This window comes from Siphateles boraxobius, unplaced genomic scaffold (assembly GCF_051911475.1).
Source record: "Siphateles boraxobius isolate OS27281-9 unplaced genomic scaffold, OSU_SipBor_1 51, whole genome shotgun sequence".
Classification (NCBI taxonomy): Eukaryota; Metazoa; Chordata; class Actinopteri; order Cypriniformes; family Leuciscidae; genus Siphateles; species Siphateles boraxobius.
Window position 1 is genome coordinate 2107199 of NW_027509153.1, and position 72089 is coordinate 2179287.

Genomic DNA, 72089 nt, shown 5'->3' on the forward strand with positions numbered 1-72089 from the left:
AACTGAAGTCCACAAAGAGGATCCTTGCATAAGTCCCTGGTCTGTCGAGATGTTGCAGGATATAATGCAGTCCCATGTTAACTGCATCATCCACAGACCTGTTTGCTCTGTAAGCAAACTGAAAGGGATCCAGCAGGGGTCCAGTGATGTCCTTCAGGTGGGCCAGCACCAGTCTTTCAAACGACTTCATGACCACAGACGTGAGAACGACAGGTCTGTAGTCATTAAGTCCAGTGATTTTGGGTTTTTTGGGGACAGGAATGATAGTGGAGCGTTTGAAGCAGCAGGGAACTTCACACTGCTCCAATGATCTGTTGAAGATCTGCGTGAAGACTAGGGCCAGTTGGTCAGCGCAGGCTTTTAAACAAGCAGATGAGATGCCGTCTGGGCCTGAATCTTTCCTAGTCTTCTGTTTTTTGAAGACTCGGCTCACGTCCTCCACTCAGACCTTAAGCTCAGGTTGGATGGCAGGAGGGGGGAGTGATAATTGGAGTGCAGGAGGTGATGGTGAATGTGTGAAGTGCAGATCAGACCGGGTGTGTGTTGTGAATGAGGGCTTTTCAAACCGGCAGTAAAATGAATTTAAATCGTCAGCCAGGTGTTGATTGTCCACAGATCGAGGGGATGGTGACTTGTAGTTGGTGATGTTCCTCAGGCCATTCCAGACTGATGATGGGTTGTTGGATGAAATCTGTTTTTTCAGTTTATCAGAGTAGTTCCTTTTAGCAACTCTGATCTCCTTTGTCAATCTGTTTCTGGCCTGGTTATACAAGATTTTATCCCCACTTCTGTAAGCATCCTCTTTGGCATGACGAAGGTGTTTGAGTTTCCCAGTAAACCATGGTTTATCATTTGTGAATGATAAGAATGTCCTGGTAGGAATGCATGTATCCTCACAGAAACTTATATATGATGTTACAGTATCTGTGAGCTCATCCAGATCATTGGTAGCAGCTTCAAAAACAGTCCGATCAGTGCAATCAAAGCAGGCCTGTAGATTCTGCTCTGCTTCATTAGTCCATCTTTTTACAGTCCTTATTCCAGGTTTAGCCCCAAAGCTGCCCGTGGGACGGAGTGATACGCATTTCTTATTGTGGTGTAACAGTGCTCCAGTATATTACTGTCTCTGGTGGGACATGTAACGTGCTGTCTGTATTTTGGTAGTTCACGGGAAAGATTTGCTTTGTTAAAATCCCCAAGAATGATTAAAAGAGAGTCTGGGTACCTTTGTTCCGTTTCAGATATTTGTTCAGCCAGCTGTTGTAGCGGCACGCTCACGCACGCGTCTGGAGGGATGTAAACATTCACGAGAATGAAAGAGGAAAATTCCCGAGGCGAGTAGAAGGGTTTACAGTTTATGAAATGTGCCTCTAAATTAGGAGAGCACATCTTCTTCAGTGTTGTTACATCTGAACACCAACTTTCGTTAATGTAGAAACACAATCCACCACCTCTCGTTTTCCCCGTTAGCTCCGCGATGCGATCCGCTCGGAACAGCTGGAAGCCCGGCAGATGTATTGCGTTGTCCGGTATGGCTTCACTCAGCCAGGTTTCAGTGAAGCACAAAGCAGCAGAGTTTAAAAAATCCTTGTTAGTGTGGGTGAGGAGAAGAAGTTCATCCATTTTGTTAGGAAGGGATCGGAGATTCGCGAGATGAATACTGGCGGAGTTTAACCAGCGCGCCGGCTCGCTTCCCGCGTTTGCGTCTGAACGCGCGTTTGAACAACACCGCTGCCCCTCCGACGAGAATGTCCAGCAAAACGTCTGAATAATCAAAAGCTGTAGAAAAGGTTTCTGGTGTGTGTTTCCTAATGTCCAGTAGTTCGTCTTTAGTTAAACTGATAGGAAAAGAATGACTAAACGCAGAACAAACGAACAAAAACAACACAATAGCTGGAGAGCTCCACACCGAGGCAGCCATCCGCGGCGCCATCTTGGATTTTGTGCCAATATCGGAGAGATATTTGTTTACCAACTTGTTAGGAAACTTGTTTTGTTTTGTTACTGTCTAAACTACCTTACCTGCAGACAGATTTTAACTCAGGTAACTGCATTTACATCATTATTCAAATATTTTATCATTTAAATTGCATGTATATTATCATGTAATCGTATTGTTATCGTGTTGAATGGTTTGTGACGTTAAGAAACAGCAAACCAAACTCCTGGGTTTAAATACAGCTGTTATTTTACAATGGTATCTTTGTTTGTAAAGGTGAATGTTTCATCATTGATTTCATCATTGAATGTTTCATTATATGATGCACTCAAATAATATGTTTAAAATATGTTAAAAGTGAAGTAAGATGTAATGTGCAGTAGTATGGAGGACCAAACTTGCAGAATTTAAAAATGAATAAATAAATGAATAAATAGATAAATAAATAAATATGATAATAGGAAAATAAATGATTGAATCAACGACTATAATAAAATAAATATCATTAATTTTTAATCAAATGTATTTTTGTATTATTTGTCCCCTAATTAATTATTATTTGCTTTTATATTTTAATGTATTTTTATTGTTTTAAATTATTTTTTTCCATTTATTCTTATATTTATTTATGCATTCATTTATTTTTATATGCATTTATTCCAATATGTATTTATTTCCACATTTATTTATTTTTAACCTTTATTTATTTACATTTTCTTTCTTTCTTTTTATATTTATTCTTACATGTCTTTGCCGTGCATAATAATGTGGGTTGGTCTTGCTTACCAAATATAAAAATGAATTACAGAATAAATAAAAGTTAAAAAATATTTTGTATGTAAAAATGTAAAAAAGAAAATAAATTAAGGAAAAAAACTACAATTTATTCTTTGATTAAGAATAAATCATATTTATTTTATCAATCCATTTAATCCTTTATTTATTTTCCTATTATCACATATTATCACCTATTATCTTTTTATTCATTTACATATTTATTTATTCATTTTTAATTTCTGCAGGTTCGGTCCTCCTATTGTCACCGATTCATTCATCAATGACACCACTTCATCAATCGCAACTCAGCGCACCTGGTCTCGCTCAACATCCCCGGAATTCTAATCGCTTCCACCTGCTCATCATCATTACACACCTTGTTGCACACCATTCATAAGCTTCAGTCTCCTCTCACTCAGCGTCCGGTCTCGTCTATCCGTTACCTGTGACTCACTGGTTCCTTGTGTTCATTGCCTGGTTCCAGTTATTGCCTGACTTCAAGTGGTTTTCACTCCATGCTAATGTCCTATTTATATCTCCTCTGCAGCGGCCGTGAATTGGGTTTCTTGATACTCACGATCACCTTCCTGTGTTTCACCTGCACTGATCTACGACTGTTCAAGTGTCCTTCAGTAAGATCCAGCTGATCAAGTCGAGCTCTTTCTGTATCACTCCTGTTCACGGAATCCTCTGGGACTTGGGAATTAGCCTTTCGCCGAGCCCCGCCCCCCTTAGTTACTGTTGCTACGACCGACAAACAAATGGTCAAACACGACCAGCGGGACAGATTGCCATGACGGGAAGAGGTGTACCCGTGCGTGTCAGTGACCTTTTTTGGATCAATACCTCCGCGATATCCTCCAGATCGAGGCAAAATGGGTTACAGTATGCAGAGGAGGGATATATTCCAAATATAAAATACGCAATGAAGGAGACACGACTACTATCGAGGCTAATGCTTATACTGTCTCAAGCGAAATCCGAGAAACCCTATGACCTGTACCTCAAATGCAACCAGCACAGCCTTTAAGAAGATTTTATAAGCTGGTTCAGTGGCCAATTGTTTGGAGTTAGAAATATATAACTCACGCTGCATATTTAGTAATTTTGCCTCCGATACAGGATTATACATTCTCTTTAACGAGCAGGTTGTTCATTACCACGGCAACCGCTTGCGTGTCATGCTGAATGCGATTTTCGTGTTTATAAAGTAACTATACATAAGAGACAGAAAGATGCAGATAATCATACATTATTTAAGGTTATTTTTATTCGTTACGATATTGATATTAACTGATGTTGTCAAGCAAGCTTCATGCTTTCCCCGTTGCGAACCTGCACTCCTCTAAACTGTAACGTTAGCCTACAGGTGCTGCACTGCTAGTGACTGTTGCTCATTTCTCCCCGAAAATATCATGTTAACAACAAACCTTTAGAAAACGTAATTCCTTTGTGGATCCTCTTGATCTGCTTTCTCCATGTTTCTTTGACTAATCTCAGTGTCAGTCTCACGCACGCTGCACGCGAGTTAACCATGTTCAACACATGTAACTGGGAGTGGGGCCGTCCACACTGTTTTTATCCATTGTAGGCACCGCTCACGTTGTGTTTTCGGCTTTGGAAACGGATAGAACACAACTCCTCCAGACAATCTCTCGGGGTATCTAGTGTCCGATTTACAAACGCCGTGGGCACCGCTTCACCATCTTGCTTGGAGTCAATGTTTGACGGACCTGCTCACATAGTAACGGTTGCTATGATGTGTGATTGGTCAATGGCCGTTTTGGGGGAGGGGCCGGCGAAAGGTCAATTCCCCGGGACATCACGAGCCTTCAAGTATTCTAAAGTTGCTTATGCTTGTTTAAATAAACATTGTCACTCTATCTTTGTGTCTTCGTCCATCAGTACAAGCCTGACAGAAGACCGGACCATACTATGCAAGCTTCATCGGCTCATAATGTTCTACATTCCGGTGCTGAGACCACGCAGGGCGCCACCGCATCGACTGCCACAGTACATTCGCCTCTCTTCGCAGCGGACGCTGCATCATCCAGTCCACCTACCTCACTTCAAGAAACCCTCGCTGAACTTAGTCGCACTCTACAGAGTCTCCGACCGGCATCCAGTAGCCCCATGGCCCGACCCGCTTCATATTCGGGAGACGAGACATGCAGTGGATTCCTTTTGCAGTGTCGACTTTACATGGAGATCCACGCCCACCAATTCATCTCTGAAAGAGCCAAGATATCCTATGGGTACAGGAATGAGCTATGGGTTTCTAATGCCTGCTCTACAATCGTTGAGTTGCTTTCTGGAACACTTTCAAGTTGTCTTCGCACAAACCTCGAATGCGGTTTCCATCCACGATCAGCTGCTATGTTAACGTCAGGGCTGTTCTACGGTGGCAGACTATGCCCTGCAGTTAAATTAGCAGCTTTTTGCCATGTTAAAAACACTGGGCAGTCTATAGTTTCAGTCGCTCTTGAACAAGTGTACCCTAGAAGAGGTGGGACTGACGTCCAAATCAAGTTTCCGTTGTGTAGTGGTTATCACGTTCGCTTTACACGCAACGGCCAGTCGCATGTAGGTGTAGAGCGTTGCTAGCCAATAAGAACGCAGGAAATTCCAGGGAGGCGGGACTGAAAAAATACACGAAATAACAGGTTCGATTCCCGTCTCGACCACAAATACCATAAAGTGTATCTACTGTAGATTCAAAAATGATTAGAAACTCATGTTAAGTACGATTTACATATAATAAACTAACTTTGTGCACAAAATAGAATAAAACGTGTAAGATTTGTTATTGTGTAGGATGTACAAAATGTGCAATTACCTTAATAAACATTTACATTATAATAGGGTATAGTTTTCTTTAATATAGAAAATATTTTAATGTGAATAATTGTAAAGAACATTTTGATAATGTTTTAGACTTTTACATTTTACATTGAGATATTTACATTATATTTGTTTAACTATGTACACAAATCCAATATATATATGAAATATAACCAGTAAACACCAAATAGTAAGTTTCTCGTTTTATTTATAGTACAAAAATATACATATTATTATGTAAAACTGAAAAAGGTAATGTATTAAATACTTATAGATTAAACAAAAATAACATTAATAACATTAATAATAATAATAATAAAATATAAAGCTGTGGAGAACAAGGGAAAAAAAGATTTTTTAAATCAAATAATTATGTAGTGTTTAATGATAACAGTTATTAACATTTAGTGTTTACACATCTGAGCAAGATAAAATAATGCAAGTCAATACATCCTCCATCTGGACTCCAAAAGCCTCCATCTGTACTCCATAACATCTTGCAAGTAGCTAGTAACAGGTGCTTCCGTCTGTGCAGACGTCATTGATGCAGGAGCTGTAGGTGCTGATTGTGCTGCAGGAGGTGGTACAGAGCCATCAGTCTGTGAAGAAGGTCTACACACAGGAGCTGGTGGACTGGGAGAACTAGAGACTGCATGTGATGTCGGTGAAGGCTGTGGCAGAACTGCACGTAACACAAAGCAAAGGAAATAAATGCATATATATATATATATATATATATATATATGCGTGTATAACACATTTAATGCACGTGTGTTTAACTGTCTTTACTTTTTTTCTTCGAGTAGCTGGGAACAGGGGTTTCAGTCAGTGCAGACGGCATTGGTGCAGGTGTAGGTGCTGATTGTGCTTGAGAAGAGGTGGGACTGACGTCCAAATCAAGTTTCCGTATTGTAGTGGTTATCACGTTCGCTTTACACGCGAAAGGTGCTCAGTTCAAAACTGTCCGGAAACAAGTGGAGGCATTTTAAATATAAATGCTGCAATTCGCTATAACACTCTTACTTTTGAGACAGGTGAAGGCCATCGTACCAAGGAGCTGTAGGCAGACTGCCATGCCGAATGACCTCTGTTCTGTTGTTTGTGGAATTTACAGACTGTCACACTGCTTGCAGAGCAGATTATGGGAAGGAGCCATCTTCTAACAAGCACATGTGTCTCATCAATAGGTTTCTGTAGTGTAGTGTTCATCACATTCGCCTAACACGTGAAAGGTCCTCGGTTCGCAACCGAGCAGAAACAGCGGTTGGATTCTGACAGAAACTGTTTGCCACGCTAGGTGGGTGCAGCACTCATTTCCTTTATATGGTTTTTAATAAGCGTGCACCTAAAGATTTATGTCTGCAACATGAAGACTGTTTCCGTAGTGTAGTGGTTATCACGTTGCCTCACACGCGAAAGGTCCCCAGTTCGAAACTGGGCGGAAACTGTGGGTGGTTTTTGCAAAAATATCGTATGTGATGTTCTGTTGAGCAGGTCGGTACACTTGCAGGAATGTTTGTGGTTTAATCTCTTTAGAAAAGGACAAAAATAAAACAAATGACCATTGAGGTTTCCTGTGTTTCGCTGTAATCCAGCAATTCGCTACAAAACCCTTACTTTTGAGACAGGTCAAGGCCATCGTACCAAGGAGCTGTAGGCAGACTGCCATGCTGAATGACCTCTGTTCTGTTGTTTGTGGAATTTACAGACTGTCACACTGCTTGCAGGGCAGATTATGGGAAGGAGCCATCTTCTAAAAAACACATGCGTCTCATCAATAGGTTTCCGTAGTGTAGTGGATAACACGTTTGCTTTACAATTTTTCTGAAATGTCATGACTTGAAATTCCAGGTGCCATAGAATCCCATAAATTGCACTAAAGTGTTACTTTAAAGGTCATGTACTGCAGGTCAGTGTTACTTTAATGTTTGGTTAATTCTAGCATGAACTGAATTGCAGTGCTTTGTCAACATTACTGCATTTCTGGATAAACTTGCCAGAGGGTTAAAGACTCTAGCTTGAGCCTCGGCCAAAGGTTAGGTTTGTCAGAAGTGGGATTCGTACCCACGCCTCCAGGGGAGACTGCGACCTGAACGCCAGCTGCCGAAGGATAGTCTGTCAAAATGGGGATAATGTTGAACAATGTTGAACGCCACAGCCAATCACGTTGACGCGCTATAACATTTGCAGCCAATTAGAGAGCGCCATTCTCGACATTATAACATTTGCAGCCAATCAGAGAGCGCCATTCTTGACTTTTTCCTTATCATTTTCGACATTTGACCAATCAGAGTACAAGGAAATGTCGATGGCACGTTTACGCTTAGCACCGCTAGGAGGAGGAGTCAGGAAGCTAGCCAAGTGTCAATCAAGTTGCCGAACTGAGCCGAAGGTGTACGAATTAATGACATATCCTGAGGGGCGTGTCAGAGGTCAAAAAGTTCAGACGTCGAGCATCACTGTCACAGAGGTTAGGCAGCATCATTTTAACGGAGGACTGCGAAACTTATTTTCGGACAATGTAATTTTATATTTGTATATAATTGTATATATTATAATTGTAAATATCGTGTGTGCTTTTTTTAAGAAATAATTTGTATTATAGTAGTTTTGTTCAAAACGATATAACCTAACCGTTAGCCCCCCAACAAAAAAATGTCTGGCAAAAAATCCCATAAAGCCATGTCAGATACTGACTGGATTGCAAGGCTTAAAAAAGTTTGCAAGCACAGGAGTTTGGCCATCAAATGAGGGTAACAGGCCAGCTCCTCGACAGAAAAAGTGGCATGACGTGTACCAAAGGGTGAGTGTGCTTTTGTCACCTTTGCATTATGTAATAATTGTAATCCTAATCATTTAATTCTATGTCATCATTATTTATAGATATGTATGTAGATAATGTTGCAGGTATGTGAGATTTATGTTTATTTATGTAAAAAAAAAACATTTTTTTGCACTGGGAGATTCAGAGATTTGAGGCAGTGGGGGTGGGGATGTTGAGTGAATGGATGTTTTTTTGAAGGTGTGAAATGTTCCTCTCTTGTTCTTTTAAAGGAGGATACAAACTTTACTCACTCTTTATCTCTAATTTTACAGTTTGTATCTCCCCTTCAAAGAACATGAATAAAATTAAATTACGCACTACAATAAATTAATGTGGCATTCATACTGATAAGTTAGAAATGCATGTATTCTATATTATATGTGTGATAATGTTTACAGATTGAAAGATGTCCGATGCAGTCTCGCGGCCAGACAACCTTGCTCGGAGCGGTCCCAAAGTGCATATGTGGTTTTCACACTTAAAAGGTAACAATGTAAAGATGTAACTTGTATTTTTTTTATATATATATATATAATTTACTGAACAAATTCTTCTCGTTCAACAATTATTGTAGCCTATGTATTTTTGTGGTTGTCTTAAGCAGGCCACAGCCTCTATTGGACAAGCACCAAGGGTTGTTGAACAACAGTCTGCCGCTACTGGACCAGCACAGGAGGTCATGGCGCAGAGTCAGCGTCAGCTCCCACCCCAGCCTACTTCTAAAATTATACCAAGTTTGTCAAAGGTAATAACATTTTTTTTATATATATATAATTGCAGTTTTAATATACGTTTAGTATAAAGGTTTAAGTTCAGTGGAAATGGCTGGTATGTTTTTACACCTACCTGCCAGCTGGGACACCTTGTACAGGGGCGGCTGTAGTCTGCTTATTGGTCAGTTTCACTGTCTCAGGTTGGTTTAGATCAAGTAAAATGGTGAAAGAACAATGTAACCTATGTGATCTCTCTTTCTTCTCTGGGCTCTGCTCTTGCATTCTCCTCTTCCTCTCTAATTGGGCTTTGCCATTATGCCATATGCCATAAACAATATTCCAAACCTTAGATACAGTATAAAAACCTCGGCTTCTTCAATGATATCAGTTCAAAACCAATATATCTCAGCTGATAATAAACAAACAATTGAATAATTGACACACACCTGATTTATGTTGGATAAATTGGGCCAACCATAGCTGATTCCAGTCTGGCTTAGACTCAGTTGCAGGGGTTATTTTTTTTGTTACATTGACACTTATACAGTAAAAGGAGGACTTTGAGGAGTGATGTTTTTGGAAACAGAAAAAGACAAACACTGTAATGTCTGGACGAGGAAGAGTAAGAGCAAGGGGCCCAGGGAGAAGAGCAGGCCCAGTGAGAGATGCAGTGAGAGGTGCAGTGAGAGGTGCAGTGAGAGGTGCAATGAGATGTGCAGTGACAGATGCAGTGAGAGATGCAGTGAGATGTGCAGTGACAGATGCAGTGACAGATGCAGTGAGAGATGCAGTGAGAGGTGCAGTGAGAGGTGCAGTGAGATGTGCAGTGAGAGATGCAGTGGGAGGTGCAGTGAGAGGTGCAGTGAGAGGTGCAGTGAGATGTGCAGTGAGAGGTGCAGTGAGAGATGCAGTGAGAGGTGCAGTGAGAGATGAGATGTGCAGTGAGAGGAGCAGGGCCAGGGAGAAGAGCAGGCCTAAGGAGAGGGCAAGGTAGAGGTGTAAGAATGTGTGGTGGTGGCATTCCAAGGGCTGCAAGAACAGTAGTCAGTGATGAAATTCGTGCCACTATCATTGACCATGTAATCAACCACGGTCTTTCACTAAGAGAGGCTGGTAAACAGTGAAGGGGAAAAAAACTGATTTGCTTTTTACTGGAATACTGTACATGTGGACATACTGATCCCAACCAATAAATTTAGTGTAAAATGGTGGATTGCATGTTTTGTATGCAAATACCTGTAAAACTGAAACACAAAAGTCTATGAAGTTTTTGTAATACAATAGCCAGTATTTTGAAACCTGTTGTACTTTGATTGACTGCATGTACCTTGTGAAGTGAAAACAAGTGTTATTCTTTGACAGAATAATTTCATTCTGAGTCAGATTTCCAGTGTTTTGGTAAAGTTAGTGTGTGCAGAGAAAGATGTGTTCTATTTTGAAATGAAGAGTTAGTATATATTTACAGTTTTTTTCAATTGTTTACACGCAATTTTGAAAACCTCTACCTCCTTCTCCTCTTCCTCTACCTCCTTCACCTCTTTCTCTACCTCCTTCTCCTCTTCCTCTACCTCCTTCTCCTCTTCATCTACCTCCTTCTCCTCTTCCTCTACCTCCTTCTCCTCTTCATCTACCTCCTTCACCTCTTCCTCTACCTCCTTCTCCTCTTCATCTACCTCCTTCACCTCTTCCTCTACCTCCCTCTCCTCTTCCTCTACCTCCTTCATCTCCTCTTTGAGCCCCCCCTCTTATTCTCACTCTTCTTCTTCATCTTCTTCTAGCTCCTTCCATTTTTGTTGAAGACAGGTGAACTCACCTGCTGCCTTTTATAGCACTCCTGAGTGATGCGTTTTCAAATTAACACATGTGTGCTTCCACGCCTGATGGATGTGCATATCCAATTCATTCATTAGTGTGGTCAATGGCAATCCGGGGCTTTGTAATGACAAGGAGGTAACCTCACAATCCTTATCTGTGTCTAAGGTGTGAAAATGTGTGTAGAGTTTTACAAATCACTGTGTGTAATGTTTTGCTAAAAGGGTAAAGCAGACATTGTGTGTAATGTTGTGCAAATCTGTGGAGGGGTTTTGCTCATTGGAGTAGAATTTTGCAAATTGCGTGGAAATTTTTATTTTAGTGTGTAAACAATCATAAAAATCTGTAACAAAATGTGTTATTGATAAGAAAATTATCCATTTGGCCAATTGTGTTTTGTTGGTGTGAGTCTGTGTTAAGAGTTTAGGAAAAAGTATCTGAAGTATGGGTAAGCGCTTGTTAGCGATTGAAAAAAACTGTAAATACTTTTGAAAACAGATTCAAATAAGCGGCGATCCTAAATTGCAATATTATTTCCCACTATTACTGTTTTTGACTGTATTTTAATCATATTTCAAAAACAAAAAGAATCTTACTGAACATAGACCTTTAAACAGTATTGTATAATTCCATCTAGGATTAGTTAAAATTATTGGACAGTTATGACTGTTTCTTTCTCTTGTTATATATGCAACATATATTATATTTCATTGCATGTTGTCTCGGTAAGTAATTTCAAATTTTATTGGTCCAAAATAATTGAATTTGCATATTAACTGTCACAACTCAGTAGAGTCACACAAATTAGTGCTAGCAGCTGACACAATTCTGAAAACTATTGGAACAAATGTATACATTTTATTCTATAACCTTAAGTACGTATTTGACATCCAATATTTTCTATTTTATATGAGGGTAGTCTTGGATAGATAAAGCGGTAATTAAATAAATGACCTGCTAGACTAAATGTTTTGTCTTTTTCCTTCACAGACTACTCCTTCGGGGGCATTACTGCAAGATGCATCTGCAGTTCGACTGCATCGTTTGTGGTCGGACACTTTGCCACCAGAGGATCACAGGTGGATTGCCAGCAGGCTTTTTAAAATGGGGCCCAAGGGAAAACCAGAGCTTCGAGACAACCTACAGCTCGGGTATTACCCACCACAGCCAGCACTTATTTACAACCAGGCTCCAGCTCCAGACAGATTTTTTTGTCATGCTCTGTTGCTGTGGATGCCGTACAAGCTGTGGAAGATCAAGGCTCTCTGTGCCAATTCTGCCTGCGGGCAGCATCAGCTGACTGGAGGCGGTCTGCACAAAAGGGCACGGCAGGTTCTGGACATCGATAGGATGTACAACATGGTCACAGAAACCCTCATCTGTACGAAGTGTAAAGCCTCGCATGTGTCCTGGAGTCAGACTGTCCTGCAACAGCTGGATCTGGGCCATCGCTCTGAATTTCGGGTCATCCTCACGCGGAAGTAAGGGCACTTTAATTCCACATCCAGTTGATAGCCCATCATCACATATGTTTGCAAATACTTTACAAATCAATTATGTAAAATATATGAATGTGTGGATTTTGCTTTTCCTAAGGTATGCCTGTGATATTAGAGTCATTCGGCTCCTGCGTGAGCGTGGCCTAGGCAACAGTCCCACGTGGGTCATCAAACAGCTGCGTGAGAACCACAGTGAGGAGTGGCTCCAGCGTATGGCCCGGTACACCACCCAATGTGTGGACTTCCTCAAACGACCCGGGGTGTTGCAAATACAATTCCAGGAACCCCCAGAGCCTACAGTGGTCCCAAGCTGCAAGTGGCTGCTCACCGTGTACAGCCAAGACATCCTGACAAGGCTGGATGAAATCCATGCAAGGATAACATCTACGTATGGTTCAGTCTTGAAGATGGATTCTACTAAAAAGGTTAGCAGGGGATTTTTGTTAATTTATGGTGTTTACTGTTATATCATTATCAGAGCATGAGTATCATATTCTACATGGTGTGATGTTTCATTGCATTGCATGCTTCCTGTCATCTACTGCAGATCACTAAGAAGCTGGCTGGGACGGCAAGGGGAACGGGACTCTGGCTTACCTCTGTTGGCAATGAGTTTGGTCAGGTGCTCATGAGTGTGCTGACAGCACAGGAAGGAGCAGGACTGGACATGATGGTCGATGGTCTGGTGAAAAGGTACCAGCAGGCTAGTGTGGATCCACCTGCTGTTTTGTACGTGGACTGTGGCTGCTGCATTGATGTGGGTGAGACCAAGCTGAAAACCAGATTCAGAGGATGGCCTGATCTCATGATTCGGTTGGACATCTGGCATTTTATGCGCAGGATTGCCATGGGGTGTACAACTGATGCCCATCAGCTGTATCCCATCTTCATGTCACGGCTGTCAGCGTGCATTTTTGAGTGGGATGCGGCTGATGTTTCTATGCTTCGCAAAGCAAAGAGAGAGCTGTTGATATCCCAGGGTTGGCCTGCGCTGACAGATGAAGATGTCAACAAGCATCTTACCAGGAATGAGCTGGCACTCCATTGCCGGAGGAGGACCTGTGGAGAGGAGACTACCATCCTTCTCCTTGAGCGGCTGCTTACAGAGCTCCTGAGCAGCAAGGGCAAAGACTCCCTGGGTGTTCCTCTCCTGGACCGAGAAAGGATGGAGCACATCTGGAATGTCCAGAAGAAGCATGTGAAATGCATTCAAGACCCCCCTGGTGTTGTGCTCTATACAGAGACAGGGAGCCTAAACAAGGGAGGTGTGCTTCTGAAGACCTACAGATGTGCCAGAGGCTCCACTTCTCTCGAGTCCTTTCATTTACACCTGAACCGTTTCATCCCAGGTATTGTCTTTGTCACACACACTGTGCATGTGTAAAGAAAGAGCATTAAGTGTTTTTGTGTGTTCCTTTAACACCTCCTAAACACTGTTGTGTCTATTTACAGGGACCAGTGCAAACAGTCTGAACTTTCAGATTTATCTGCTTGAGGGTCTACACCGGTGGAACCAGGACCGGGAGGCTGCTTCCCTGTCATCGGAGCCATCAGCTTTGCGCAGCTACACAGGAGAACTTGTTCACTGTGTAAACGGCAATTATGAAAAGCTGTTTGGCAGGAAAGTGGTCCCCACGTTTTGTCCCCCTGCATGTTACACCGGTGATAATTATTTTATATATTTTTTATTTTATCAACTTGCAATTTCTGTGTAACCTCCGTCTATATGTCAGATTTAACCCTATAGAGTCGATTGTATCATAATTGATATGCAAGTTTCTAAAGGACTCTAAATGATCAACATGATCAAAACTTTTTAGGAAACATGCCCTCTGTCGTCTGATTGATTATAGTCTTTTAGTATAATTGTAAAAGTGTCCACCTTCAGCTCGTGCTTCACGTTTCTTTTCATTGTGAAACCTTTACTGATTTTATAAAGTAATTGTAAGAATAACTTTTATATTGTTACTAATATTTAATGACTAGTTACTAGACTGAAGCCGCTTAGGTTCACTTGATTAGAAAATCATGTTACATGTAAATATCAAAATGATCATCAGACTTTTCTCTCAATCATCATTGTATTGCATTTCATTTCATGTTTTGCCCACATAATTAAACGTGTTGGGCCTCTAAATAAAACTGTTTTGTTTTTTTTCTCCTTGACGATGAGCTCTATATTCTCACACTATATGAGCTACTACAAAAGCCTAATGTATCAAATATGATACACAACATTCTATTTAATTTCCGTTTGTTTATTGTTTTTATTTCAGGTGAGCTCATTGGAGTGCAGTATCTGTTCCAGCAGACTGGTCAGGCACTGCAGGACATGAATCCTGACTCTGAGCAGACAGCAGAGCTCATTGAGGACCTCAGTGTGGAGGAGCGAGATGAGGGCTTCTGTGACATCAGCGAGGATCACACAATAGCAGATCCGGAGGCTGTTCTGTCACCACCCTCTTCCACACTGACACTGGGTTCTTCCACCCTGGTCACCAGCAGTGCCACACCTGTACTGGGCTCCACATCCCTTTCACTGATCCCTGACCCCAAACTTGTCCTCACACAGTCTCCTTCATCACCTGGACCCTCAGGGACTGCTGTCACACCTGTTCCCTCTGAAACATCTGTTTCAACTCTCCCCTCAGAGCCAGAGGATGCTGGTCAGGATGTTGATGAAGAAGAGACGGTAAATACTACTCCTTTGTATGTCTTTCAAATTAACTAGAATAATTATGATGAATTAACATCCAGTGCTTTAAATCCAGACTTTCCACATATTTTACATTTATAAGTACAGCCTAAACTCATTTGTAAGCTGCAAATACACATCAAGTCAAGTCATCTTTATTTATTTGGTGCTTTGTAAAATGTCAAGAATGGCGCTCTCTGCTTTGTACTATACAGTGCTTTACGGTGATAAACAGGAAAATAACACAATCAGTTATGGAATTATGCATTAGACAGATGTGATGTAATAATTGTATTGCATGTTTGTGTTTTTTAATAGGCTGTTGACTACCAAAATATCCCGGGTTATCAACATGTGGACCAGCTGGCAGAATATCTGGTGGATCTCCGGGACCACCCAGCCCTCAGCCTGACCAACCAGGAAGCCAACACCATAATTGCTCTTTGGCAGAACCTGGATGACCGGGACAAGGAACGAGTGGTGTATGACAGTCGATGCCGAAAGAGACTGCTGTGTGGACGCTTCAAGGTCCCGAAGAAGCCCACTCACCCTGGTGTAGAGAGCACCACCAGATGTGTGCTGGGTGCAAGCAGCGCACCTGCTCAGTGGCCTGACTGTTGCCGTCTGGTGGAGACCATCTTCATCAGACTTTGCACTGTCCACCCAAGCCCCAAAAGAAAAGGCAAGGGAGCCCTGTCAAGATGGTCTCTGATCCTGCAAGACTATCGCAGGATAAGGCAGCTTGTACTGGGCAACAGCTTGGTGATGGGAGGAACATCCATGCAGCTGGTGGAGGTTAACCAGAACACCCTGATTCAGTGGTATAACAAAATACAGAAAAAGCAGGAGCTGTCTGTGCTGCTTCAGGGCATTCAGTTGCCTCAGCCCCTCCCTGAAGCTCATGAGCCTCTCCAGGTAGCCAAACGTCTACGGACTGAGCCAGAACAACCAGGAGAGCAGCACCAGTACAAGCTACCAGAGAGCACAGCTGGTCAGGCAAAGCAGAGGCAGACTTCTGTTGGGCGACCCCCTCTCAGACCCAAGGCACCAGCGCAGAGTCAGACGTTGCTGACACCATCTGCATCTGGAGCATCACTGCAGATGGTACCAAATATACTTATACCATCAGCACCAGGTTTCCAGGGTGTGCCAATGTTCCAGGCTGTGCCAATGTGCCAGGGTGTGCCAATGTTCCAGGGAGTGCAAATGATCCAGGTCATCCCAATGGCCCAGGGGATGCAAATGGTACAGCCACTGTTACAGCCAACAGCTGTACACGGCACCCGCTTACCCGCTTCACCAGCTGCCAATCCAGACGCCATGCCCAAGAGACCCTACAGGAGAACTGTAGAGGCCAACACTTGCAAAAAATGTGGGCAATTTAAAACAAGTGCAACAGGACATGACCAGTACAGGGGCAGGGTGTACTGCCCACAGACTGAGACTGTTTCAAAAGAGGTGTGGTTAGAGGAGATGCGGAGAACCATTTCCAAATAATGTATATATTTTCATGTATATAGCATCATGTATATAGTGTGAACAGTTGTTTAAATAGTTAATACTTGTGTTGAATATTATTTAACTGTTTTTTTAACGTTATTTAACATTTTAACTTTTTATTTCTTGTTTTTGAAAACCTATTTAACTCTTCATTTTATTTATTTATTTTTAAAACATGTTACCAGTATTTAACATTTTAATATTCATTACTGTTCTGTTGGCATGACTGGAAAATAAAAACAAATTGGCAAGTGATTTCTTTTTGACTTTGACTTTCATATAACACTAGTTCATCAGAACACTGCAACAATATAACTTTTGTATATAAAAAATATAATTTATACATTTTGTTATTCTTGTGATTGACATTTTCAGCATATTAGTTACTATTTAATGGGTTGCATCTTTGTTCATTACAAATAACAGATTTGCAAGTGTCTTGTTTGAATGTAACCTAAAAAAATACTTAATCAGATCAATAATAATACAACAACTACTAAATAATAACACTGTTCCATTGGCAATTATATATTTTTATGAAAGAATACCAAAGAAACACAACAAACAAATTACATATGTATATTTTATTAACACTGGAACAGTATGCATTCAAAAAGAATTTGCTTATTTACTTTTACTTTCATATAACACAATATTTCATCAGTACACTGCACCAATATAACATTTGTATTTAAAAAGATAATTTGTCCATTTTGTTATTCTTGTGACAGACATTCTTCATATTAGTTACTATTTAATGGGTTGCATCTTTGTTCGTTGCATAATAATGCAAATAACATTTTTTTTTAATGAAAGAATATCAAAAAACAACAAACAAATTACATATGTATATTTTATAAACACTGGAACAGTATGCATTTAAAAATTTAGCTTATATACTTTTATTTTATTATAACAATATTTTATCAGTACACTGCAACAATATAACATTTGTATATAAAAATATAATTTGTACATTTTGTTATTCTTGTGAAACATTTTACAGCATATAAGTTACTAATTAATGATTTGCATCTTTGTTCATTGCATAATAATGCAAATAACATTATTTTTCATGATAGAATATCAAAAAACACAACAAACAAATTAAATATGTATATTTTATTAAAACGGGAACAGTATGCATTCAAAAATAATGATCATTTATTCAAATAATAAATATTACAAAAAGTTGTCTTTAGCTGGATTCGAACCCCTGTCTTGGTGCACACCTGCAATAGAAAACAGTGTGATATAAATGCGTGATTTTCACACACGAAGAAACCGGAAAATGTATCATAAGATCTATGCTAATGAAGGCATATCTTTGAACATCAAATTTCAGCCTTTCTTTTCTTCTTTCTCTTCTTCCCCCTCTCTTTTTCTTCCTTCCCCCTTTTCTTCCCTTCTTCCCCACCTTTGTTGGACTATTGTTCCCCAGCTTGAACGCAGCGCCTTAGACCGCTCGGCCATCCTGACATGACGGCCAGTGGTGAGCAGCATTTTTGCACCTACACGGAATGGCAGATGATCTAGAATCTAGGGGTCAACGCTCACCCAAGTAACAGCACATGCCACGTTGGCGCAGTTAGGCAGCGCGTCACTCTCATAATCTGAAGGTTGTGAGTTCGAGCCTCACACGGGGCAGAATGGTGCTTTTTGATACACGGGTCCGTGTAAATAAAGGAGCTGCTTTCTGTATTCCCTTTTATGCCTTTGTCCATTTCTTCATATGCAATGTAATTGAAATCCAGTGTTTTTTTAAGACTAATGTTGAACAAATACAGTAATAGTATTACTCTCATATTCATGTCATATGTGTCAGTGTTGTTACAATGTTTTGTTAAGGCTTATATCATTCCTTCATTCTAATGGCATGTCTTGTTAATGCCAATGTAATGTTTTACATGACATTCCTTGAATCTTGTGTCATGACACTCCACCCCATGCCCCCAAACCCATGACATTTCATTCCAAGAAATTTCCAAGAAACCTTGCCATGAAATTCTACTGCATCTTCTCCCGGTAAACATCACAACATGTTATTTCGTGAAATTCAGTTGAATCCGATTCAATCAACATGTCCATTTTTTCTGAAATGTCATGACTTGAAATTCCAAGTGCCATAGAATCCCATACATTGCACTAAAGTGTTACTTTAAAGGTCATGTACTGCAGGTCAGTGTTACTTTAATGTTTGGTTTATTCTAGCATGAACTGAATTGCAGTGCTTTGTCAACATTACTGCATTTCTTGATAAACTTGCCAGAGGGTTAAAGACTCTAGCTTGAGCCCGCAGCCAAAGGTTAGGTTTGTCAGAAGTGGGATTCGAACCCACGCCTCCAGGGGAGACCGGCAAGAAATGGACAAAGGCATAAAAGGGAATACAGAAAGCAGCTCCTTTATTTACACGGTCCCGTGTATCAAAAAGCACCATTCTGCCCCGTGTGAGGCTCGAACTCACGACCTTCAGATTATGAGACTGACGCGCTGCCTAACTGCGCCAACGAGGCATGTGCTCTGACTCGGGTAAGCGGTGAAGCCCTAGATTCTAGATCATCTGCCATTCCGTGTAGGTGCAAAAATGCTGCTCACCACTGGCCGTCATGTCAGGATGGCCGAGTTCAGGTCGCAGTCTCCCCTGGAGAAGTGGGTTCGAATCCCACTTCTGACAAACCTAACCTTTGGCTGCGGGCCCAAGCTAGAGTCTTTAACCCTCTGGCAAGTTTATCAAGAAATGCCGTAATGTTGACAAAGCACTGCAAATCAGTTCATGCTAGAATAAACCAAACATTAAAGTAACACTGACCTGCAGTACATGACCTTTAAAGTAACACTTTAGTGCAATGTATGGGATTCTATGGCACTTGGAATTTCAAGTCATGACATTTCAGAAAAAATGGACATGTTGATTGAATCGGATTCAACTGAATTTCACGAAATAACATGTTGTGATGTTTACCGGAAGAAGATGCAGTAGAATTTCATGGCAAGGATTCTTGGAAATTTCTTGGAATGAAATGTCATGGGTTTGGGGGCATGGGGTGGAGTGTCATGACACAATATTCAAGGAATGTCATGTAAAAAATTACATTAGCATTAACAAGACATGCCATTAGAATGAAAGAATGATATAAGCCTTAACAAAACATTGTAACAACACTGACACATATGACATGAATATGAGAGTAATACTATTACTGCATTTGTTCAACATTAGTCTTAAAAAAACACTGGATTTCAATTACAGTGCATATGAAGAAATGGACAAAGGCATAAAAGGGAATACAGAAAGCAGCTCCTTTATTTACACGGTCCCGTGTATCAAAAAGCACCATTCTGCCCCGTGTGAGGCTCGAACTCACGACCTTCAGATTATGAGACTGACGCGCTGCCTAACTGCGCCAACGAGGCATGTGCTCTGACTCGGGTAAGCGGTGAAGCCCTAGATTCTAGATCATCTGCCATTCCGTGTAGGTGCAAAAATGCTGCTCACCACTGGCCGTCATGTCAGGATGGCCGAGCGGTCTAAGGCGCTGCGTTCAGGTCGCAGTCTCCCCTGGAGGCGTGGGTTCGAATCCCACTTCTGACAAACCAACATTTGGCTGCGGGCCCAAGATAGAGTCTTTAACCCTCTGGCAAGTTTATCAAGAAATGCAGTAATGTTGACAAAGCACTGCAATTCAGTTCATGCTAGAATAAACCAAACATTAAAGTAACACTGACCTGCAGTACATGACCTTTAAAGTAACACTTTAGTGCAATGTATGGGATTCTATGGCACTTGGAATTTCAAGTCATGACATTTCAGAAAAAATGGACATGTTGATTGAATCGGATTCAACTGAATTTCACGAAATAACATGTTGTGATGTTTACCGGAAGAAGATGTAGTAGAATTTCATGGCAAGGATTCTTGGAAATTTCTTGGAATGAAATGTCATGGGTTTGGGGGCATGGGGTGGAGTGTCATGACACAAGATTCAAGGAATGTCATGTAAAACATTACAATAGCTTTAACAAGACATGCCATTAGAATGAAAGAATGATATAAGCCTTAACAAAACATTGTAACAACACTGACACATATGACATGAATATGAGAGTAATACTATTACTGCATTTGTTCAACATTAGTCTTAAAAAAACACTGGATTTCAATTACAGTGCATATGAAGAAATGGACAAAGGCATAAAAGGGAATACAGAAAGCAGCTCCTTTATTTACACGGTCCCGTGTATCAAAAAGCACCATTCTGCCCCGTGTGAGGCTCGAACTCACGACCTTCAGATTATGAGACTGACGCGCTGCCTAACTACGCCAACGAGGCATGTGCTCTGACTCGGGTGGGAGGTGAAGCCGTATATTGTAGATCACCTGCAAAAATGCTCCTCACCACTGGCCATCAAGTCAGGATGGCCGAGCGGTCTAAGGCGCTGCGTTCAGTTCGCAGTCCCCCCTGGAGGCGTGGGTTCGAATCCCACTTCTGACAAACCTAACCTTTGGCTGCGGGCTCAAGCTAGAGTCTTTAACCCTCTGGCAAGTTTATCCAGAAATGCAGTAATTTTGACAAAGCACTGCAATTCAGTTCATGCTAGAATTAACCAAACATTAAAGTAACACTGACCTGAAGTACATGGCCTTTAAAGCAACACTTTAGTGCACTACACTACGGAAACTTGAGTGGAACGTCAGTCCCACCTCTTCTAGGTTACGCTTGTTCAAAAGCGACTGAAACTATAGACTGCCCAGTGTTTTTAACCTGGCAAAAAGTCGCTAATTTTGTTGTGTTACGACCCTGCGTTCCGCTTGCTCGACTGTTGGTGACGGTTTTGCTCAGAGAGAGCTTGGGAGATCGCACACCCCTGCTTCCTCATTATCCTTAATTATGAAGAGGATAAAACAGTGGATTGAACATCTTCTCTTCACTTTCGTCCAGAGGATTGACAGCCTCTGGCGAAGTCATTCAAACCTTTGATTTACAGCCCATACTAGCCTTCTTTTACTCCCCAACTGGATTATGATTTTTCCCCTTTTGATTTGAAACCCTAGACTTTGTTATATTTAGTTAATTGTGATTTTTGAGGACAAATAAAATCTTGCAAGTCATTTTGGTGTACTTGTTTACTTTATGTATGGCCGAAACGAGCTGGCCGTAACATAAATTGGGAGTCTCGTCCGCGATCCTATCGGGGTAGGAAACGTTGGTAAGTATGGGTTGTATCTGTGTATGTTTTTGTGAATGGTTACCTTTATAAATGAGAACTCTGGTGAATTAGAGTGTTTCCAGCTGTATTGTGAATACAATCCTTCCGACGGAGCACTGTTTGTTGTTTTGTTTTGTTATTTTGCCTTTCTTGTTTTTGGAGGTTATCCTGGGTGGAGATTAAATCTCTGTAGGGGGTACGCTTCCGGACTTTCAGTTTGACTGATAGTTGCAGAGTTCAGCGTTTAATGTCGCCTCGAGCCCGGTACATCTCTGAAGACTAGGTAAGATTTAGTGTTTTTCTGAGTTAGGAGCTGGAGTTCTCTTATATTATAAATGGTAAATCCATTCTACAAAAATAAAAAAAGTTAAATCGTTGCGTTTGCGCGTATAGTGCAGTTTATTTTGCGCTTACACTGTGTTTTGACTTGTGGGAAGTCTTTGGACATTTTTGTGAATGAGATTGTGTAATACGGTGACGTAGTTCCTTTTTGAAGCAGTGGCTTATGGGAATTGTATTTCGAGTGAACAGCGTCTCACGTGTGTTAGCTAGTAGTTTCGTTTGTCTTATTGTGTATAAAACATACGAACAAAATGTCTTCGGTGGTCGAGGATTCCTTTGCGTGTCCATCAGAAGCTTTGCTTGAGAGTTGTACAAAGGAGCAGTTGGTGCAAATCGCCGAACGCTTGAGTGTTGATTTTACTTCTCAAGAGAAGAGGCTGAAGGAGACTATGGTGACTACTCTGAAGCGGTCACTTGTTGATAGAGGAGTTATAGAGGTAAACACTGAGTTAATCACTCCGAGTGAATCATTTGTGTCTACTCCTGTTGAGGTTTATAGTGAAAGTGAGACAAAATTTCCAGAGTTGTCTTTGCAAGAGAAGCAACTGTGTTTAGATGCCGCGAAATTTGTGCAGAACGTGATGATCGCGCTATGAAAGAGCGAGCGGTAGAGAGAGAATTTGAAGAGAGAAAATTAAATCAACAGTTAGCTATGCGGAAAATGGAGCTTGAGTTAGAGAGGGAACGTGAAGAGAGAACATTTCAGTTAGAGAGGGAACGTGACGAGAGAGCGTTTCAGATAAAAAAGTTGGAGTTAGAATTAGCAGCATAGACAGCTGAAGGTTCACAAGCGAATGTGCCTCCTGTTCCACAATGGCATGCGAATGCAGGTGAACCTGTATTTGACGTTCACAGGAATATAAGATTAGTGCCGCCATTTTCTGAAAAGGAAGTGGATAAATATTTATATCATTTTGAACGTGTTGCTTTGTCCATGAAATGGCCGAAAAGCTTTTGGACTTTATTGTTGCAGTGTGTGTTTACAGGTAAAGCTCAATAAGTTTATTCTGCACTCTCACTGGAACAGATTGGTGAGTATGATGTGGTGAAATTTGCTGTGTTGCATGCATATGAACTTGTGCCTGAGGCATATTGTCAAAAATTTAGGAATTTGAGTAAAGCTGATGAATGTACTTATGTTGAATTTGCAAGAGGGAAAGAGGACCTATTTGATCGTTGGAGCATTTCAATGAAAGTTACAACTAAGGAGCAATTAAGAGAATTCGTGCTCTTAGAGGAGTTTAAACATTGTGTTCCTCATGCTGTAGCTAGGCATCTCACTGAACACAAGGTGAATACACTTTCAGAAGCTGCTATCATGGCTGATGAATTTGTGTTAACCCATGGGTCATTCAGTGCAGTAGGTCTTAAAACCAACAATATGAGTAACTCTAAGTTTTGCTTTCAACCTAAGACAAAGTCTTATGTGATGAGTAGGAATAGTAAGACAACAGTGGCTGAACATTCTAGTAAACCTGCACTCTCACGGGACATGGTTTGCTTTTATTGTAAGAAGCCTGGTCATAAAATATCGGACTGTCTCACTCTCGAGAAGAAAGAGAGATTGTCGAAATATGTTGCTTTGGTTTCTGCTTCATCATTGATTATTGACACTTGTGATGAGAAAGATCGTCATTCATCTAGTTCTAGTGATCAATCTGTTGATCAGTGTATAACTTCTGTTGATTATGCACCCTTTATCATTGAGGGAAATGTGTCATTGCCTGGTTCAAACGAAACGGTGCCAGTACGTCTTCTTCGAGATACGGGAGCTGCGCAGTCGTTTCTTTTAGAGGGAATTTTGCCTATGACTTCTGAAACCGCTACTGGAACTCATGTATTAGTGCGAGGGTTTGAGATGAGGTTTACTGAAGTGCCTTTGCATCGAATCCATCTTTCCTCTGCCATTGTATCTGGTGAAGTAGTAGTTGGTGTTCGTCCTGCACTTCCAGTTCCTGGGATTACATTTTGGGAAATGATTTAGCTGGTGAGAATGTTTGGGGAAGGAGTGATGTGGCAGCTCCACCCATAATAGCATCTACACCTAGGAAATCTGATGTTGGAAATTGTAGAGAATCTCGTGATTTGTTTCCAGCTTGTGCAGTCACTCAATCAATGGCTAAACCATTAATTGAAAATGAAGTTGAAGTTCCACTGCATGACACCTTCTTTTATACTGTTCATACAGGTGACTCAGGATCTGATGTGTCCAAATGTCCTGAGCAGAGAGACCTGAAATCCTGTTCTTCGTTGTCTTGTGATCACAAAGATTCGACAGTGTTGCGACATGAATCTACCGATACATCAGAGGTTCTGTCCACTCCTGAGAAAACCAATGGTGATCTCTCTGATGTTGATTGTTCTCTGACTTCTTTGTTACAGATTTTTCGAGAGGATTTGATTAGAGCTCAACAGAGCGACGACAGTCTTAAAACCTTATTCTCTGAAGTAGGGTCTAAGAAATGTTCTGATCCTCAGTCTTCTTCGTACTTTCTTGATGATGGTCTGCTTTGTCGGAAAGTGCTGCTGCATGAAGATGTTTCTCTAGAACCTAAAACTCAGATTGTGAGTCAGATCTCAGATCTTTTCTATAATAACTATCTGTTGAATACTCCTGATCAGAGAAAGAAAGTACAAGTATGTCACAGTAATCTGTTGAAATTGTACATAGCTCCTGTTCGTTCCATTACTGTTAATGTGGTAAACTCTTGTGATTCTTTTCCCGAATTGTCATCTTCCTTTCGTAGCCCGAGTAAGGATTCTTTGGAGAATGTTGATGAGGATGAGAGTTTTCTTTCTCGAGAAAAAGTCGACGGACGACTATAAACTCTGAGATTCTTATTAATCTTTCCTCCCATCTTTCTTATCTGACAGAGGAGGAGAGGAGTGATGTCACTGAGTTGGTGATGTCATTTCCCTCTCTTTTCCGTGATGTTCCTGGTCGTACTTCTATCATAGAACATGATATCGACGTAGGAGCCTCGTGTCCGATTAAACAAAACGCATATCGAGTCAATCCTTTTAAAAGAGATTTGCTGAAACAAGAGGTGAACTATCTACTTGCTCATGATCTGGCTGAATCTAGTTTCAGTTCATAGAGTTCCCCTTGTGTTCTAGTATATAAATCTGATGGCTCATATCGATTCTGCACAGATTATCGAAAACTTAATTCTGTTACTAAGCCGGATTGCTTCCCTTTGCCTCGAGTTGATGACTGCGTCGATCATGTTGGCTCTGCCCGATATGTTAGTAAGTTCGATCTCTTAAAGGGATATTGGCAGGTGCCTTTGACTAGTAGAGCGAAGGAATTATCCACCTTCGTCACACCTGATGTTTTCCTGCAGTATACGGTTATGCCTTTCGGAGTGCGAAATGCACCCGCGACGTTCCAGCGTCTCGTAAATCGTATACTTTATGGAATGTCAGGATGTGAGGCATATCTTGACGACGTGGTGTTGTATAATTCCTCCTGGTCTGAACATCTTAACTAGATTAAAGAATTGTTTTCTCGTTTAGCAAAGGGTAATCTTACCATAAACCTCGCTAAATCGGAATTCGTGAAGGCAACCGTTACCTATTTAGGTAAAGTCGTGGGAAACAGTTGTGTAAAGCCTATTGAGACCAAGGTCGAAGCCATTTGTGACTTTCCCGTACCCACCACTCGTCGCGAATTGCGACGGTTTCTCGGTATGGTGGGATATTACCGGAGCTTCTGCGAAAATTTTGCCAGTGTAGTCTCACCTCTTACCGATTTATTGAGTCCAAAGTTGACTTTTCGGTGGTCTGAGCTCTGTCAACAGGCTTTTGAAAATTGTAAAGCATTGCTGGCGTGTGCCCCTGTTTTAACAGCCCCGGATTTTGAGAAATCTTTTAGCCTTGCAATCGATGCAAGTGCTTGTGGTGCGGGCGCTGTTCTCTTACAGGAGGGTTCGAACAAGGTTCTACATCCTGTAAGTTACTTTTCAAAAAAGTTTAATCGACATCAAAAGGTATACTCTACCATTGAGACGGAAGCTCTCGCCCTAGTGTTGGCCGTGCAACATTTTGAGGTATACCTAGGGTCAATCGCTGCACCGATTATCATCTATACGGATCATAATCCGTTGGTTTTCTCGAATCGAATGAGAAATCGAAATCAGCGACTTATGCGATGGAGTCTCATCTTACAACCTTTCCATCTTGAGATTCAACACATCCGAGGAAAAAATAATGTCATAGCTGACACACTTTCTAGAGCATAACCTAATCTCTGCGTTGTTCATTTCTATTCTTTGCATCTCTAGGGCCCAGAGTAGCTGAAGAATGAAGACTGCCCAGTGTTTTTAACATGGCAAAAATCTGCAAATTTTTTTGGCAGACCAAACATTTTTTATTACTGTACAGGAAACCTCAATGGCCATTTGTTTTATTTTTTGTCCTTTTCTAAAGAGATTAAACCACAAACATCCCTGCAAGTGTACTGACCTGCTCAAAAGAAAAACGCATACGAAATTTTTGCAAAAACCACCCACTGTTTCCGCCCAGTTTCGAACTGATGACCACTACACTACAGAAACCTATTGATGAGATGCATGTGCTTTTTAGAAGATGGCTCCTTCCCATAATCTGCCCTGCAAGCAGTGTGACAGTCTGTAAATTCCACAAACAACAGAACAGAGGTCATTCGGCATGGCAGTCTGCCTACAGCTCCTTGGTACGATGGCCTTCACCTGTCTCAAAAGGAAATGAGCGCTACACCCACCTAGCGTGGCAAACAATTTAAATTTTCTGTCAGAATCCAACCGCTGTTTCTGCTCGGTTTCAAACCGAGGACCTTTTGCGTGTTAGGGGAACGTGATGACCACTACACTACAGAAACCTATTGATGAGATGCATGTGCTTTTTAGAAGATGGCTCCTTCCCATAATCTGCCCTGCAAGCAGTGTGACAGTCTGTAAATTCCGGAAACAACAGAACAGAGGTCAATGAAGTGTACTGACCTGCTCGACAGAAAATCGCATACGAAATTCTTGCAGAAACCACCACCAGTTTCCGCCCAGTTTCGAACTGGGGACCTTTCGCATGTGAGGCGAACGTGATAATCACTACACTACGGAAACACGTCTTCAGGTTGCAGACATAAATCTTTAGGTACACGCTTGTTAAAAAGCGTATAAAGGAAATGAGCGCTACACCCACCTTACGTGGCAAACAGTTTAAAGTTTCTGTCAGAATCCAACCGCTGTTTCTGCTCGGTTTCGAACCGAGGACCTTTCGCGTGTTAGGCGAACGTGATGACCACTACACTACAGAAACCTATTGATGAGATGCATGTGCTTTTTCTGCCCTGGAAGCAGTGTGACAGTCTGTAAATTCCACAAACAACAGAACAGAGGTCATTCGCCATGGCAGTCTGCCTACAGCTCCTTGGTACGATGGCCTTCACCTGTCTCAAAAGTAAGGGTTATGTAGCGAATTGCAGCATTTATATTTAAAATGCCTCCACTTGTTTCCGCCCAGTTTTGAACTGAGGACCTTTCGCGTGTAAAGCGAACGTGATAACCACTACACTACGGAAACTTGGTTTGGACGTCTGTTACGACCCCCGTGTGGGTCATATTGTGTGGGTTCGGTTGTCTTTGTTACTTGTTTTGTAGGTTGGAGTTGGAGTGAGTGACGTCATGATGACTGATGGTTTACACCTGTGCTAGAGCTGATGCCGGCAAACAAAAGCAGCTCCCTTCGGGCGTGACGGGGCGCGCTCTCCCCTCGTGCCATTTTGTTGTTGTCTTGTTCCCGTTTTGGTCTATTCTCTTACTTTATTATTTTTACTTTAATAAATGTTATTCCTTTTTCCATACCACTTTAACGTGTCATCTCCTTCTTTGTCGCGGCTTGCGAGTCGGCCGTGACACGTCAGTCCCACCTCTTCTAGCGTACGCTTGTTCAAAAGCGACTGAAACTATAGACTGCCTAGTGTTTTTAACATGGCATAAAGCTGCTAATTTTGTTGGCAGACCAAACATTTTGAACTGAGGACCTTTCGCGTGTAAAGCGAACGTGATAACCACTACACTACGGAAACTTGATTTGGACATCAGTCCCACCTCTTCTAGGGTACGATTGTTCAAAAGCGACTGAAGCTATAGACTGCCCAGTGTTTTTAACATGGCAAAAAGCTGCTAATTTTGTTGGCAGACCAAACATTTTTTATTACAGTACAGGAAACCTCAATGGCCATTTGTTTTATTTGTGTCCTTTTCTAAAGAGATTAAACCACAAACATCTCTGCAAGTGTACTGACCTGCTCAACAGAAAATCGAATACGAAAATTTTGCGAAAACCACCCACAGTTTCCGCCCAGTTTTGAACTGGGGACCTTGCACGTGTGAGGCGAACGTGATAACCACTACACTACGGAAACTTGATTTGGATGTCAGTCCCACCTCTTCTAGGGTACGCTTGTTCAAAAGCGACTGAAACTATAGACTGCCTAGTGTTCTTAACATGGCAAAAAGCTGCTAATTTTGTTGGCAGACCAAACATTTTGAACTGAGGACCTTTCACGTGTAAAGCGAACGTGATAACCACTACAATATGGAAACTAGATTTGGACATCAGTCCCACCTCTTCTAGGGTGCACATGTTCAAAAGCGACTGAAGCTATAGACTGCCCAGAGTTTTTAACATGGCAAAAAGCTGTTAATTTTGTTGGCAGACCAAACATTTTTTATTACTATACAGGAAACCTCAATGGCCATTTGTTTTATTTTTGTCCTTTTCTAAAGAGATTAAACCACAATCATCCCTGCAATTGTACTGACCTGCTCAACAGAAAATTGCATACGAAATTTTTGCAAAAACCACCCACAGTTTCCGCCCAGTTTCGAATTGGGGTCCTTTCGCGTGTGAGGAGAACATGATAACCTCTACACTATGGAAACATGTCTTCAGGTTGCAGACATAAATCTTTAGGTGCACGCTTGTTAAAAAGCGTATAAAAGAAATGAGCGCTACACCCACCTAGCGTGGCAAACAGTTTAAATTTTCTGTCAGAATCCAACCGCTGTTTCTGCTCGGTTTCGAACCGAGGACCTTTCGCGCGGGAGCCGAAAATGGTTAAGCTAACTTCCCTTAACTTTTCCCATTCATTCTCTATGGTACTGCTCAACACAATGGATGCAATATACCTTTGGCCACACGTAGACTTCCTGGCGCTGTTTCGCTTTTCGGTGGCGGGGAATTTTAAAGGGGTCATGACATGTTTTTTTGTTTTGTTTTATTATTTTCCCTTAGGTGCAATTATAGTATTACTATAGTTTTTTGTACAAAAAAACTTTAAAAATATAGTGATTTATGACCTTTTCCCACCCTGTTTCTCACCTCTGATTCAAACAGTCTGTTTTGGAGGTGTTTTCCCTTTAAGAGTTCAGTGTTAATGCCCACTGTTATGATTGGCTAACGTCAGTGCTGCTTATGCATAAATTATTAACGTTTATCATTTTGTATCACACGTAGACTACACAATGCTCCACCACGTGAAACTTCGGTCTTCCGATCTTTTACCATCGTGTCAATTCTCAATTGATTTTGATTCAAATGCGCGAGGGAGTGAGAGAGAGAGAGAGAGAGAGAGAGAGAGAGAGAGAGAGAGAGAGAGAGAGAGAGAGAGAGAGAGAGAGTTTGAAGGCGCGCGCGCGGCCGGGGCTCTCTCTCTCTCTCTCTCTGCTCGTTCTTCAGTAACATGCCCTGTCACACTCATCTGATCACTCACCGTTCAAATTAAGCTTTGGCGGGCTGCATATGCTGCAAATAAACTGCATCCGACTGTTTTCCTTGACGTCTGGATCGTTCGGCAGCGTATTCAAAGACTCAAACAGGAACAGCACATCTGCATAGCATCGCAGTCATCTTGTAAACAGACCCACTCGCTGCACGAGAACGCATGCGATGATGCGAAATGAGGCGTAGTTGTCTTGCGCTGGAGGCGGTCATATGCAAACGACTGGTACGTCACTTCGCACCGTGACGTCACTTCATACAATGGATCTAGAACGAGCTGTATTTAGAGCTTGATTAAATAAATGCTTCGTTTATAATGAGGAGGACGTCTTAAGCTATGAAACTTGCAGGAAGTTTTAATAGTACATAGATCTCTTATACACCAAAACATCAAGGCAAATTTGGTTTCTCATGTCATGACCCCTTTAAAAGCGTAGTGTCATCTGTCAATCAATCATTCGCAGTGGAGGAGGGGAGACCCGTTTTACGATCGGAGATATTTTTTTACCGAATTGTCAGCAAATTGTTTTGTTTTTTACAACAATTTTGTACAGTCTAAACTACCTTCAGACAGATTTTACCTCAGGTGACCACATATACATTATTATTCATATATTTTATCATTTAAATTGCATGTTGTTATCATGTAACGTAAGTTAAGTTAACTGTTAAGTTAATTGTATTGTTAATTGTGTTGAATTGATTGTGATGTTAAGAAACCCAGTAAACCAAACTCCTCGTTGTAAATACAGCTGTTATTTTTTAAGAGTGTCTTTGTTTGTAACGGTGAATGTTTCATCTTTGATTTCTTACTATGCAATCATATAAAATGTTTACAACTATGTGTTAACAGTGCAGTATGATGTAGTACTTTTAATGTAATTAATAAATAGTACACACAAATATAATACATTTGAATTACAAAAAAAAATGATTACAAAAAAATATGTGTGCAATTTAATGGTATAGTATATGAATAACATTTTATTGTGATAAAATAGATAATTAAACACAATAATAGTGTGTGAAAGAGGATATTGTGAAATTAATATGAATATTTATTTAATAATAAAATGGTTAATTTAATTGTTGTTTTATTTATTAAGAAATAAAATAATTGAAATCAGAATATAAGTGCGTTAATTAAGTGTGTTAATGCAACAGACCATAAACACTAATCAGCTCTTTGTGAGTGTATATGTACAGCACAGCAGGATGCAGGTGAAAGTGATCTTCCCAGGCAAGATCAAAGTGTGCTTCAGGAAAGGACCGACTGGATATCTGAGACAAGATCCCTCAGATGAAGCCAAGAGGATCAAAGACAACCCCAATCTCCAGGACAAATCAGCCCCTTAAAGGGAAGACAAGGTCAAGGAGAATGCCCGCTCTGTTGTCTTCATGAGAGGAGGTGATGTGTCAGACAGAAAAGAGGTGCTTGGAGAGTATGTGCTTCAGTTTGGAAAGTACAAAGACAAATCATTCCGGTGGCTGCTAGAGAATGATGTAGGCTATACCATATTCTTGACTAAGAAGGTTGAGGAGGAGGAGGAGAGAGCCGGTCAGTTTAAACCAGAGGGTCCCAAAAAGGACAGCCTACTTTCATTTCTTGAGTACAGTAGAAGCTTCCAGGAAATCGAGGACCTCCTAAATTATTTAACTGGAAGATCAGTGGCACCACCTGTGAGGAATGAAGATGACAACTTGGTTGGCTTTGGGATTAATGCAGAAAAGACTTGGAGGGATGTTTGGGAGAGCAGAGCAGATGGATATGCTGCATTTATCCTCCAGAAACAGTGCGTCACAGGCAGCAAAATGTTTCGGCTGCAGCAGTACCTCACTCAGAAAAAGAGCCAGCTTCAGAGTGTTTCAGCGGAACATGCTTCCACTGGCCTTACAGCATCTGCCTCTCATCCTCCAGGTTTGTTGACAGTACAGTTGAGTATATATAAGGTCGAATTGAAAAATGTAAATGTGGGATGACATATGATTCCCATCTTTGCTTTTATGCTTTGTTTTACAGAAATGGAGGATGATGAAGAATTGGAGAGAATGATGCTTTCTATATCCCCATCCAAAGTCCAAGGCCAACTGAGTAAGAAAACCTCACACAGACACATTTTTGGATCAGTAAGATTTTTTTACTAAGTCTGTTATTTGATTCAAATACAAAATAAAACAGTCAAAATTGTGAAATATTATTAGATTTCAAAATAGCTGTTTTCTATGTGAATATATAATAAAGTGTAATTTATTTCTGTGATCAAAGCTGAATTTTCACCATCATTACTCCAGTATTCAGTGTCACATGATTCTGATGATTCGGTGCTCAAGAAACATTTCTCATTATTATCATTGTCAACAATTGTATTATTGTTACAGTATTACAGTACAACAAATAGTTATTTACATTTTTATTTCAGGATTCTTTGATGAATAAAAAGTTCAAAAGAACAGCATTTATCTGAAATAGAATCTTTTGTAACATTAAACACTATTGTTCAAAAGTTTGGGGTCAGTAAGAATTGTTAGTTATTTTTGGGGGGAAATAAATAAAATAAATCAATACTTTTATTCACGAAGGATGGATTAAATTCATCAAAAGTTACAGTAAAGGCATTTATAATGTTACAAAAGTTTCTATTTCAACACACACTATTTATTGTGGTTGCTATATCCATATTTTTCTGAATGTACACCCGTATGAATGTGGAGTATTGCTGTAAAAGAGCTTAATGCTCAGTCAATTTTCCCTGAATAAACAACAGTTGATGATATTTATAATTCCATCCTTTCATACCAATCTTTGGTTTGTTCTTTTTCCATAGAAGTGGAGGAAGGTGAAGAATTGGGGAGGATGATGCTACCCACATTTTCATCTAAAATTCCAGACCAACTGAGTGAGAACCACATACATATACATACATGCTCTATCAAACTGCATTCATTTCCATGAAACATCATTACATTTTTATACAGCGTTATTCAAGATGGTAAATGTTTGGCATGTTACATTGTTTCTGCGCTTTGCTATATATATATATATATACTGAATATATACATACAAGCTACAGTATGGATTTTCACAGCAGCTTCGGTAACAAATTCGAGACAAATTCTGCTGTAAAGCAGCTCTAACAAGCCAATTGTGACATTATTCAGCTCAAGTCACTTCAGTATTGATTCAGTTCAATTCAAGATTCAGATCAATTGTGCATACATACTGTATATACAGTGTATTTGTGCATATAAATGTACATGTGACTCCTGTACACACCACTGTACACTGAACAAGCAGAAGGCACGTAGCAGTGCTTTACATTTTTCACATCTGTGTGTAGTTTGGTGTGTACTGAACTTTAACAGTAAAGGGTTTTATATGTCATTGTGTCTGTTTATGTTATAAATGCTTGAAAGTTTAATTATCTTCACAATGATCACTTCACTTCACTATTATCTTGCCAGGCTATTCCAGTAAAAAGCAAATCAGTTTTTTTTTTCATTTACTGTTTACCAGCCTCTCTTAGTGAAAGACCATGGTTGATTACATGGTCAATGAATGGACAATTTCATCACTGACTACTGTTCTTCCAGCCCTTGGAATGCCACCACCACACATTCTTACACCTCAACCTTGCCCTCTCCTTGAGCCTGCTCTTCTCCCTGCTCCTCTCACTGCACCTCTCACTGCATCTCTCACTGCACCTCTCACTGCATCTCTCACTGCACCTCTCACTGCATCTCTCACTGCACCTCTCACTGCATCTCTCACTGCACCTCTCACTGCATCTCACAATGCACCTTTCACTGCACCTCTCACTGCATCTCTCACTGCATCTCTCACTGCACATCTCACTGCATCTCACAATGCACCTCTCACTGCACCTCTCACAATGCACCTCTCACTGCACCTCTCACTGCATCTCACACTGCATCTCTCACTGCGCCTCTCACTGCACCTCTCACTGCACCTCTCACTGCATCTCTCACTGCACCTCTCACTGCATCTCTCACTGCATCTCTCACTGCACCTCTCACTGCATCTCTCACTGCACCTTCTCCCTGGGCCCCTTGGTCTTACTCTTCCTCATCCGGACATTACAGTGTTTGTCTTTTTCTGTTTATGTGTCCAAAAACATCACTCCTCAAAGTCCTCCTTTTACTGTATAAGTGTCAATGTAATAGGAAAAAATAACCCCTGCCACTGAGTCTAAGCCAGACTGGAATCAGCTATGGTTGGCCCAATTTACCCAACATAAATCAGCTGTGTCAATTATTCAATTGTTTGTTTATTATCAGCTGAGATATATTGTTTTTGAACTGTTACTATTGCAGAAGCAGAGGTTTTTATACTGTATCTAAGGTTTGGAATATTGTTTTTGCTATTGTGGGATGGTGTGTGTTAACAATTGTAAGTACTACAAAAACAATCCATAATTTTGTTGGGAGGTATAGCTTTATTGTATTTAGAGTTTTGAAAATGTGACAACTGGTTGGACAAACGCTTGAGACCACATCGCCTTTGAGACCAGTGCAGGAAACCATGCTCTGTCAATGTAAGGACTTAATGTAACATAATTTTACTTAATAAAATTTAAAACACATTTAACATATTTAACAAATATAATGCTCATCTATGACTAATGTCAACCATGTCATCCTGCAGCCCTCCTCCCAGTGACCTCTGCAGAATCTATAGCCTCTACTCCTCCCTCAGGCCCCCCTGCAACTGCTGTCCAGTCGGGACTCCTTGCAGCCTTTACTCCACCCACAGCACTCCCTGCAGTCTCTGCTGGGCACCCCCCAACTCAGATGGAGGAGAAGCCAGCACTTCCACCACTGCCAGGCTATGAGCAGGATGTAAGCCAATGGAACTGCTCTCACCAGCAGAGAATCTGGATGAAAACAGAAATGGAAGCCTTGGGACTGTGGCAAGGCTCTAGACCGGTGAGACATCCAATGAACATGATCTCCTTGTGGTGTTACCCACCTCAGCCTGAGCTTATTGATGCTGTCTATAAGTTGCCATCACCGAAATACTTTCAACTTCATCCATTCTTCATTTGGAAACCAGAGCACTCCATTATGGAAAGAGTCCGCAACAACTACACTCTGCCATGTCTGAACGGCTGTCCGAATCCTCACGTTGTCTCATCAGGAGTTGGATGACCCCGTGTCATTATTGGTACAAGCAGCCAGTACTACATGCTGGCCTCTCGGCTCAGCTGTAAAGTCTGTAAAAAGTAATGGTATGCAGACAAACCTCAATGGATGGACATGCTGCCAAGTCGATTCTGCAACATTTTTCCAGCTTTTCGTATGCACAAGAAGGCCATATGTAAGACTGTGATGGACGAGTTGCGGCGCACAGCAAAGTCTCCCAATGATATGGCCAATCAGTTGAACGAAGCTCTCAACCTCAGGTATGAGCGTGCACACCTGGCTTACCTGTCCACTGTTAAGAATGTGCTGGATGGAGACAGTGGACTTTATGGTCAGCAGACCATCACAGGGGCACTAAGAGCAACAAATACTCCTGCTCCATTTGGTGAGTATGGTGATGTGGTCGGCTGGTGTGGAGTAACAGTCTCACCCCACTACTTGGTTGACTGCCTCATTCAGGAGTACCATAGGCAGGAGAGCACAATCAATTTGCTCCTTAAAGCCACATTTGGACAAATATTAAGGGCTGACCATACCCGCAAGGTGGCCCGGAAGGTTGTGCTTGCATCAGGTACTATGTCGTCATACGCTGTGATGAATGAAAACTGGATAATCTTGTCCTGGGTGATGCTGCAGTCTGAAAGTGATAAATCCCTGCAGCCAATAAATGCTGGGCTGTCCTGTCGTTACATTTTTGCAGAACTGCCAAAAGCCAACTATCAGTGGCTTGACCGGTAAGAACCAGCCATCACATTTTCCTTCCCACCTATATTATATTTGTAAAGTAAACAAAATATAGTATAGCAAATACATGTATCCTATTTATTTGAATGTTTAATATTTTAAATATACTTCTCTTTGTGTGTGGAACAGTGATTGCTGTGCTGCCTTCAGGATCCCAAACCCTGATCCCCAGGAGCACCTCCTCTGGGATTCTTGGAAGACCACTGAGGCTATAGTGACTGAGGCAAACTCTGGGCATCTCATCGACACCTGTGCCTCCCGCAAAGAATATAATAGCAACATCAACATCAAGCTGGACTTGTTCCACTGCATGCGGTGGTTCTCCAGAGAGTGTACTTCAGAGCACCATCCACTGCACAGTGCTTTCTGCAAGTTTCTGTCAGCAGCTTTTAGTGTTGTGGACCAGATGGACCTACAGAGACTGAAGCAGGCTTATGTCTTCTGTGGGATAGTGCCTGCAAATCCAACAAAGAAGCATATCAGGGAGCACTGTCGCACTAGGGTCCCACACCCCAAAGAGCTGCTGGAGAGAGTGGAGAGAGTTCTCCAAGATTCTTTTTAGAATGAGATCCTGATGGTGGGCCACTGTTCAAACCATCGATGTTGAAGGTATGGAGGATTCAGCGATACCACATCCTCAGAGGCTGCCTGAGTGACCCAGAGATTGAAGAGGGGATCCTCTATAGGCATGCTGGAACGGTCCAGCTGAACCATGTGAAGGGGGAGGCGGCAGCTGTACCCGTGTGGATCCCTGTGAGAGGCACCTCTCAGCAGGAGGGATTCCATTTTCATCAGGCGAGATGGGTCACAGGCACTCAGGTATCCACAGAACTTATCCAGGCGCTGGGCATGATTGGAGTGGCTCGCTGGAATTTCAAGCGCCTTGTGGACCTGAAGCAGCCTGGAGTGAAGCTGCCTGCAGTTTTTGATCCTGTGCTGATCATGGAACTGAACAAGCCATCAGACGTGGTGACAGGCCAGGCCAAGTACCCTGCCTTAATTATCTCACACACAGACACCGGAGAAAGGTTTGGACTGCAGTATGTTGTCGTCCTGTCCCCCTGGACTGGGACAAGCACAAGTCCCAGAAGGTACCTGTTGCAGAGGAGGGAGAGCATCAGTCCTCACAGCCATCTGCTCTCGGTGAGATATTCCCACCTGATGACACAACTGAGGAGGTGAGGGGGGAACACTTTGCTCAGCTAAACTTGACTGTTGTACTTACAAACATCCCCATTCACTATAATCCAAATCTAATATGTAATTACTGATTCTAACCCAAATTAATTACTCTATGCTCCAGGATGACATCTTTGGTGTGGCTTCTCCTGGCTCAGAAACAATGATCCAGCCTGCACAGCCCACCAGTGTAAAAGGTGATTCAGCTCACATCTTCATCCCTTAATTATTCCTTATTTATATGAATACTACATATATTTTAGAGATAAAGGTGAAAATGATTTACTTATTCTGTCCCTTTTCCTCTCTTTTAGATGAGATGACACCACCACTGCCCTTTGCTCCCTCTCCACGAGCTGCTCGCACAGGTTCCATCAAGGCAGGGGGTATACTTTTTTTCCTAGACCATTTTCGGTGGACACAGCCCATGAGGGATTCCATTGTTGGCCTTCTGGCAAAGTACCATAGGCAGAAAGACCTTCTCACCCAAGTGGATGCGGAGTATGCTGCCCTCGTGCAGGCTGCCTCCAGGGATCTGTTGTGAACTTTTTCTTCTCAAGTGTAGAAAAGATAGAGTTGCAGACCAGGAGATTGTTGAGGTATAAGTTCTTTATTTCGTCGCTGTAGTCATCTCAATCAAGTCTAGTCTAAGGGAACTTTACATTGCAGTTTACATACATTTCAAGGGGGTGGGATTAATTTCATAGTGGAGGGGACTCTTGAACAAAACATGTAAAGGAAAGTACATGATTCAGCTGGTTACCTGATTTCATCAGGTAACAGTGTAACTCAGAGCCTTGAGATGCTAATCCAATCAGCCAATCAACAAAACCTTTTGACCTGACCTTTGAGATGTGACAAGAGGTTAATGTCCAAAACCTTGATTGCCTCAAAAATGGAAAACAGTGTTTGCCCTTGCTGCTCAGGAGCTCTGTAAGCAGCCGCTCAAGGAGAAGGATGGTAGTCTCCTCTCCACAGGTCCTCCTCCGGCAATGGAGTGCCAGCTCATTCCTGGTAAGATGCTTGTTGACATCTTCATCTGTCCGCGCAGGCCAGCCCTGGGATATCAACAGCTCTCTCTTTGCTTTGCGAAGCATAGAAACATCGGCCGCATCCCACTCAAAAATGCACGCTGACAGCCGTGACATGAAGATGGGATACAGCTGATGGGCATCAGTTGTACACCCCATGGCAATCCTGCGCATAAAATGCCAGATGTCCAAGCGAATCATGAGATCAGGCCACCCTCTGAATCTGGTTTTCAGCTTGGTCTCACCCACATCAGTGCAGCAGCCACAGTCCACGTACAAAACAGTAGGTGGATCCACACTAGCCTGCTGGTAACTTTTCACCAGACCATCGACCATCATGTCCAGTCCTGCTCCTTCCTGTGCTGTCAGCACACTCATGAGCACCTGACCAAACTCATTGCCAACAGAGGTAAGCCAGAGTCCCGTTCCCCTTGCCGTCCCAGCCAGCTTCTTAGTGATCTGCAGTAGATGACAGGAAGCATGCAATGCAATGAAACATCACACCATGTAGAATATGATACTCATGCTCTGATAATGATATAACAGTAAACACCATAAATTAACAAAAATCCCCTGCTAACCTTTTTAGTGGAATCGATCTTCAAGACTGAACCATACGTAGATGTTATCCTTGCATGGATTTCATCCAGCCTTGTCAGGATGTCTTGGCTGTACACGGTGAGCAGCCACTTGCAGCTTGGGACCACTGTAGGCTCTGGGGGTTCCTGGAATTGTATTTGCAACACCCCGGGTCGTTTGAGGAAGTCCACACATTGGGTGGTGTACCGGGCCATACGCTGGAGCCACTCCTCACTGTGGTTCTCACGCAGCTGTTTGATGACCCGCGTGGGACTGTTGCCTAGGCCACGCTCACGCAGGAGCCGAATGACTCTCATATCACAGGCATACCTTAGGAAAAGCAAAATCCACACATTCATATATTTTACATAATTGATTAGTAAAGTATTTGCAAACATATGTGATGATGGGCTATCAACTGGATGTGGAATTAAAGTGTACATACTTCCGCGTGAGGATGACCCGAAATTAAGAGCGATGGCCCAGATCCAGCTGTTGCAGGACAGTCTGACTCCAGGACACATGCGAGGCTTTACACTTCGTACAGATGAGGGTTTCTGTGACCATGTTGTACATCCTATCGATGTCCAGAACCTGCCGTGCCCTTTTGTGCAGACCGCCTCCAGTCAGCTGATGCTGCCCGCAGGCAGAATTGGGACAGAGAGCCTTGATCTTCCACAGCTTGTACGGCATCCACAGCAACAGAGCATGACAAAAAAATCTGTCTGGAGCTGGAGCCTGGTTGTAAATAAGTGCTGGCTGTGGTGGGTAATACCAGAGCTGTAGTTGTCTCGAAGCTCTTGTTTTCCCTTGGGCCCCATTTTAAAAAGCCTGCTGGCAATCCACCTGTGATCCTCTGGTGGCAAAGTGTCCGACCACAAACGATGCAGTCGAACTGCAGATGCATCTTGCAGTAATGCCCCCAAAGGAGTAGTCTGTGAAGGAAAAAGACAAAACATTTAGTCTAGCAGGTCATTTATTTAATTACTGCTTTATCTATCCAAGACTACCCTCATATAAAATAGAAAATATTGGATGTCAAATACGTACTTAAGGTTATAGAATAAAATGTATACATTTGTTCCAATAGTTTTCAGAATTGTGTCAGCTGCTAGCACTAATTTGTGTGACTCTACTGAGTTGTGACAGTTAATATGCAAATTCAATTATTTTGGACCAATAAAATTTGAAATTACTTACCGAGACAACATGCAATGAAATATAATATATGTTGCATATATAACAAGAGAAAGAAACAGTCATAACTGTCCAATAATTTTAACTAATCCTAGATGGAATTATACAATACTGTTTAAAGGTCTATGTTCAGTAAGATTCTTTTTGTTTTTGAAATATGATTAAAATACAGTCAAAAACAGTAATAGTGGGAAATAATATTGCAATTTAGGATTGTAATTATTTGAATCTGTTTTCAAATGTATTTACAGTTTTTTTCAATCGCTAACAAGCGCTTACCCATACTTCAGATACTTTTTCCTAAACTCTTAACACAGACTCACACCAACAAAACACAATTGGCCAAATGGATAATTTTCTTCTCAAGAACACATTTTGTTACAGATTTTTATGATTGTTTACACACTAAAATAAAAATTTCCACGCAATTTGCAAAATTCTACTCCAATGAGCAAAACCCCTCCACAGATTTGCACAACATTACACACAATGTCTGTTTTACCCTTTTAGCAAAACATTACACACAGTGATTTGTAAAACTCTACACACATTTTCACACCTTAGACACAGATAAGGATTGTGAGGTTACTTCCTTGTCATTACAAAGCCCCGGTTTGCCATTGACCACACTAATGAATGAATTGGATATGCACATCCATCAGGCGTGGAAGCACACATGTGCTAATTTGAAAACGCATCACTCAGGAGTGCTATAAAAGGCAGCAGGTGAGTTCACCTGTCTTCAACAAAAATGGAAGGAGCTAGAAGAAGAAGAAGAAGAAGAGTGAGAATAAGAGGGGGGGCTCAAAGAGGAGATGAAGGAGGTAGAGGAAGAGGAGAAGGAGGTAGAGGAAGAGGAGAAGGAGGTAGATGAAGAGGAGAAGGAGGTAGAGGAAGAGGAGAAGGAGGTAGATGAAGAGGAGAAGGAGGTAGAGGAAGAGGAGAAGGAGGTAGAGGAAGAGGAGAAGGAGGTAGAGGAAGAGGTGAAGGAGGTAGATGAAGAGGAGAAGGAGGTAGAGGAAGAGGAGAAGGAGGTAGATGAAGAGGAGAAGGAGGTAGAGGAAGAGGAGAAGAAGGTAGAGGAAGAGGTGAAGGAGGTAGATGAAGAGGAGAAGGAGGTAGAGGTTTTCAAAATTGCGTGTAAACAATTGAAAAAAACTGTAAATATATACTAACTCTTCATTTCAAAATAGAACACATCTTTCTCTGCACACACTAACTTCACCAAAACACTGGAAATCTGACTCAGAATGAAATTATTCTGTCAAAGAATAACACTTGTTTTCACTTCACAAGGTACATGCAGTCAATCAAAGTACTAGGGTTTCAAAATACTGGCTATTGTATTACAAAAACTTCATAGACTTTTGTGTTTCAGTTTTACAGGTATTTGCATACAAAACATGCAATCCACCATTTTTACACTAAATTTATTGGTTGGGAACTGTATGTCCACATGTACAGTATTCCAGTAAAAAGCAAATCAGTTTTTTTTCCCTTTACTGTTTACCAGCCTCTCTTAGCGAAAGACCGTGGTTGATTACATGGTCAATGAGAGTGGCACGAATTTCATCACTGACTACTGTTCTTGCAGCCTTTGGAAGTCCTTAGGCCTGCTCTTCTCCCTGGCCCTGCTCCTCTCACTGCACCTCTCATCTCTCACTGCACCTCTCACTGCACATCTCACTGCACATCTCACTGCACATCTCACTGCACCTCTCACTGCACCTCTCACTGCACATCTCACTGCACATCTCACTGCACATCTCACTGCACATCTCACTGCACATCTCACTGCATCTCTCACTGCACATCTCACTGCACCTCTCACTGCACCTCTCACTGCACATCTCACTGCACCTCTCACTGCACATCTCACTGCACCTCTCACTGCACCTCTCACTGCACATCTCACTGCACCTCTCACTGCACCTCTCACTGCACATCTCACTGCACCTCTCACTGGGCCTGCTCTTCTCCCTGGGCCCCTTGCTCTTACTCTTCCTCGTCCAGACATTACAGTGTTTGTCTTTTTCTGTTTCCAAAAACATCACTCCTCAAAGTCCTCCTTTTAATGTATAAGTGTCAATGTAACAGAAAAAAATAACCCCTGCCACTGAGTCTAAGCCAGACTGGAATCAGCTATGGTTGGCCCAATTTACCCAACATAAATCAGGTGTGTGTCAATTATTCAATTGTTTGTTTATTATCAGCTGAGATATATTGTTTTTGAACTGATATCATTGAAGAAGCCGAGGTTTTTATACTGTATCTAAGGTTTGGAATATTGTTTTTGCTATTGTGGGGTGGTGTGTGTTAACATTTGTAAATACTACAAAAACAATCCATAATTTTGTTGGGAGGTATAGCTTGTCTGTTAAGAAAATGTAAGCATTGTGGAAATGTGTTCACAGACTGCATATTGTGTGAAAACTGTATATTATTGCTCTTAATTCATTATGATAAGATTTCCTGCATACAAAATATATTTCTAAAAAGTGCACAGATGTGGAATGTGTCTTAGAATGCAATGTGGATTATGCCAGTACTTACAGAGACAGTGGTGCTTGGTGTAGGGGCACTGGACACTGCTGCGCTGGGTTGGTCAACAGCCTGAGATGGTCTCCTAGCCACACTCAGATTTGGCTTTGCAGCAGCAATGTGGGACCCACCAAATCTTGGTTTGGTAAACTAAAAAAGGGCAAAACAATTTCAATGAAAAGACAAATTGAATTGTAACAGCACATTGGCCAAAAATATAATAAAATGTAAAATGAGAAAATATCTATTGATCCTATCATTCATTATATAACTAAAGGACCTGCTTTCTTTCTTTAACTTATTTTTTTGTCTGTGTATTACCACACTCTACTACTTATACAGATTGAAATAAGCACAGTTAGAATAGAAAAATGTGTGGGAAGGTATTGCTAGAATGTGAGTATATAGTAATTTAACAAGTACCTTTTAAAAATGACTTAAAATCAAAAATAGTTTGCACATAGTTTGTAAGAGAAAGCGTTTATTAACAGTAATGAAGGTTACCCTTGAAATGGCAACAAAGCAGATTCATGATGACTTAATTAATAATACGTGTATAATTAATTGTGCATAAGTGGAATGTTACCTGAGAAATACAGAATGAAAGACGTAGCTTCAGTAGCCAGTTGGAAAAATCAAGAGAGATGCCATGAAGGACGCGAGTGTCCTTTAACCCATAATGGCAAAGCCCAATTAGAGAGGAAGAGGAGAATGCAAGAGCAGAGCCCAGAGAAGAAAGAGAGATCACATAGGTTACATTGTTCTTTCACCATTTTACTTGATCTAAACCAACCTGAGACAGTGAAACTGACCAATAAGCAGACTACAGCCGCCCCTGTACAAGGTGTCACAGCTGGCAGGTAGGTGTAAAAACATACCAGCCATTTCCACTGAACTTAAACCTTTATACTAAACGTATATTAAAACTGCAATTATATATATATAAAAAAAATGTTATTACCTTTGACAAACTTGGTATAATTTTAGAAGTAGGCTGGGGTGGGAGCTGACGCTGACTCTGCGCCATGACCTCCTGTGCTGGTCCAGTAGCGGCAGACTGTTGTTCAACAACCCTTGGTGCTTGTCCAATAGAGGCTGTGGCCTGCTTAAGACAACCACAAAAATACATAGGCTACAATAATTGTTGAACGAGAAGAATTTGTTCAGTAAATTATACATATATAAAAAAAATACAAGTTACATCTTTACATTGTTACCTTTTGAGTGTGAAAACCACATATGCACTTTGGGACCGCTCCGAGCAAGGTTGTCTGGCCGCGAGACTGCATCGGACATCTTTCAATCTGTAAACATTATCACACATATAACATAGAATACATGCATTTCTAACTTATCAGTATGAATGCCACATTAATTTATTGTAGTCTGTCATTTATTTTTATTCATGTTCTTTGAAGGGGAGATACAAACTGTAAAATTAGAGATAAAGAGTGAGTAAAGTTTGTATCCTCCTTTAAAAGAACAAGAGAGGAACATTTCACACCTTCAAAAAAACATCCATTCACTCAACATCCCCACCCCCACTGCCTCAAATCTCTGAATCTCCCAGTGCAAAAAAAAGGTTTTTTTTTTACATAAATAAACATAAATCTCAAATACCTGCAACATTATCTACATACATATCTATAAATAATGATGACATTGAATTAAATGATTAGGATTACAATTATTACATCATGCAAAGGTGACAAAAGCACACTCACCCTTTGGTACACGTCATGCCACTTTTTCTGTCGAGGAGCTGGCCTGTTACCCTCATTTGATGGCCAAACTCCTGTGCTGGCAAACTTTTTTAGCCTTGCAATCCAGTCAGTATCTGACATGGCTTTATGGGATTTTTTGCCAGACATTTTTTTGTTGGGGGGCTAACGGTTAGGTTATATCGTTTTGAACAAAACTACTATAATACAAATTATTTCTTTAAAAAAAGCACACACGATATTTACAATTATAATATATACAATTATATACAAATATAAAATTACATTGTCCGAAAATACAGTTAAAGTTACCGAAAAATAAGTTTCGCAGTCCTCCGTTAAAATGATGATGCCTGACCTCCGTGACAGTGATGCTCGACGTCTGAACTTTTTGACCTCTGACACGCCCCTCAGGATATGTCATTACTTCGTACACCTTCGGCTCAGTTCGGCAACTTGATTGACACTCGGCTAGCTTCCTGACTCCTCCTCCTAGCGGTGCTAAGCGTAAACGTGCCATCGACATTTCCTTGTACTCTGATTGGTCAAATGTCGAAAACGATAAGGAAAAAGTCAAGAATGGCGCTCTCTGATTGGCTGCAAATGTTATAATGTCGAGAATGGCGCTCTCTAATTGGCTGCAAATGTTATAGCGCGTCGACGTGATTGGCTGTGGCGTTCAACATTGTTCAACATTATCCCCATTTTGACGGACTATCCTTCGGCAGCTGGCGTTCAGGTCGCAGTCTCCCCTGGAGGCGTGGGTTCGAATCCCACTTCTGACAAACCTAACCTTTGGCTGCGGGCCCAAGCTAGAGTCTTTAACCCTCTGGCAAGTTTATCAAGAAATGCAGTAATGTTGACAAAGCACTGCAAATCAGTTCATGCTAGAATAAACCAAACATTAAAGTAACACTGACCTGCAGTACATGACCTTTAAAGTAACACTTTAGTGCAATGTATGGGATTCTATGGCACTTGGAATTTCAAGTCATGACATTTCAGAAAAAATGGACATGTTGATTGAATCGGATTCAACTGAATTTCACGAAATAACATGTTGTGATGTTTACCGGAAGAAGATGCAGTAGAATTTCATGGCAAGGATTCTTGGAAATTTCTTGGAATGAAATGTCATGGGTTTGGGGGCATGGGGTGGAGTGTCATGACACAAGATTCAAGGAATGTCATGTAAAACATTACATTAGCATTAACAAGACATGCCATTAGAATGAAAGAATGATATAAGCCTTAACAAAACATTGTAACAACACTGACACATATGACATGAATATGAGAGTAATACTATTACTGCATTTGTTCAACATTAGTCTTAAAAAAACACTGGATTTCAATTACAGTGCATATGAAGAAATGGACAAAGGCATAAAAGGGAATACAGAAAGCAGCTCCTTTATTTACACGGTCCCGTGTATCAAAAAGCACCATTCTGCCCCGTGTGAGGCTCGAACTCACGACCTTCAGATTATGAGACTGACGCGCTGCCTAACTGCGCCAACGAGGCATGTGCTCTGACTCGGGTAAGCGGTGAAGCTCTAGATTCTAGATCACCTGCCATTCCGTGTAGGTGCAAAAATGCTGCTCACCACTGGCCGTCATGTCAGGATGGCCGAGCGGTCTAAGGCGCTGCGTTCAAGCTGGGGAACAATAGTCCAACAAAGGTGGGGAAGAAGGGAAGAAAAGGGGAAGGAAGAAAAAGAGAGGGGGAAGAAGAGAAAGAAAAAACGAAGAAAAGAAAGGCTGAAATTTGATGTTCAAAGATATGCCTTCATTAGCATAGATCTTATGATACATTTTCCGGTTTCTTCGTGTGTGAAAATCACGCATTTATATCACACTGTTTTCTATTGCAGGTGTGCACCAAGACCGGGGTTCGAATCCAGCTAAAGACAACTTTTTGTAATATTTATTATTTGAATAAATAATCATTATTTTTGAATGCATACTGTTCCCGTTTTAATAAAATATACATATTTAATTTGTTTGTTGTGTTTTTTGATATTCTATCATGAAAAATAATGTTATTTGCATTATTATGCAATGAACAAAGATGCAAATCATTAATTAGTAACTTATATGCTGTAAAATGTTTCACAAGAATAACAAAATGTACAAATTATATTTTTTATATACAAATGTTATATTGTTGCAGTGTACTGATAAAATATTGTTATAATAAAGTAAAAGTAAATAAGCTAAATTTCTTAATGCATACTGTTCCAGTGTTTATAAAATATACATATGTAATTTGTTTGTTGTTTTTTTATATTCTTTCATTAAAAAAAAAATGTTATTTGCATTATTATGCAACGAACAAAGATGCAACCCATTAAATAGTAACTAATATGAAGAATGTCTGTCACAAGAATAACAAAATGGACAAATTATCTTTTTAAATACAAATGTTATATTGGTGCAGTGTACTGATGAAATATTGTGTTATATGAAAGTAAAAGTAAATAAGCAAATTCTTTTTGAATGCATACTGTTCCAGTGTTAATAAAATATACATATGTAATTTGTTTGTTGTGTTTCTTTGATATTCTTTCATAAAAATATATAATTGCCAATGGAACAGTGTTATTATTTAGTAGTTGTTGTATTATTATTGATCTGATTAAGTATTTTTTTAGGTTACATTCAAACAAGACACTTGCAAATCTGTTATTTGTAATGAACAAAGATGCAACCCATTAAATAGTAACTAATATGCTGAAAATGTCAATCACAAGAATAACAAAATGTATAAATTATATTTTTTATATACAAATGTTATATTGTTGCAGTGTTCTGATGAACTAGTGTTATATGAAAGTCAAAGTCAAAAAGAAATCACTTGCCAATTTGTTTTTATTTTCCAATCATGCCAACAGAACAGTAATGAATATTAAAATGTTAAATACTGGTAACATGTTTTAAAAATAAATAAATAAAATGAAGAGTTAAATAGGTTTTCAAAAACAAGAAATAAAAAGTTAAATAACGTTAAAAAAAACAATTAAATAATATTCAACAAGTATTAACTATTTAAACAACTGTTTACACTATATACATGATGCTATATACATGAAAATATATACATTATTTGGAAATGGTTCTCCGCATTTCCTCCAACCACACCTCTTTTGAAACAGTCTCAGTCTGTGGGCAGTACACCCTGCCCCTGTACTGGCTATGTCCTGTAGCACTTGTTTTAAATTGCCCACATTTTTTGCAAGTGTTGGCCTCTACGGTTCTCCTGTAGGGTCTCTTGGGCATGGCGTCTGGATTGGCAGCTGGTGAAGCGGGACTCCCTGGAACATTGGCACACCCTGGAACATTGGCACAGCCTGGAACATGGGCACACCCTGGAAACCTGGTGCTGATGGTGTAAGTATATTTGGTACCATCTGCAGTGATGCTCCAGATGCAGATGGTGTCAGCAACGTCTGACTCTGCGCTGGTGCCTTGGGTCTGAGAGGGAGTCGCCCAACAGAAGTCTGCCTCTGCTTTGCCTGACCAGCTGTACTCTCTGGTAGCTTGTACTGGTGCTGCTCCCCTGGTTGTTCTGGCTCAGTCCGTAGACGTTTGGCTACCTGGAGAGGCTCATGAGCTTCAGGGAGGGGCTGAGGCAACTGAATGCCCTGAAGCAGCACAGACAGCTCCTGCTTTTTCTGTCTTTTGTTATACCACTGAATCAGGGTGTTCTGGTTAACCTCCACCAGCTGCATGGATGTTCCTCCCATCACCAAGCTGTTGCCCAGTAAAAGCTGCCTTATCCTGCGATAGTCTTGCAGGATCAGAGACCATCTTGACAGGGCTCCCTTGCCTTTTCTTTTGGGGCTTGGGTGGACAGTGCAAAGTCTGATGAAGATGGTCTCCACCAGACGGCAACAGTCAGGCCACTGAGCAGGTGCGCTGCTTGCACCCAGCACACATCTGGTGGTGCTCTCTACACCAGGGTGAGTGGGCTTCTTCGGGACCTTGAAGCGTCCACTCAGCAGTCTCTTTCGGCATCGACTGTCATACACCACCCGTTCCTTGTCCCGGTCATCCAGGTTCTGCCAAAGAGCAATTATGGTGTTGGCTTCCTGGTTGGTCAGGCTGAGGGCTGTGTGGTCCCGGAGATCCACCAGATATTCTGCCAGCTGGTCCACATGTTGATAACCCGGGATATTTTGGTAGTCAACAGCCTATTAAAAAACACAAACATGCAATACAATTATTACATCACATCTGTCTAATGCATAATTCCATAACTGATTGTGTTATTTTCCTGTTTATCACCGTAAAGCACTGTATAGTACAAAGCAGAGAGCGCCATTCTTGACATTTTACAAAGCACCAAATAAATAAAGATGACTTGACTTGATGTGTATTTGCAGCTTACAAATGAATTTAGGCTGTACTTTTAAATGTAAAATATGTGGAAAGTCTGGATTTAAAGCACTGGATGTTAATTCATCATAATTATTCTAGTTAATTTGAAAGACATACAAAAGAGTATTATTTACCGTCTCTTCTTCATCAACATCCTGACCAGCATCCTCTGGCTCTGAGGGGAGAGTTGAAACAGATGTTTCAGAGGGAACAGGTGTGACAGCAGTCCCTGAGGGTCCAGGTGATGAAGGAGACTGTGTGAGGACAAGTTTGGGGTCAGGGATCAGTGAAGGGGATGTGGAGCCCAGTACAGGTGTGGCACTGCTGGTGACCAGGGTGGAAGAACCCAGTGTCAGTGTGGAAGAGGGTGGTGACAGAACAGCCTCCGGATCTGCTATTGTGTGATCCTCGCTGATGTCACAGAAGCCCTCATCTTCATCTCGCTCCTCCACACTGAGGTCCTCAATGAGCTCTGCTGTCTGCTCAGAGTCAGGATTCATGTCCTGCAGTGCCTGACCAGTCTGCTGGAACAGATACTGCACTCCAATGAGCTCACCTGAAATAAAAACAATAAACAAACGGAAATTAAATAGAATGTTGTGTATCATATTTGATACATTAGGCTTTTGTAGTAGCTCATATAGTGTGAGAATATAGAGCTCATCGTCAAGGAGAAAAAAAACAAAACAGTTTTATTTAGAGGCCCAATACGTTTAATTATGTGGGCAAAACATGAAATGAAATGCAATACAATGATGATTGAGAGAAAAGTCTGATGATCATTTTGATATTTACATGTAACATGATTTTCTAATCAAGTGAACCCAAGCTGCTTCAGTCTAGTAACTAGTCATTAAATATTAGTAACAATATAAAAGTTATTCTTACAATTACTTTATAAAATCAGTAAAGGTTTCACAATGAAAAGAAACGTGAAGCACGAGCTGAAGGTGGACACTTTTACAATTATACTAAAAGACTATAATCAATCAGACGACAGAGGCCAGGTTTCCTAAAAATTTTTGATCATGTTGATCATTTAGAGTCCTTTAGAAACTTGCATATCAATTATGATACAATCGACTCTATAGGGTTAAATCTGACATATAGACGGAGGTTACACAGAAATTGCAAGTTGATAAAATAAAAAATATATAAAATAATTCTCACCGGTGTAACATGCAGGGGGACAAAACGTGGGGACCACTTTCCTGCCAAACAGCTTTTCATAATTGCCGTTCACACAGTGAACAAGTTCTCCTGTGTAGCTGCGCAAAGCTGATGGCTCCGATGACAGGGAAGCAGCCTCCCGGTCCTGGTTCCACCGGTGTAGACCCTCCAGCAGATAAATCTGAAAGTTCAGACTGTTTGCACTGGTCCCTGTAAATAGACACAACAGTGTTTAGGAGGTGTTAAAGGAACACACAAAAACACTTAATGCTCTTTCTTTACACATGCACAGTGTGTGTGACAAAGACAATACCTGGGATGAAACGGTTCAGGTGTAAATGAAAGGACTCGAGAGAAGTGGAGCCTCTGGCACATCTGTAGGTCTTCAGAAGCAAGCCTCCCTTGTTTAGGCTCCCTGTCTCTGTATAGAGCACAACACCAGGGGGGTCTTGAATGCATTTCACATGCTTCTTCTGGACATTCCAGATGTGCTCCATCCTTTCTCGGTCCAGGAGAGGAACACCCAGGGAGTCTTTGCCCTTGCTGCTCAGGAGCTCTGTAAGCAGCCGCTCAAGGAGAAGGATGGTAGTCTCCTCTCCACAGGTCCTCCTCCGGCAATGGAGTGCCAGCTCATTCCTGGTAAGATGCTTGTTGACATCTTCATCTGTCAGCGCAGGCCAACCCTGGGATATCAACAGCTCTCTCTTTGCTTTGCGAAGCATAGAAACATCAGCCGCATCCCACTCAAAAATGCACGCTGACAGCCGTGACATGAAGATGGGATACAGCTGATGGGCATCAGTTGTACACCCCATGGCAATCCTGCGCATAAAATGCCAGATGTCCAACCGAATCATGAGATCGGGCCACCCTCTGAATCTGGTTTTCAGCTTGGTCTCACCAACATCGCACTGCAGCAGCCACAGTCCACGTACAAAACAGCAGGTGGATCCACACTAGCCTGCTGGTACCTTTTCACCAGACCATCGACCATCATGTCCAGTCCTGCTCCTTCCTGTGCTGTCAGCACACTCATGAGCACCTGACCAAACTCATTGCCAACAGAGGTAAGCCAGAGTCCCGTTCCCCTTGCCGTCCCAGCCAGCTTCTTAGTGATCTGCAGTAGATGACAGGAAGCATGCAATGCAATGAAACATCACACCATGTAGAATATGATACTCATGCTCTGATAATGATATAACAGTAAACACCATAAATTAACAAAAATCCCCTGCTAACCTTTTTAGTAGAATCCATCTTCAAGACTGAACCATACGTAGATGTTATCCTTGCATGGATTTCATCCAGCCTTGTCAGGATGTCTTGGCTGTACACGGTGAGCAGCCACTTGCAGCTTGGGACCACTGTAGGCTCTGGGGGTTCCTGGAATTGTATTTGCAACACCCCGGGTCGTTTGAGGAAGTCCACACATTGGGTGGTGTACCGGGCCATACGCTGGAGCCACTCCTCACTGTGGTTCTCACGCAGCTGTTTGATGACCCGCGTGGGACTGTTGCCTAGGCCACGCTCACGCAGGAGCCGAATGACTCTCATATCACAGGCATACCTTAGGAAAAGCAAAATCCACACATTCATATATTTTACGTAATTGATTTGTAAAGTATTTGCAAACATATGTGATGATGGGCTATCAACTGGATGTGGAATTAAAGTGTACTTACTTCCGCGTGAGGATGACCCGAAATTCAGAGCGATGGCCCAGATCCAGCTGTTGCAGGACAGTCTGACTCCAGGACACATGCGAGGCTTTACACTTGGTACAGATGAGGGTTTCTGTGACCATGTTGTACATCCTATCGATGTCCAGAACCTGCCGTGCCCTTTTGTGCAGACCGCCTCCAGTCAGCTGATGCTGCCAGCAGGCAGAATTGGGACAGAGAGCCTTGATCTTCCACAGCTTGTACGGCATCCACAGCAACAGAGCATGACAAAAAAATCTGTCTGGAGCTGGAGCCTGGTTGTAAATAAGTGCTGGCTGTGGTGGGTAATACCAGAGCTGTAGGTTGTCTCGAAGCTCTGGTTTTCCCTTGGGCCCCATTTTAAAAAGCCTGCTGGCAATCCACCTGTGATCCTCTGGTGGCAAAGTGTCCGACCACAAACGATGCAGTCGAACTGCAGATGCATCTTGCAGTAATGCCCCCGAAGGAGTAGTCTGTGAAGGAAAAAGACAAAACATTTAGTCTAGCAGGTCATTTATTTAATTACCGCTTTATCTATCCAAGACTACCCTCATATAAAATAGAAAATATTGGATGTCAAATACGTACTTAAGGTTATAGAATAAAATGTATACATTTGTTCCAATAGTTTTCAGAATCGTGTCAGCTGCTAGCACTAATTTGTGTGACTCTACTGAGTTGTGACAGTTAATATGCAAATTCAATTATTTTGGACCAATAAAATTTGAAATTACTTACCGAGACAACATGCAATGAAATATAATATATGTTGCATATATAACAAGAGAAAGAAACAGTCATAACTGTCCAATAATTTTAACTAATCCTAGATGGAATTATACAATACTGTTTAAAGGTCTATGTTCAGTAAGATTCTTTTTGTTTTTGAAATATGATTAAAATACAGTCAAAAACAGTAATAGTGGGAAATAATATTGCAATTTAGGATCGCCGCTTATTTGAATCTGTTTTCAAAAGTATTTACAGTTTTTTTCAATCGCTAACAAGCGCTTACCCATACTTCAGATACTTTTTCCTAAACTCTTAACACAGACTCACACCAACAAAACACAATTGGCCAAATGGATAATTTTCTTCTCAATAACACATTTTGTTACAGATTTTTATGATTGTTTACACACTAAAATAAAAATTTCCACGCAATTTGCAAAATTCTACTCCAATGAGCAAAACCCCTCCACAGATTTGCACAACATTACACACAAAGTCTGTTTTACCCTTTTAGCAAAACATTACACACAGTGATTTGTAAAACTCTACACACATTTTCACACCTTAGACACAGATAAGGATTGTGAGGTTACTTCCTTGTCATTACAAAGCCCCGGATTGCCATTGACCACACTAATGAATGAATTGGATATGCACATCCATCAGGCGTGGAAGCACACATGTGCTAATTTGAAAACGCATCACTCAGGAGTGCTATAAAAGGCAGCAGGTGAGTTCACCTGTCTTCAACAAAAATGGAAGGAGCTAGAAGAAGAAGAAGAAGAAGAAGAGTGAGAATAAGAGGGGGGGCTCAAAGAGGAGATGAAGGAGGTAGAGGAAGAGGAGAAGGAGGTAGAGGAAGAGGAGAAGGAGGTAGATGAAGAGGAGAAGGAGGTAGAGGAAGAGGAGAAGGAGGTAGAGGAAGAGGAGAAGGAGGTAGAGGAAGAGGAGAAGGAGGTAGAGGAAGAGGAGAAGGAGGTAGAGGAAGAGATGAAGGAGGTAGATGAAGAGGAGAAGGAGGTAGAGGAAGAGGAGAAGGAGGTAGAGGAAGAGGAGAAGGAGGTAGAGGAAGAGGTGAAGGAGGTAGATGAAGAGGAGAAGGAGGTAGAGGAAGAGGAGAAGGAGGTAGAGGAAGAGGAGAAGAAGGTAGAGGAAGAGGTGAAGGAGGTAGATGAAGAGGAGAAGGAGGTAGATGAAGAGGAGAAGGAGGTAGAGGAAGAGGAGAAGAAGGTAGAGGAAGAGGTGAAGGAGGTAGATGAAGAGGAGAAGGAGGTAGAGGTTTTCAAAATTGCGTGTAAACAATTGAAAAAAACTGTAAATATATACTAACTCTTCATTTCAAAATAGAACACATCTTTCTCTGCACACACTAACTTTACCAAAACACTGGAAATCTGACTCAGAATGAAATTATTCTGTCAAAGAATAACACTTGTTTTCACTTCACAAGGTACATGCAGTCAATCAAAGTACTAGGGTTTCAAAATACTGGCTATTGTATTACAAAAACTTCATAGACTTTTGTGTTTCAGTTTTACAGGTATTTGCATACAAAACATGCAATCCACCATTTTTACACAAAATGTATTGGTTGGGAACTGTATGTCCACATGTACAGTATTCCAGTAAAAAGCAAATCAGTTTTTTTTCCCTTTACTGTTTACCAGCCTCTCTTAGCGAAAGACCGTGGTTGATTACATGGTCAATGAGAGTGGCACGGATTTCATCACTGACTACTGTTCTTGCAGCCTTTGGAAGTCCTTAGGCCTGCTCTTCTCCCTGGCCCTGCTCCTCTCACTGCACCTCTCACTGCACATCTCACTGCACCTCTCACTGCACCTCTCACGGCACCTCTCACTGCACCTCTCACTGCACCTCTCACTGCACCTCTCACTGCACATCTCACTGCACATCTCACTGCACATCTCACTGCACCTCTCACTGCACCTCTCACTGCACATCTCACTGCACATCTCACTGCACCTCTCACTGCACATCTCACTGCACATCTCACTGCACCTCTCACTGCACATCTCACTGCATCTCTCACTGCACATCTCACTGCACATCTCACTGCATCTCTCACTGCATCTGTCACTGCATCTGTCACTGCACATCTCACTGCATCTCTCACTGCACCTCTCACTGGGCCTGCTCTTCTCCCTGGGCCCCTTGCTCTAACTCTTCCTCGTCCAGACATTACAGTGTTTGTCTTTTTCTGTTTCCAAAAACATCACTCCTCAAAGTCCTCCTTTTAATGTATAAGTGTCAATGTAACAGAAAAAAATAACCCCTGCCACTGAGTCTAAGCCAGACTGGAATCAGCTATGGTTGGCCCATTTACCCAACATAAATCAGGTGTGTGTCAATTATTCAATTGTTTGTTTATTATCAGCTGAGATATATTGTTTTTGAACTGATATCATTGAAGAAGCCGAGGTTTTTATACTGTATCTAAGGTTTGGAATATTGTTTTTGCTATTGTGGGGTGGTGTGTGTTAACATTTGTAAATACTACAAAAACAATCCATAATTTTGTTGGGAGGTATAGCTTGTCTGTTAAGAAAATGTAAGCATTGTGGAAATGTGTTCACTGACTGCATATTGTGTGAAAACTGTATATTAATGCTCTTAATTCATTATGATAAGATTTCCTGCATACAAAATATATTTCTAAAAAGTGCACAGATGTGGAATGTGTCTTAGAATGCAATGTGGATTATGCCAGTACTTACAGAGACAGTGGTGCTTGGTGTAGGGGCACTGGACACTGCTGCGCTGGGTTGGTCAACAGCCTGAGATGGTCTCCTAGCCACACTCAGATTTGGCTTTGCAGCAGCAATGTGGGACCCACCAAATCTTGGTTTGGTAAACTAAAAAAGGGCAAAACAATTTCAATGAAAAGACAAATTGAATTGTAACAGCACATTGGCCAAAAATATAATAAAATGTAAAATGAGAAAATATCTATTGATCCTATCATTCATTATATAACTAAAGGACCTGCTTTCTTTCTTTAACTTATTTTTTTGTCTGTGTATTACCACACTCTACTACTTATACAGATTGAAATAAGCACAGTTAGAATAGAAAAATGTGTGGGAAGGTATTGCTAGAATGTGAGTATATAGTAATTTAACAAGTACCTTTTAAAAATGACTTAAAATCAAAAATAGTTTGCACATAGTTTGTAAGAGAAAGCGTTTATTAACAGTAATGAAGGTTACCCTTGAAATGGCAACAAAGCAGATTCATGATGACTTAATTAATAATACGTGTATAATTAATTGTGCATAAGTGGAATGTTACCTGAGAAATACAGAATGAAAGACGTAGCTTCAGTAGCCAGTTGGAAAAATCAAGAGAGATGCCATGAAGGACGCGAGTGTCCTTTAACCCATAATGGCAAAGCCCAATTAGAGAGGAAGAGGAGAATGCAAGAGCAGAGCCCAGAGAAGAAAGAGAGATCATATAGGTTACATTGTTCTTTCACCATTTTACTTGATCTAAACCAACCTGAGACAGTGAAACTGACCAATAAGCAGACTACAGCCGCCCCTGTACAAGGTGTCACAGCTGGCAGGTAGGTGTAAAAACATACCAGCCATTTCCACTGAACTTAAACCTTTATACTAAACGTATATTAAAACTGCAATTATATATATATAAAAAAAATGTTATTACCTTTGACAAACTTGGTATAATTTTAGAAGTAGGCTGGGGTGGGAGCTGACGCTGACTCTGCGCCATGACCTCCTGTGCTGGTCCAGTAGCGGCAGACTGTTGTTCAACAACCCTTGGTGTTTGTCCAATAGAGGCTGTGGCCTGCTTAAGACAACCACAAAAATACATAGGCTACAATAATTGTTGAACGAGAAGAATTTGTTCAGTAAATTATACATATATAAAAAAAATACAAGTTACATCTTTACATTGTTACCTTTTGAGTGTGAAAACCACATATGCACTTTGGGACCGCTCCGAGCAAGGTTGTCTGGCCGCGAGACTGCATAGGACATCTTTCAATCTGTAAACAATATCACACATATAACATAGAATACATGCATTTCTAACTTATCAGTATGAATGCCACATTAATTTATTGTAGTCTGTCATTTATTTTTATTCATGTTCTTTGAAGGGGAGATACAAACTGTAAAATTAGAGATAAAGAGTGAGTAAAGTTTGTATCCTCCTTTAAAAGAACAAGAGAGGAACATTTCACACCTTCAAAAAAACATCCATTCACTCAACATCCCCACCCCCACTGCCTCAAATCTCTGAATCTCCCAGTGCAAAAAAAAAGTTTTTTTTTTTTACATAAATAAACATAAATCTCAAATACCTGCAACATTATCTACATACATATCTATAAATAATGATGACATTGAATTAAATGATTAGGATTACAATTATTACATCATGCAAAGGTGACAAAAGCACACTCACCCTTTGGTACACGTCATGCCACTTTTTCTGTCGAGGAGCTGGCCTGTTACCCTCATTTGATGGCCAAACTCCTGTGCTGGCAAACTTTTTTAGCCTTGCAATCCAGTCAGTATCTGACATGGCTTTATGGGATTTTTTGCCAGACATTTTTTTGTTGGGGGGCTAACGGTTAGGTTATATCGTTTTGAACAAAACTACTATAATACAAATTATTTCTTTAAAAAAAGCACACACGATATTTACAATTATAATATATACAATTATATACAAATATAAAATTACATTGTCCGAAAATACAGTTAAAGTTACCGAAAAATAAGTTTCGCAGTCCTCCGTTAAAATGATGATGCCTGACCTCCGTGACAGTGATGCTCGACGTCTGAACTTTTTGACCTCTGACACGCCCCTCAGGATATGTCATTACTTCGTACACCTTCGGCTCAGTTCGGCAACTTGATTGACACTCGGCTAGCTTCCTGACTCCTCCTCCTAGCGGTGCTAAGCGTAAACGTGCCATCGACATTTCCTTGTACTCTGATTGGTCAAATGTCGAAAATGATAAGGAAAAAGTCAAGAATGGCGCTCTCTGATTGGCTGCAAATGTTATAATGTCGAGAATGGCGCTCTCTAATTGGCTGCAAATGTTATAGCGCGTCGACGTGATTGGCTGTGGCGTTCAACATTGTTCAACATTATCCCCATTTTGACGGACTATCCTTCGGCAGCTGGCGTTCAGGTCGCAGTCTCCCCTGGAGGCGTGGGTTCGAATCCCACTTCTGACAAACCTAACCTTTGGCTGCGGGCCCAAGCTAGAGTCTTTAACCCTCTGGCAAGTTTATCAAGAAATGCAGTAATGTTGACAAAGCACTGCAAATCAGTTCATGCTAGAATAAACCAAACATTAAAGTAACACTGACCTGCAGTACATGACCTTTAAAGTAACACTTTAGTGCAATGTATGGGATTCTATGGCACTTGGAATTTCAAGTCATGACATTTCAGAAAAAATGGACATGTTGATTGAATCGGATTCAACTGAATTTCACGAAATAACATGTTGTGATGTTTACCGGAAGAAGATGCAGTAGAATTTCATGGCAAGGATTCTTGGAAATTTCTTGGAATGAAATGTCATGGGTTTGGGGGCATGGGGTGGAGTGTCATGACACAAGATTCAAGGAATGTCATGTAAAAAATTACATTAGCATTAACAAGACATGCCATTAGAATGAAAGAATGATATAAGCCTTAACAAAACATTGTAACAACACTGACACATATGACATGAATATGAGAGTAATACTATTACTGCATTTGTTCAACATTAGTCTTAAAAAAACACTGGATTTCAATTACAGTGCATATGAAGAAATGGACAAAGGCATAAAAGGGAATACAGAAAGCAGCTCCTTTATTTACACGGTCCCGTGTATCAAATAGCACCATTCTGCCCCGTGTGAGGCTCGAACTCACGACCTTCAGATTATGAGACTGACGCGCTGCCTAACTGCGCCAACGAGGCATGTGCTCTGACTCGTGTGAGCGGTGAAGCCCTATATTGTAGATCACCTGCAAAAATGCTGCTCACCACTGGTCTAAGTGGTCTAAGGCGCTGCGTTCAGTTCGCAGTCTCCCCTGGAGGCGTGGGTTCGAATCCCACTTCTGACAAACCTAACCTTTGGCTGCGGGCTCAAGCTAGAGTCTTTAACCCTCTGGCAAGTTTATCCAGAAATGCAGTAATGTTGACAAAGCACTGCAATTCAGTTCATGCTAGAATTAACCAAACATTAAAGTAACACTGACCTGAAGTACATGGCCTTTAAAGTAACACTTTAGTGCACTACACTACGGAAACTTGAGTGGAACGTCAGTCCCACCTCTTCTAGGTTACGCTTGTTCAAAAGCGACTGAAACTATAGACTGCCCAGTGTTTTTAACCTGGCAAAAAGTCGCTAATTTTGTTGTGTTACGACCCTGCGTTCCGCTTGCTCGACTGTTGGTGGCGGTTTTGCTCAGAGAGAGCTTGGGAGATCGCACACCCCTGCTTCCTCATTATCCTTAATTATGAAGAGGATAAAACAGTGGATTGAACATCTTCTCTTCACTTTCGACCAGAGGATTGACAGCCTCTGGCGAAGTCATTCGAACCTTTGATTTACAGCCCATACTAGCCTTCTTTTACTCCCCAACTGGATTATGATTTTTCCCCTTTTGATTTGAAACCCTAGACTTTGTTATATTTAGTTAATTGTGATTTTTGAGGACAAATAAAATCTTGCAAGTCATTTTGGTGTACTTGTTTACTTTATGTATGGCCGAAACGAGCTGGCCGTAACATAAATTGGGAGTCTCGTCCGCGATCCTATCGGGGTAGGAAACGTTGGTAAGTATGGGTTGTATCTGTGTATGTTTTTGTGAATGGTTACCTTTATAAATGAACTCTGGTGAATTAGAGTGTTTCCAGCTGTATTGTGAATACAATCCTTCCGACGGAGCACTGTTTGTTGTTTTGTTTTGTTATTTTGCCTTTCTTGTTTTTGGAGGTTATCCTGGGTGGAGATTAAATCTCTGTAGGGGGTACGCTTCCGGACTTTCAGTTTGACTGATAGTTGCAGAGTTCAGCGTTTAATGTCGCCTCGAGCCCGGTAAATCTCTGAAGACTAGGTAAGATTTAGTTAGTGTTTTTCTGAGTTAGGAGCTGGAGTTCTCTTATATTATAAATGGTAAATCCATTCTACAAAAATAAAAAAGTTAAATCGTTGCGTTTGCGCGTATAGTGCAGTTTATTTTGCGCTTACACTGTGTTTTGACTTGTGGGAAGTCTTTGGACATTTTTGTGAATGAGATTGTGTAATACGGTGACGTAGTTCCTTTTTGAAGCAGTGGCTTATGGGAATTGTATTTCGAGTGAACAGCGTCTCACGTGTGTTAGCTAGTAGTTTCGTTTGTCTTATTGTGTATAAAACATACGAACAAAATGTCTTCGGTGGTCGAGGATTCCTTTGCGTGTCCATCAGAAGCTTTGCTTGAGAGTTGTACAAAGGAGCAGTTGGTGCAAATCGCCGAACGCTTGAGTGTTGATTTTACTTCTCAAGAGAAGAGGCTGAAGGAGACTATGGTGACTACTCTGAAGCGGTCACTTGTTGATAGAGGAGTTATAGAGGTAAACACTGAGTTAATCACTCCGAGTGAATCATTTGTGTCTACTCCTGTTGAGGTTTATAGTGAAAGTGAGACAAAATTTCCAGAGTTGTCTTTGCAAGAGAAGCAACTGTGTTTAGATGCCGCGAAATTTGTGCAGAACGTGATGATCGCGCTATGAAAGAGCGAGCGGTAGAGAGAGAATTTGAAGAGAGAAAATTAAATCAACAGTTAGCTATGCGGAAAATGGAGCTTGAGTTAGAGAGGGAACGTGAAGAGAGAACATTTCAGTTAGAGAGGGAACGTGACGAGAGAGCGTTTCAGATAAAAAAGATGGAGTTAGAATTAGCAGCATAGACAGCTGAAGGTTCACAAGCGAATGTGCCTCCTGTTCCACAATGGCATGCGAATGCAGGTGAACCTGTATTTGACGTTCACAGGAATATAAGATTAGTGCCGCCATTTTCTGAAAAGGAAGTGGATAAATATTTATATCATTTTGAACGTGTTGCTTTGTCCATGAAATGGCCGAAAAGCTTTTGGACTTTATTGTTGCAGTGTGTGTTTACAGGTAAAGCTCAATAAGTTTATTCTGCACTCTCACTGGAACAGATTGGGGAGTATGATGTGGTGAAATTTGCTGTGTTGCATGCATATGAACTTGTGCCTGAGGCATATTGTCAAAAATTTAGGAATTTGAGTAAAGCTGATGAATGTACTTATGTTGAATTTGCAAGAGGGAAAGAGGACCTATTTGATCGTTGGAGCATTTCAATGAAAGTTACAACTAAGGAGCAATTAAGAGAATTCGTGCTCTTAGAGGAGTTTAAACATTGTGTTCCTCATGCTGTAGCTAGGCATCTCACTGAACACAAGGTGAATACACTTTCAGAAGCTGCTATCATGGCTGATGAATTTGTGTTAACCCATGGGTCATTCAGTGCAGTAGGTCTTAAAACCAACAATATGAGTAACTCTAAGTTTTGCTTTCAACCTAAGACAAAGTCTTATGTGATGAGTAGGAATAGTAAGACAACAGTGGCTGAACATTCTAGTAAACCTGCACTCTCATGGGACATGGTTTGCTTTTATTGTAAGAAGCCTGGTCATAAAATATCGGACTGTCTCACTCTCGAGAAGAAAGAGAGATTGTCGAAATATGTTGCTTTGGTTTCTGCTTCATCATTGATTATTGACACTTGTGATGAGAAAGATCGTCATTCATCTAGTTCTAGTGATAAATCTGTTGATCAGTGTATAACTTCTGTTGATTATGCACCCTTTATCACTGAGGGAAATGTGTCATTGCCTGGTTCAAACGAAACGGTGCCAGTACGTCTTCTTCGAGATACGGGAGCTGCGCAGTCGTTTCTTTTAGAGGGAATTTTGCCTTTGACTTCTGAAACCGCTACTGGAACTCATGTATTAGTGCGAGGGTTTGAGATGAGGTTTACTGAAGTGCCTTTGCATCGAATCCATCTTTCCTCTGCCATTGTATCTGGTGAAGTAGTAGTTGGTGTTCGTCCTGCACTTCCAGTTCCTGGGATTACATTTTGGGAAATGATTTAGCTGGTGAGAATGTTTGGGGAAGGAGTGATGTGGCAGCTCCACCCATAATAGCATCTACACCTAGGAAATCTGATGTTGGAAATTGTAGAGAATCTCGTGATTTGTTTCCAGCTTGTGCAGTCACTCAATCAATGGCTAAACCATTAATTGAAAATGAAGTTGAAGTTCCACTGCATGACACCTTCTTTTATACTGTTCATACAGGTGACTCAGGATCTGATGTGTCCAAATGTCCTGAGCAGAGAGACCTGAAATCCTGTTCTTCGTTGTCTTGTGATCACAAAGATTCGACAGTGTTGCGACATGAATCTACCGATACATCAGAGGTTCTGTCCACTCCTGAGAAAACCAATGGTGATCTCTCTGATGTTGATTGTTCTCTGACTTCTTTGTTACAGATTTTTCGAGAGGATTTGATTAGAGCTCAACAGAGCGACGACAGTCTTAAAACCTTATTCTCTGAAGTAGGGTCTAAGAAATGTTCTGATCCTCAGTCTTCTTCGTACTTTCTTGATGATGATCTGCTTTGTCGGAAAGTGCTGCTGCATGAAGATGTTTCTCTAGAACCTAAAACTCAGATTGTGAGTCAGATCACAGATCTTTTCTATAATAACTATCTGTTGAATACTCCTGATCAGAGAAAGAAAGTACAAGTATGTCACAGTAATCTGTTGAAATTGTACATAGCTCCTGTTCGTTCCATTACTGTTAATGTGGTAAACTCTTGTGATTCTTTTCCCGAATTGTCATCTTCCTTTCGTAGCCCGAGTAAGGATTCTTTGGAGAATGTTGATGAGGATGAGAGTTTTCTTTCTCGAGAAAAAGTCGACGGACGACTATAAACTCTGAGATTCTTATTAATCTTTCCTCCCATCTTTCTTATCTGACAGAGGAGGAGAGGAGTGATGTCACTGAGTTGGTGATGTCATTTCCCTCTCTTTTCCGTGATGTTCCTGGTCGTACTTCTATCATAGAACATGATATCGGCGTAGGAGCCTCGTGTCCGATTAAACAAAACGCATATCGAGACAATCCTTTTAAAAGAGTTTTGCTGAAAGGAAGAGGTGAACTATCTACTTGCTCATGATCTGGCTGAATCTAGTTTCAGTTCATAGAGTTCCCCTTGTGTTCTAGTATATAAATCTGATGGCTCATATCGATTCTGCACAGATTATCGAAAACTTAATTCTGTTACTAAGCCGGATTGCTTCCCTTTGCCTCGAGTTGATGACTGCGTCGATCATGTTGGCTCTGCCCGATATGTTAGTAAGTTCGATCTCTTAAAGGGATATTGGCAGGTGCCTTTGACTAGTAGAGCGAAGGAATTATCCACCTTCGTCACACCTGATGTTTTCCTGCAGTATACGGTTATGCCTTTCGGAGTGCGAAATGCACCCGCGACGTTCCAGCGTCTCGTAAATCGTATACTTTATGGAATGTCAGGATGTGAGGCATATCTTGACGACGTGGTGTTGTATAATTCCTCCTGGTCTGAACATCTTAACTAGATTAAAGAATTGTTTTCTCGTTTAGCAAAGGGTAATCTTACCATAAACCTCGCTAAATTGGAATTCGTGAAGGCAACCGTTACCTATTTAGGTAAAGTCGTGGGAAACAGTTGTGTAAAGCCTATTGAGACCAAGGTCGAAGCCATTTGTGACTTTCCCGTACCCACCACTCGTCGCGAATTGCGACGGTTTCTCGGTATGGTGGGATATTACCGGAGCTTCTGCGAAAATTTTGCCAGTGTAGTCTCACCTCTTACCGATTTATTGAGTCCAAAGTTGACTTTTCGGTGGTCTGAGCTCTGTCAACAGGCTTTTGAAAATTGTAAAGCATTGCTGGCGTGTGCCCCTGTTTTAACAGCCCCGGATTTTGAGAAATCTTTTAGCCTTGCAATCGATGCAAGTGCTTGTGGTGCGGGCGCTGTTCTCTTACAGGAGGGTTCGAACAAGGTTCTACATCCTGTAAGTTACTTTTCAAAAAAGTTTAATCGACATCAAAAGGTATACTCTACCATTGAGACGGAAGCTCTCGCCCTAGTGTTGGCCGTGCAACATTTTGAGGTATACCTAGGGTCAATCGCTGCACCGATTATCATCTATACGGATCATAATCCGTTGGTTTTCTCGAATCGAATGAGAAATCGAAATCAGCGACTTATGCGATGGAGTCTCATCTTACAACCTTTCCATCTTGAGATTCAACACATCCGAGGAAAAAATAATGTCATAGCTGACACACTTTCTAGAGCATAACCTAATCTCTGCGTTGTTCATTTCTATTCTTTGCATCTCTAGGGCCCAGAGTAGCTGAAGAATGAAGACTGCCCAGTGTTTTTAACATGGCAAAAAGCTGCTAATTTTTGTTGGCAGACCAAACATTTTTTATTACTGTACAGGAAACCTCAATGGCCATTTGTTTTATTTTTGTCCTTTTCTAAAGAGATTAAACCACAAACATCCGTGCAAGTGTACTGACCTGCTCAACAGAAAATCGCATACGAAATTTTTGCAAAAACCACCCACAGTTTCCACCCAGTTTCAAACTTGGGACCTTTCGCGTGTGAGTCGAACGTGATAACCACTACACTACGGAAACACGTCTTCAGGTTGCAGACATAAATCTTTAGGTGCACGCTTGTTAAAAAGCGTATAAAGGAAATGAGCGGTACACCCACCTAGCATGGCAAACAGTTTAAATTTTCTGTCAGCATCCAACCGCTGTTTCTGCTTGGTTTCAAACCGAGGACCTTTCGCGTTTTAGGCGAACGTGATGACCACTACACTACAGAAACCTATTAATGAGATGCATGGTCTTTTTCTGCACTCCAAGCAGTGTGACAGTCTGTAAAGTCCACAAACAATAGAACAGAGGTCATTCGGCATGGCACTCTGCCTACAGCTCCTTGGTACGATGGCCTTCACCTGTCTCAAAAGTAAGGGTTTTGTAGCGAATTGCAGCATTTATATTTAAAATGCCTCCACTTGTTTCTGCCCAGTTTTGAACTGAGGACCTTTGGCGTGTAAAGCAAAAGTGATAACTACTACACTACGGAAACTTGATTTGGACGTCAGTCCCACCTCTTCTAGGGTACGCTTGATCAAAAGCGACTGAAACTATAGACTGCCTAGTGTTTTTAACATCGCAAAAAGCTGCTAATTTTGTTGGCAGACCAAACATTTTGAACTGAGGACCTTTCGCATGTAAAGCCAACGTGATAACCACTACACTACGGAAACTAGATTTGGACGTCAGTCCCACCTCTTCTAGGGTACGCTTGTTCAAAAGCGACTGAAGCTATAGACTGCCCAGAGTTTTTAACATGGCAAAAAGCTGTTAATTTTGTTGGCAGACCAAACATTTTTTATTACTATACAGGAAACCTCAATGGCCATTTGTTTTATTTTTGTCCTTTTCTAAAGAGATTAAACCACAATCATCCCTGCAATTGTACTGACCTGCTCAACAGAAAATTGCATACGAAATTTTTGCAAAAACCACCCACAGTTTCCGCCCAGTTTCGAATTGGGGTCCCTTCGCGTGTGAGGAGAACATGATAACCTCTACACTATGGAAACACGTCTTCAGGTTGCAGACATAAATCTTAAGGTGCACGCTTGTTAAAAAGCGTATAAAAGAAATGAGCGCTACACCCACCTAGCGTGGCAAACAGTTTAAATTTTCTGTCAGAATCCAACCGCTGTTTCTGCTCGGTTTCGAACCGAGGACCTTTCGCGCGGGAGCCGAAAATGGTTAAGCTAACTTCCCTTAACTTTTCCCATTCATTCTCTATGGTACTGCTCAACACAATGGATGCAATATACCTTTGGCCACACGTAGACTTCCTGGCGCTGTTTCGCTTTTCGGTGGCGGGGAATTTTAAAGGGGTCATGACATGTTTTTTTGTTTTGTTTTATTATTTTCCCTTAGGTGCAATTATAGTATTACTATAGTTTTTTGTACAAAATTTTTTTACAAATATAGTGATTTATGACCTTTTCCCACCCTGTTTCTCACCTCTGATTCAAACAGTCTGTTTTGGAGGTGTTTTCCCTTTAAGAGTTCAGTGTTAACGCCCACTGTTATGATTGGCTAACGTCAGTGCTGCTTATGCATAAATTATTAACGTTTATCATTTTGTATCACACGTAGACTACACAATGCTCCACCACGTGAAACTTCGGTCTTCCGATCTTTTACCATCGTGTCAATTCTCAATTGATTTTGATTCAAATGCGCGAGGGAGTGAGAGAGAGAGAGAGAGAGAGAGAGAGAGAGAGAGAGAGAGAGAGAGAGAGAGAGAGAGAGAGAGAGAGAGAGTTTGAAGGCGCGCGCCGGGGCTCTCTCTCTCTCTCTCTCTCTGCTCGTTCTTCAGTAACATGCCCTGTCACACTCATCTGATCACTCACCGTTCAAATTAAGCTTTGGCGGGCTGCATATGCTGCAAATAAACTGCATCCGACTGTTTTCCTTGACGTCTGGATCGTATTCAGCGTATTCAAAGACTCAAACAGGAACAGCACATCTGCATAGCATCGCAGTCATCTTGTAAACAGACCCACTCGCTGCACGACAACGCATGCGATGATGCGAAATGAGGCGTAGTTGTCTTGCGCTGGAGGCGGTCATATGCAAACGACTGGTACGTCACTTCGCACCGTGACGTCACTTCATACAATGGATCTAGAACGAGCTGTATTTAGAGCTTGATTAAATAAATGCTTCGTTTATAATGGGGAGGACGTCTTAAGCTATGAAACTTGCAGGAAGTTTTAATAGTACATAGATCTCTTATACACCAAAACATCAAGGCAAATTTGGTTTCTCATGTCATGACCCCTTTAAAAAGCGTAGTGTCATCTGTCAATCAATCATTCGCAGTGGAGGAGAGGAGACCCGTTTTACGATCGGAGATATTTGTTTACCGAATTGTCAGCAAATTGTTTTGTTTTTTACAACAATTTTGTACAGTCTAAACTACCTTCAGACAGATTTTACCTCAGGTGACCACATATACATTATTATTCATATATTTTATCATTTAAATTGCATGTTGTTATCATGTAACGTAAGTTAAGTTAACTGTTAAGTTAATTGTATTGTTAATTGTGTTGAATTGATTGTGATGTTAAGAAACCCAGTAAACCAAACTCCTCGTTGTAAATACAGCTGTTATTTTATAAGAGTGTCTTTGTTTGTAACGGTGAATGTTTCATCATTGATTTCTTACTATGCAATCATATAAAATGTTTACAACTATGTGTTAACAGTGCAGTATGATGTAGTACTTTTAATGTAATTAATAAATAGTACACACAAATATAATACATTTGAATTACAAAAAAAAATGATTACAAAAAAATATGTGTGCAATTTAATGGTATAGTATATGAATAACATTTTATTGTGATAAAATAGATAATTAAACACAATAATAGTGTGTGAAAGAGGATATTGTGAAATTAATATGAATATTTATTTAATAATAAAATGGTTAATTTAATTGTTGTTTTATTTATTAAGAAATAAAATAATTGAAATCAGAATATAAGTGCGTTAATTAAGTGTGTTAATGCAACAGACCATAAACACTAATCAGCTCTTTGTGAATGTATATGTACAGCACAGCAGGATGCAGGTGAAAGTGATCTTCCCAGGCAAGATCAAAGTGTGCTTCAGGAAAGGACCGACTGGATATCTGAGACAAGATCCCTCAGATGAAGCCAAGAGGATCAAAGACAACCCCAATCTCCAGGACAAATCAGCCCCTCAAAGGGAAGACAAGGTCAAGGAGAATGCCCGCTCTGTTGTCTTCATGAGAGGAGGTGATGTGTCAGACAGAAAAGAGGTGCTTGGAGAGTATGTGCTTCAGTTTGGAAAGTACAAAGACAAATCATTCCGGTGGCTGCTAGAGAATGATGTAGGCTATACCATATTCTTGACTAAGAAGGTTGAGGAGGAGGAGGAGGAGAGAGCCGGTCAGTTTAAACCAGAGGGTCCCAAAAAGGACAGCCTACTTTCATTTCTTGAGTACAGTAGAAGCTTCCAGGAAATCGAGGACCTCCTAAATTATTTAACTGGAAGATCAGTGGCACCACCTGTGAGGAATGAAGATGACAACTTGGTTGGCTTTGGGATTAATGCAGAAAAGACTTGGAGGGATGTTTGGGAGAGCAGAGCAGATGGATATGCTGCATTTATCCTCCAGAAACAGTGCGTCACAGGCAGCAAAATGTTTCGGCTGCAGCAGTACCTCACTCAGAAAAAGAGCCAGCTTCAGAGTGTTTCAGCGGAACATGCTTCCACTGGCCTTACAGCATCTGCCTCTCATCCTCCAGGTTTGTTGACAGTACAGTTGAGTATATATAAGGTCGAATTGAAAAATTTAAATGTGGGATGACATATGATTCCCATCTTTGCTTTTATGCTTTGTTTTACAGAAATGGAGGATGATGAAGAATTGGAGAGAATGATGCTTTCTATATCCCCTCCCAAAGTCCAAGGCCAACTGAGTAAGAAAACCTCACACAGACAAATTTTTGGATCAGTAAGATTTTTTTACTAAGTCTGTTATTTGATTCAAATACAAAATAAAACAGTCAAAATTGTGAAATATTATTAGATTTCAAAATAGCTGTTTTCTATGTGAATATATAATAAAGTGTAATTTATTTATGTGATCAAAGCTGAATTTTCACCATCATTACTCCAGTATTCAGTGTCACATGATTCTGATGATTCGGTGCTCAAGAAACATTTCTCATTATTATCATTGTCAACAATTGTATTATTGTTACAGTATTACAGTACAACAAATAGTTATTTACATTTTTATTTCAGGATTCTTTGATGAATAGAAAGTTCAAAAGAACAGCATTTATCTGAAATAGAATCTTTTGTAACATTAAACACTATTGTTCAAAAGTTTGGGGTCAGTAAGAATTGTTAGTTATTTTTGGGGGGAAATAAATAAAATAAATCAATACTTTTATTCACGATGGATGGATTAAATTCATCAAAAGTTACAGTAAAGGCATTTATAATGTTACAAAAGTTTCTATTTCAACACACACTATTTATTGTGGTTGCTATATCCATATTTTTCTGAATGTACACCCGTATGAATGTGGAGTATTGCTGTAAAAGAGCTTAATGCTCAGTCAATTTTCCCTGAATAAACAACAGTTGATGATATTTATAATTCCATCCTTTCATACCAATCTTTGGTTTGTTCTTTTTCCATAGAAGTGGAGGAAGGTGAAGAATTGGGGAGGATGATGCTACCCACATTTTCATCTAAAATTCCAGACCAACTGAGTGAGAACCACATACATATACATACATGCTCTATCAAACTGCATTCATTTCCATGAAACATCATTACATTTTTATACAGCGTTATTCAAGATGGTAAATGTTTGGCATGTTACATTGTTTCTGCGCTTTGCTATATATATATATATACTGAATATATACATACAAGCTACAGTATGGATTTTCACAGCAGCTTCGGTAACAAATTCGAGACAAATTCTGCTGTAAAGCAGCTCTAACAAGCCAATTGTGACATTATTCAGCTCAAGTCACTTCAGTATTGATTCAGTTCAATTCAAGATTCAGATCAATTGTGCATACATACTGTATATACAGTGTATTTGTGCATATAAATGTACATGTGACTCCTGTACACACCACTGTACACTGAACAAGCAGAAGGCACGTAGCAGTGCTTTACATTTTTCACATCTGTGTGTAGTTTGGTGTGTACTGAACTTTAACAGTAAAGGGTTTTATATGTCATTGTGTCTGTTTATGTTATAAATGCTTGAAAGTTTAATTATCTTCACAATGATCACTTCACTTCACTATTATCTTGCCAGGCTATTCCAGTAAAAAGCAAATCAGTTTTTTTTTTCATTTACTGTTTACCAGCCTCTCTTAGTGAAAGACCATGGTTGATTACATGGTCAATGAATGGACAATTTCATCACTGACTACTGTTCTTCCAGCCCTTGGAATGCCACCACCACACATTCTTACACCTCAACCTTGCCCTCTCCTTGAGCCTGCTCTTCTCCCTGCTCCTCTCACTGCACCTCTCACTGCATCTCTCACTGCACCTCTCACTGCATCTCTCACTGCACCTCTCACTGCATCTCTCACTGCACCTCTCACTGCATCTCTCACTGCACCTCTCACTGCATCTCACAATGCACCTTTCACTGCACCTCTCACTGCATCTCTCACTGCATCTCTCACTGCACATCTCACTGCATCTCACAATGCACCTCTCACTGCACCTCTCACAATGCACCTCTCACTGCATCTCACACTGCATCTCTCACTGCGCCTCTCACTGCACCTCTCACTGCACCTCTCACTGCATCTCTCACTGCACCTCTCACTGCATCTCTCACTGCATCTCTCACTGCACCTCTCACTGCATCTCTCACTGCACCTTCTCCCTGGGCCCCTTGGTCTTACTCTTCCTCATCCAGACATTACAGTGTTTGTCTTTTTCTGTTTATGTGTCCAAAAACATCACTCCTCAAAGTCCTCCTTTTACTGTATAAGTGTCAATGTAATAGGAAAAAATAACCCCTGCCACTGAGTCTAAGCCAGACTGGAATCAGCTATGGTTGGCCCAATTTACCCAACATAAATCAGCTGTGTCAATTATTCAATTGTTTGTTTATTATCAGCTGAGATATATTGTTTTTGAACTGTTACTATTGCAGAAGCAGAGGTTTTTATACTGTATCTAAGGTTTGGAATATTGTTTTTGCTATTGTGGGATGGTGTGTGTTAACAATTGTAAGTACTACAAAAACAATCCATAATTTTGTTGGGAGGTATAGCTTTATTGTATTTAGAGTTTTGAAAATGTGACAACTGGTTGGACAAACGCTTGAGACCACATCGCCTTTGAGACCAGTGCAGGAAACCATGCTCTGTCAATGTAAGGACTTAATGTAACATAATTTTACTTAATAAAATTTAAAACACATTTAACATATTTAACAAATATAATGCTCATCTATGACTAATGTCAACCATGTCATCCTGCAGCCCTCCTCCCAGTGACCTCTGCAGAATCTATAGCCTCTACTCCTCCCTCAGGCCCCCCTGCAACTGCTGTCCAGTCGGGACTCCTTGCAGCCTTTACTCCACCCACAGCACTCCCTGCAGTCTCTGCTGGGCACCCCCCAACTCAGATGGAGGAGAAGCCAGCACTTCCACCACTGCCAGGCTATGAGCAGGATGTAAGCCAATGGAACTGCTCTCACCAGCAGAGAATCTGGATGAAAACAGAAATGGAAGCCTTGGGACTGTGGCCAGGCTCTAGACCGGTGAGACATCCAATGAACATGATCTCCTTGTGGTGTTACCCACCTCAGCCTGAGCTTATTGATGCTGTCTATAAGTTGCCATCACCGAAATACTTTCAACTTCATCCATTCTTCATTTGGAAACCAGAGCACTCCATTATGGAAAGAGTCCGCAACAACTACACTCTGCCATGTCTGAACGGCTGTCCGAATCCTCACGTTGTCTCATCAGGAGTTGGATGACCCCGTGTCATTATTGGTACAAGCAGCCAGTACTACATGCTGGCCTCTCGGCTCAGCTGTAAAGTCTGTAAAAAGTAATGGTATGCAGACAAACCTCAATGGATGGACATACTGCCAAGTCGATTCTGCAACATTTTTCCAGCTTTTCGTATGCACAAGAAGGCCATATGTAAGACTGTGATGGACGAGTTGCGGCGCACAGCAAAGTCTCCCAATGATATGGCCAATCAGTTGAACGAAGCTCTCAACCTCAGGTATGAGCGTGCACACCTGGCTTACCTGTCCACTGTTAAGAATGTGCTGGATGGAGACAGTGGACTTTATGGTCAGCAGACCATCACAGGGGCACTAAGAGCAACAAATACTCCTGCTCCATTTGGTGAGTATGGTGATGTGGTCGGCTGGTGTGGAGTAACAGTCTCACCCCACTACTTGGTTGACTGCCTCATTCAGGAGTACCATAGGCAGGAGAGCACAATCAATTTGCTCCTTAAAGCCACATTTGGACAAATATTAAGGGCTGACCATACCCGCAAGGTGGCCCGGAAGGTTGTGCTTGCATCAGGTACTATGTCGTCATACGCTGTGATGAATGAAAACTGGATAATCTTGTCCTGGGTGATGCTGCAGTCTGAAAGTGATAAATCCCTGCAGCCAATAAATGCTGGGCTGTCCTGTCGTTACATTTTTGCAGAACTGCCAAAAGCCAACTATCAGTGGCTTGACCGGTAAGAACCAGCCATCACATTTTCCTTCCCACCTATATTATATTTGTAAAGTAAACAAAATATAGTATAGCAAATACATGTATCCTATTTATTTGAATGTTTAATATTTTAAATATACTTCTCTTTGTGTGTGGAACAGTGATTGCTGTGCTGCCTTCAGGATCCCAAACCCTGATCCCCAGGAGCACCTCCTCTGGGATTCTTGGAAGACCACTGAGGCTATAGTGACTGAGGCAAACTCTGGGCATCTCATCGACACCTGTGCCTCCCGCAAAGAATATAATAGCAACATCAACATCAAGCTGGACTTGTTCCACTGCATGCGGTGGTTCTCCAGAGAGTGTACTTCAGAGCACCATCCACTGCACAGTGCTTTCTGCAAGTTTCTGTCAGCAGCTTTTAGTGTTGTGGACCAGATGGACCTACAGAGACTGAAGCAGGCTTATGTCTTCTGTGGGATAGTGCCTGCAAATCCAACAAAGAAGCATATCAGGGAGCACTGTCGCACTAGGGTCCCACACCCCAAAGAGCTGCTGGAGAGAGTGGAGAGAGTTCTCCAAGATTCTTTTTAGAATGAGATCC

At 41.1% G+C, this 72089-nt stretch overlaps 2 protein-coding genes and 12 non-coding genes across 14 annotated transcripts in view; 4 read left to right on the top strand and 10 right to left on the bottom strand.

The window, feature by feature from the left end:
• Positions 1–19039: 19039 nt before the first annotated feature.
• On the bottom strand, positions 19040–19113 carry trnam-cau (transfer RNA methionine (anticodon CAU)). Its single transcript has one exon. It is a non-coding gene; the product is annotated as a tRNA-Met (tRNA).
• An 827-nt stretch (positions 19114–19940) lies between these two features.
• trnam-cau (transfer RNA methionine (anticodon CAU)) lies at positions 19941–20014 on the bottom strand. Its single transcript has one exon. It is a non-coding gene; the product is annotated as a tRNA-Met (tRNA).
• A 95-nt stretch (positions 20015–20109) lies between these two features.
• On the top strand, positions 20110–20192 carry trnal-cag (transfer RNA leucine (anticodon CAG)). The gene has a single exon. It is a non-coding gene; the product is annotated as a tRNA-Leu (tRNA).
• Positions 20193–20857: 665 nt separating this feature from the next.
• Positions 20858–20931, bottom strand: trnam-cau (transfer RNA methionine (anticodon CAU)). Its single transcript has one exon. It is a non-coding gene; the product is annotated as a tRNA-Met (tRNA).
• A 79-nt stretch (positions 20932–21010) lies between these two features.
• Positions 21011–21093, top strand: trnal-cag (transfer RNA leucine (anticodon CAG)). The gene has a single exon. It is a non-coding gene; the product is annotated as a tRNA-Leu (tRNA).
• A 6083-nt stretch (positions 21094–27176) lies between these two features.
• On the bottom strand, positions 27177–27249 carry trnav-cac (transfer RNA valine (anticodon CAC)). Its single transcript has one exon. It is a non-coding gene; the product is annotated as a tRNA-Val (tRNA).
• A 123-nt stretch (positions 27250–27372) lies between these two features.
• Positions 27373–27445, bottom strand: trnav-aac (transfer RNA valine (anticodon AAC)). The gene has a single exon. It is a non-coding gene; the product is annotated as a tRNA-Val (tRNA).
• A 191-nt stretch (positions 27446–27636) lies between these two features.
• trnav-uac (transfer RNA valine (anticodon UAC)) lies at positions 27637–27709 on the bottom strand. The gene has a single exon. It is a non-coding gene; the product is annotated as a tRNA-Val (tRNA).
• Positions 27710–28480: 771 nt separating this feature from the next.
• trnav-cac (transfer RNA valine (anticodon CAC)) lies at positions 28481–28553 on the bottom strand. Its single transcript has one exon. It is a non-coding gene; the product is annotated as a tRNA-Val (tRNA).
• A 6674-nt stretch (positions 28554–35227) lies between these two features.
• On the top strand, positions 35228–36377 carry LOC143712773 (uncharacterized). The gene is made up of 2 exons (XM_077204781.1): positions 35228–35805; positions 35945–36377. The coding sequence occupies exons 1-2, from the start codon at positions 35228–35230 to the stop codon at positions 36375–36377; spliced, it is 1011 nt and encodes a 336-aa protein (XP_077060896.1).
• A 9137-nt stretch (positions 36378–45514) lies between these two features.
• trnam-cau (transfer RNA methionine (anticodon CAU)) lies at positions 45515–45588 on the bottom strand. The gene has a single exon. It is a non-coding gene; the product is annotated as a tRNA-Met (tRNA).
• Positions 45589–57942: 12354 nt separating this feature from the next.
• trnam-cau (transfer RNA methionine (anticodon CAU)) lies at positions 57943–58016 on the bottom strand. The gene has a single exon. It is a non-coding gene; the product is annotated as a tRNA-Met (tRNA).
• A 5912-nt stretch (positions 58017–63928) lies between these two features.
• On the bottom strand, positions 63929–64001 carry trnaf-aaa (transfer RNA phenylalanine (anticodon AAA)). Its single transcript has one exon. It is a non-coding gene; the product is annotated as a tRNA-Phe (tRNA).
• A 6119-nt stretch (positions 64002–70120) lies between these two features.
• The window catches only part of LOC143712790 (uncharacterized), a 3549-nt gene continuing 1580 nt past the window's right edge, over positions 70121–72089 (top strand). The window contains exons 1-3 of the mRNA XM_077204796.1: positions 70121–70166; positions 70277–71507; positions 71647–72089. The exon at positions 71647–72089 is cut by the window's right edge and continues 606 nt beyond it. Of these exons, the coding sequence (XP_077060911.1) occupies positions 70882–71507; positions 71647–72079 (1059 nt within the window). The 5' untranslated portion in view covers positions 70121–70166; positions 70277–70881 and the 3' untranslated portion in view covers positions 72080–72089. The remainder of the gene's footprint in view (positions 70167–70276; positions 71508–71646) is intronic.

Coding starts and splice junctions, on each gene's coding strand:
- LOC143712773 (XM_077204781.1), top strand. CDS start 35,228: ATGCACAAGAAGGCCATATGTAAGACTGTGATGGACGAGTTGCGGCGC. Junction 35,806..35,944: donor AACTATCAGTGGCTTGACCG/GTAAGAACCAGC, acceptor TGTGTGGAACAG/TGATTGCTGTGCTGCCTTCA.